At 36.5% G+C, this 52,551-nt stretch overlaps 2 protein-coding genes across 4 annotated transcripts; both read right to left on the bottom strand.

Moving 5' to 3' along the window:
* Window positions 1-5,227: 5,227 nt before the first annotated feature.
* LOC132113556 (cytochrome P450 4V2-like) lies at window positions 5,228-17,234 on the bottom strand. Of its 2 annotated transcripts, XR_009425181.1 has the most exons (12): window positions 16,922-17,234; window positions 16,723-16,835; window positions 16,543-16,628; window positions 15,230-15,420; window positions 14,979-15,048; window positions 9,420-9,546; window positions 8,706-8,876; window positions 8,533-8,635; window positions 8,225-8,359; window positions 7,634-7,813; window positions 5,785-6,228; window positions 5,228-5,345 (listed from the first exon to the last, which is right to left on the bottom strand). XR_009425181.1 is itself a non-coding variant. In XM_059521375.1 (11 exons), the coding sequence occupies exons 1-11, from the start codon at window positions 17,112-17,114 to the stop codon at window positions 6,065-6,067; spliced, it is 1,533 nt and encodes a 510-aa protein (XP_059377358.1). In that variant the 5' UTR covers window positions 17,115-17,234; the 3' UTR covers window positions 5,347-6,064. The 2 variants fall into 2 exon arrangements, 1 of the variants encoding a protein (XP_059377358.1); XM_059521375.1 differs by lacking the exon at window positions 5,228-5,345 and having other exon boundaries at window positions 5,347-6,228.
* A 738-nt stretch (window positions 17,235-17,972) lies between these two features.
* On the bottom strand, window positions 17,973-32,904 carry LOC132113555 (protein FAM149A-like). 2 transcript variants are annotated; one of them, XM_059521373.1, is made up of 16 exons: window positions 32,532-32,904; window positions 29,182-29,268; window positions 28,902-29,034; window positions 27,853-27,995; window positions 27,509-27,637; window positions 26,194-26,361; window positions 25,147-25,331; window positions 24,166-24,308; window positions 23,974-24,068; window positions 23,632-23,811; window positions 22,410-22,533; window positions 19,640-19,768; window positions 19,200-19,278; window positions 18,896-19,045; window positions 18,440-18,520; window positions 17,973-18,331 (listed from the first exon to the last, which is right to left on the bottom strand). In XM_059521373.1, the coding sequence occupies exons 1-15, from the start codon at window positions 32,717-32,719 to the stop codon at window positions 18,444-18,446; spliced, it is 2,010 nt and encodes a 669-aa protein (XP_059377356.1). In that variant the 5' UTR covers window positions 32,720-32,904; the 3' UTR covers window positions 17,973-18,331; window positions 18,440-18,443. The 2 variants fall into 2 exon arrangements, with proteins under 2 accessions (XP_059377356.1, XP_059377355.1); XM_059521372.1 differs by having other exon boundaries at window positions 17,973-18,520.
* Between the last annotated feature and the right edge of the window lie 19,647 nt (window positions 32,905-52,551).

The following is a 52,551-nucleotide window of genomic DNA, read 5'->3' as shown; positions in this document are numbered from 1 at the left end:
CCTGTGCTGTAAAGTACTGTAAGAATTATGGATTTTGGGAGAACAATTTACCTACACAATAAAAAATTATAACCTATTTCTACCAGATTTAGCTTTAAAAATAGTTTTGCAGGTATAAATTACTATATTTACTGTAGATTGATTCAGTGATGGTAAAAAATGATTCTCGAATAAAACAAGTTTGTACTTCTACTGTAAAGTATACATTTTAAGTACAAATAATACCTTATCATTTCCCTTGAGATGCAGTAAGTTGCTTCCAGAAGTCTCTATATGATGCCTCACATTTGATGATATTTTATTTCTATAATAATGTTTGCTTATGATATCGGTTATGTATATTATAGGCGTTTCATTTTTAGTTAATGTCTCTTGCAGAGTGTTGTGTGTGTTACCAATGGTGTAACATACCATTACATTTAGCATAATTTCTGCTAGATTAACTTGTGACCTTTTTATCAGTTAATGCAAAATATGGTTACGATATGAACTCTTGATTTGAAATCTAAATCCTGGAATATTGTCACCATTTTTTTCTTCTTCTAAATTTCTGGAAACATCTGACCTTTACTGTTGCCAGAGCCACTCTGTGCCTATGTTTACCTATATGAACTTCCAAATGTCGTACTCACGTTCACATAATACAAATCAACCTTGACATCAAGATAATGTATAGCATATATGGCATTTTCAAAGAATTAAGAGATTATAAAACATACAGAATACAGGGATGTATGAATGGACTTACCCACCTTTATAGATATGACATTCAATAATTATGCTGTACTGCATTTCTTTCTTATATTAAATATCTTTGCTCAGTGTATTTGGCACAGCCAGGCAAACGCTGATAGCCTGAACTCAACCTAAAGGCCTCGGGTTCCGCTCATGGCAAGTAAAAATCAATGATGCAAGATCCATATTGCAGAAAAAGGCATTTGGAGGGCATTTTTCTTCTCACTGATAACATAATAAACACAGAATATGATCATGAATTAATTGATGAATGGCATCAGTGTTATGAGAGAAAATTATTTTCAGTCTATGCCAGATTGCAATTTTACACTCGGTTAGTGCAAAAGGGGATGTCTTTGCTAGATACAGTAGATAGACAGACACAGTCTGATTGATTGATTGATACATTACGTTTAGATACTTCGTCCCAAGTTTTACAGGATAGTTAGGCCTGTGTTTTTGAAATATCTTGCCTACAATTAATTCAATCATGCAAAAAAAAAGTAAATCAGGACGCTACTAACAATAACAGGACTTCTTCCAATCCTCTGGCATATTAATAGCATAGTAACATCATTTTGTTAAGGGAATGAGGTCTGTTTTAGCCTCCTGCTCTGTGTTGAAGAGGTGAGGCACTGTTGTTCAATATAGCACATAGTTAATTCGCTCCAGCTCATTAGAGCTCTTCTTCCTTAACTGTGTCAGGATGAGGGCAAACACAACTTTAGACTGCAATTTACAGTGTGTATTCAGTTAAAATATTTTTTTTATCTGTAATCTTCTTTGACAGTTCTTCACAACATGCCCTTGATGTTTTCCAATGAAAAACCAATGAGTTAGCTGAAACATCGATAAGGAACTGGGAATCTTCCAAAGCCTTGAGCTGTTGAAGAGATTGAGGGAATTCAAATATTCAGCTCATGGAGACCAGGCTCCAGAAAATCAATTTCCCTTTGCTTTCATGTTGAAGATCTGTGCAGATCCCCCACACTGATGTCCAAATTAAGGTTGAAATGGAGAGCATCCATGTTGCTCCAGGGGAATCTAAGTCCAGGTCGCCTCTGATAGCCTGACCTAAAGTCACACTTCAATTAGCTAGGGTTTGGATTACTGGCTCGATTCAGTGTCTGCGAGGGATACTGAATGAAGTGTTCCATAAACACTTCATAAAGCACATGCTTACAACTATAGAGACCTATTAATGGATTAAGATATGGATGTGCCACTTAACAAAGGCTCACTTCACTTAACAAAGGCTTACTTAAAACTATTATTACACAGTTTTGGTGCCTTAAAATATAGAAAGTGAATGATTATGACACAAGATTAAAGTGCAAATGTGGAGTATAGAATTCCGAAAATGAGTTATGCTAATTATTGACACCAGAACATCTTTCTGTTGTGTTCAAAGTATTTTAACAAATACAGTTTTCATAAGTTCAAAAAAAAAAAAATTCAATGATTAGCCCTTTGCCCTCTGCAAATGGATTGTGTGAGCAATTATGTCCACTTTTATTCCTGTTTGATTTGTCTAGGCCTCAGGTCAAGAAGTTGTTCAGAGAAGCAAGAAAGGCATGCATTTATATATTGTGCATCACATTCAAAATAGATGTAGTTCTATCTAAAATTTGTTGAACATAGAGCTATATTGATGCTGACTTATAAAATGTTTCATTATTGAATATACTTAAAAGGCTGAATTGATGCCATCCCTTCCCCAGTCTTTTACTCCTGTGACTTTAAAGACTTTCTCCACTATTAAACATAACTCAGGTTATTTCCAGAAGAAGGGATTTGACACTCTCCTTTATGTTTTAGATAGCGTTGATCTCTGCCCAGCAGACGTATGTAGAGGCGTCTGATGAGAAGTGTACTTTGAAGAATGGAACACTTAAGACGGTGTTATCTGTGGCATAATGACTGCCTTCCAGCTAAAGCAAACACGGGCACATGGTCACCTTACTGCTGCACAGTTAGTGCAGGTGGAGACCACCATATGTTTAGAAGTACAGTGAGCTCCAAAAGTCTGAGACCACGCTGAAAAGCCATGATTCTTTTCATTAAACCTTTAAGAGTAAATTTTAGGACCTTGGAACATCCGAAACAAAGAAACCGTTATGAGGTAAAATTAAATAGCTTATTTAAGATTCAGTTCTATTTTTAGATCGCTAATCAAATAATTCATTTTGTGACTATGATAATGTGATTCTTTGTAAAGACAGTCAGATGTTCTTGCTTCCATAAAAGCACCAGATACTCTTTAGATGATCTGAAATCATGCTGAAGAATATGATCATCAGGTTTAAATTCATGCAGCTCGAGTGCTGAAGGACCAAAGAGGGACAAACCAAGGACATCATTTATAAAACATACGCTCAGATTTGATCTTAATGTGTGTGTACCCTAAAATCAAGGTTCATTATCTATAAAAAATTATCTTTGATGTGGAAAAATGCTTTGCTTCATCTCAGGGTCTAAGCAGATGTTTTTCCTTATGGCAGAGAGTTGAAGTTCTGCAAGCGATTGGTATCTAAGAAATACCTGCGTCTCACATCTTCAGTTAAAGGATTTGGAAGTTGACTGGTGCTCTTTTATATGTAAATGCAATTATTTAGGGGGAGCTTACAAGACAGCGATCTGAAACCATTCAATTGTGCAAATTTGTGATTTATAAATTTCACATCTGAAAGATGGACATCAGTGTTTCTCTCTCGATCTTTAGCCTATAAAAAATATTTTTTTTTTTCTATTCAGGTGTGATCAGAGTGGTTACCATATGCTGGGCTCAATTCGGAGAGCTTGTAAGCTTGAGATTCAAGACTGTGGTCAACCTGTAAATGATTTCCTGATTTCTGAGGGAGAAGTGACAATCTAATAACACAGATGGAATGTAAACCTCTTTGAAATCACTCATCTGTAAAGTGTGCATGCACATTTTCACCGATAGTATAACCCTTCAAACTCTGTTTCATCTTTTTTAAATGTCTCCTTTTTTTTTTTTTGCCAATAATTAATTAATTAACACATTACAACACAAAAATGAATACAATTTACCCAGAATACTCATTTTTTTATCTACCAACATGTAAGATTTTCTTGATTTGTTCTCAGTACAGTTGCAATAAATGTGGGGCTTGACAGGGTCAACTGACTTTCCCATCAGTCTGACAGTGAATGGTGTCCTCTAACCAGCACTGCTCAGAGCAATACTGCCTCTCTGTGGAGGAGCCCTGCTCCTTATTACCCATCAGCCCCAAGTGAGCAGACAGGACAGGTTCAAAAAAGATGAGCAACTTCTGCTCAGAACAACAGGAGAATTCTGGTGATGGCTTGTAGAATCTGAACTGCATCAAAAGAAAAACTGTGAAGCAATGCTTAGTGAAATATATTCAGTACTGTTCATCACAGACTGATAACTGAGAAACGTACTCATGCAAATTATTATAATTAGCAAAATCTCCCCAAAAACAAATAGAATGATTTGGTTGTTGCTCATGCTCTAGATAAACAAACTAATTAAAATTATAGCCCCAATTAATATCAAAGTCACTTTCACTTTCAAAGGTATGGTATATTGAACATTTTACTACTGTATTTCTGAGCTAAATGGATCTTTTTATGAACATCACTTTGAGCTCGTGTTTTTTTTTTTTTTTTTTTTGAAGTGTTAAGTGTTTTGTTGACTGGGACAAAATACACAGAGACTTAAAATTCCCTTTTAATTAACGAAAACAATTCCACTAAATGAAAGCCCCAACATTCCACCATGATTCGATTTAAGATGTTACTTCTATTCAAACTGTGTATTTGAATAAGGTGCGGATGATATCTGGTACGTCTGAATGTGCAGACATGGTTTAGTCTGAAATACTTATGCCAAGGATTTGTTTTCATCCAGCGATTTGAGCTGACTAATAATGAGAGCCTTGAGGGCTTTAAGTGCCATTTGCTTTATTGCTTGGCATTTCTGCAACAGATCTGTGAATTTGAGAAATACTGCAACCCTGGTTGCAACTTTAAGTACTTGGTGAATCTTCTCTAATCATCTGAACTACATTACTGTACAAAAGTCTGGAGTTGGTAAGATTTATGTTCTCCAAAGTTGCATTTATTTTTTATCAAAAATACAGTAAAAACATTAATATTATGAAATGTTATTACTACTTAAAATAACTTTTTACTATTTTAATATATTTTGAAATGTAATGTATTCTTGTGATGCAAAGCTGAATTTTAAGTCTTCAGTGTCACGTGATCCTTCAGAAATCACTTTTAATATGTTGACTTGCTGCACAAGGAACATTTTTTATCACTGTCGATGAAAACCACTATTTTGTGTTATTTGAAATAGAAATCTTTAGTAATTTTTTTAATGCCTTTACTTAAAGCTTTGGTCAATTTAATGTGTACTTGCTGTAAAAAAAATTAAAATAAAAAATTATATATATATAAAATATTATTTGAAAAAATTTAAGTCTTACTAATCTCAGTTTTTTGAATGTTAGTGTATGCCTAAAACGAAAAGATCAATTCTGTTAATTCTCTTTTTTCCCCATAATTACCCCTGTTAAAGTAGGTAAATATGTGTAAGCTTAGTATTTAAGTACAAACTGAATTACTTTTGTTTATTGATCATACATTCAACAAAACAGAAACAAGCATATACAGATTCATATTGTCAGATTTATATAATATCTACACTACATATCTGTTTCAATATTATAAAGTGAAAACAATAGTGTGAAAGTGCTAAAATAGTTTTGCCTCACACTGAGTTGATTTACAGACTTGAATCTGATCTTTATATTATGATGTTCTGTGGTTAAATATAATAATCGAATGACCATGAAGCTCTATAATTTAATTTGCTAGTTTAACGGAAAATATTCTACTGTCTCTTTCTTCTCACATGATAAAAAAATTTCAACTGCAATATATATTATGTACTGTACATTTATACAGAAGTAGCTGTGTTGGGGTCATCAATAAACTGATCAGCCTATTTAGTGCAATTGAGCAGCAGGGTGTACATCATTTCTAACTTATAACTAGGTCCACATGGTTTCAGATCTCTTATGAAAATTCTGCAGGATCTGACCACATGTCATCTGCCTCCCCTTGGATGTTTGTTTATATGATATTTGGACTAATTTGATTACCGATAAGAACCTGATACTCTCAGCTCTCCTTTTACCATCATTCCAAACATTTTCCCATAAAATAGGAACAGAAAATGCAAAGAAGTTAGCAAGTTGTATTTTAATCTGCTCATAACTAGCAGCAGTCATGTGAGGACTAAAGCAACCTGAAGTTTTAGTGGTGGTCAGTGTTATTTGGTTCTTCTTTGTAGTTTAATCCAAATGCCTTTCTCGGGACGCAGAATGAGTTCCCCAAGAGGCCGCAGTTCCTCACGGCTCTGACATGCCTCTACGTCAAAGTGACGCAAGATTGTAGCAAGAACTACCTTCTCCTCCATCATGGCGAAGCGCTGGCCTGGAGCCACACATGCACAGACAAAGAGAAAGTGGGAAACAGAGAATAAGGTCTCAGAATGGCAACAAGACTAAGAGATGGGGAAGTTCATGGAGTACATTTCAAAATGCTCTTATTTGGAGCTTTCATTCCTGGAAGGCACTGGAGATGAGCCGAGTGCTGAAATAATAAATCTTCAAAGCTATACGGCTCTCGTTCAGTTTTGTTAGAAGCTTCTTCTAGTGTGTGGCCAGCGACCTGAACCTGCGAGCACCACTCGCTGTGAAACAATCTGTTTTATTCGGAGGTGGGACAGAGGCCCAAAGGGAAGATAAGCACACTGCATCTCTCTTTTAACTATCCATGCTAATTATACGAATTAACTCATGAGTATAAATATAAAAGAAAGTGAATCTTCACTATTGATGTAAGTTTTGTTTTGTAACTTCTTTAACTTGAGCACTGTGTGTGAGATGCAGCAAAATACATGAGCTCAACATTCAAACACGTCCATCTAGTGTGTTCGTATAGAAAAACAATGAACAAGTAGTACAATAGAATGGATGGATACATTCTGTGTGTCCAATCCTAGAACCATAGGGCCAACATCCTGCAGGTTTAAGCTCCAACCAGATCAAAACCTCTTTCCTAGAAGTTTCTAGCAGAGATGGTCTTATTATTAGGAGATACAGGGGTCTGTATTAATGTTCACTTACAAAATGGCTTGTTTCCCCCCACTGTAAACTCTAACAATAGTTCAATCCAAAACTATTATTTAATGACAAACAGGTCGATTCATTAAATGATAAGCTGTTTCCTCAAAAAAAAATGCGTTTATTCTATGTAGTGAAACTTCTCCATTGAGATCCATTTAAAAAACTCACTCTTTGTTGGCTAAAGGTTGCAACACCTTCCAGTGGCATGGTTTCTAGTAAGTCTGAAAACAATGATTAGCTGGTTCAGGTGTGTTTAATTAGGGTAGGAGCTAAACTCTGCAGGACAGTGGCCATCAAGGAACACCCCTGACTTACAAGTTCTGAGGATATCATATGACAAGGGTTGGAAACCAAGAACTGGTTCCATTAAAAAAAAAAAAAAAAACACTACCAGAACTGAATCACGCTACTCTTATCTTCAATGGGAAACAGGCACAACGTGCAGTCTGATTACAGAACAAATGACTTTAAGGAGCCGTTTCAGTTTAGTGAATTAAACACATCAAGTGCAGCCAGTATACTTCAATTCCCAATCAAACGTCTCTAGTGAGTCGGTTCTTTTTAGTGAAACAAACACATAGCACACAACCAGTACCTAAACAGAAATGTGTTCCTTTCCATATAATTAATATTATACTGGATAGAATTCAGCATTATAATTTCTATTGCAAGTCACTTTTATACTAAAATCTTTTTGTTCTTTTTCTTACCGATGCAGTTTCTTGGCCCTGCAGAGAAAGGGATGTACGCATATGGATGCCTCCCTTTGCTGTTCTCTGGCAGAAACCTTTCCGGTCGAAAGTCCTCAGGTTCTGGAAAGTAGCGCGGGTCCCGGTGAAGAGCATATGGTATGATAACAGCATTCACTCCTTTTGGGACCTTGAACCCATCTGCAACAGAGCAACACGACAATAGCAGTGTTTCAATTACGTTATACAGTACATTTCATAGAGTTTGAATAAACAGGATTCAGCACACGGCAAACTATACCACTGTGTAGGAGACAGAACAAAGCTTTAATAAATAATTGATAAACAGATGCATTTATTGCATTTTGCAACACTTTCCATCCTAAAAAGTTACTGTTTTCCATCCAGCTGCTTTGGCGTGAATAAAAAAACTTTGTTCTGAGTAGAAATAAACACTCAGGTTGCTTCATATTTGCAAACGGGAGATGGAAATAGAAGCTCTGACATCTGCTGTTATGCTGAGGTGCAGATAATAATGAGAGTGGCATCAAAAAGTGCAGATCTTTGATCTCGTAGCACTGTTTGGCAAGGTGACAAACTGCTGCCACCTACTGATCTGACAGGTCTCGCAGATGCTGCGTGCAAACAGAGGCACGGAGGGGAAGATCCGCAGACTCTCCTTAATGACACACTCCAGGTAGCGCAGCTTTTTCAGGTCCTCAACCCCCACGTGGCGGTCTGACGAACCTGCCAATCAGAATGCAGGAGGAGACGCAGCTGAACTCTACAGTAAATGAGGCAGTTAGAAAACATTCAAAAGCATCTAGATGCTTTCTTGACTAGTGAGCAGAACTAAACAGAACAAATTGTTTTATTAAGAACAAATTGTAGGCATTACGCTCAATGAAAGACTTATTTACCGAACACTTCCTGTAGTTCTACCTGCACTGCCTTCAGGACCTCAGGATGGGAGCCAATCAGATGTAAAGCCCAGTTCATTGAAGCTGCAGTGGTATCATGACCCTGTCAAAGAGAATGGTTCTTCAAACAATGTTCTGTCTTTGACAGTTTCCTTTGGCAGTTTTATTTGTACCTCAAACATGAAGGTGTCCACTTCCTCCTGAATGTCCTCATGGTTCAAATTCTTTCCATCCTCATAAGTAGTTTTTAACAGCATATCTAGGAAGGCCTGTCTTTTCCTCGGGCCCTGGTCAGAATCACTGGTAGGTTCAGAGCTCATAAACTTCGATCTCTCCTTAATTACCTTAAGGAAAACACAGAAAATTCTGTAAGAATGATCTGGAGGCTTTTATTTGATGGCCATCTGTCTGCCAGACAATGGCCATCAAGTGTGTGCCATACAGAACATAAATAAATCACGTAATTTTCCTGAAGCAAACTTATCTTGACGCTACATCGTGTGTTAATGTTAAATAATCATTTTCAATTACTTTTTTCAATTTAAACAAAGAAAATATAAATAGTAAATGAAAATCCTGCCAAGTAAAATCATTTACATTCTAAGATTACTAAAACTAAACTCAAACATAAAATAAAATGAAGCTAAATGGGTTCTAAAATAGCAAAAAAAGTATATAAAAATGACAAAAGCACATAACACAATTACTAAAACTAAAATTAATACAGAAAATATAAAAATAAAAGCTGATTAAAAATATTAATAAATTCTGCAATAGTGTAGGGTTAATTCGGGATAATTGAATTATTTTTTCCTAGTCATCTCAAAGGCAAAAAGTGTCCCAATTTACTTGAATCCACCCTGTAAATAATAATGCTGATCACTCACACTTGCAGTGAAGGAGTGAAGAATTCTCAATCTTCTGGAATGTTCTTTGCCTTCCTTTAACTTGCTGTAGATCCAGTCTGGCCACAGCCATGGTGCTCTCTGCCTCTTGGTGATGATGTCACTCATTCTGCAGGAAGAATATGAACACTGTCAGAGAGGGGAGGCGGTCAAGATGGCGGCTAGGTAGGAGGTGTTTCCGAGGTGTCGTCGGGAAAGTTTTAGGTTGGATGATATTACAACCAAAATAGTGAACATATTGTATATGAATGAACAAATATAAGAGATTGGCAATTAATCTCTCACTTTGAGGCGAATTTATGGGCAGAAGAAAACATAAAAAAGCTCCAGTTGCTACCATGTTAGTGCCTGAGCATGAGTCAAGGATGGATGTCCAAAATACATGTGAAGTTACCCTGGATGCTAACGTTACCTTTTCATCAGAGAACAAAAACGAATCGAAGGTGGAAGAGACACCGAACAAATGGTTTGACTCTCAACCAAAACTTTGTGATATCCTTGCTGCTCCTCTTCCCGACACCCCCATTAAGCCAAATTTGAAAAAGTCTAAGCGCGAGCACAATGAGCGTTATGATACGTCCGCTGAAATTTTGGCGGCTATTCGCGAGTTTCGCGATGAGATGTCCCAAAAAATTTCAACAATTGACAAGACAACCGCCGTTACTGCAAAGCAGATTGAAAGTTTGTCTTCGACCGTACATCAGCTTGTTACTGAGGTGACTACTCACAAGGAGACGCTGAAAGTCGTGTCTGCTGAGATCCAGGATCTTATTAAAAAGGTGAGCACAACTTTGAAAGAAGAGGTTGGAGATTGCAAGCGGTACAGTTGGAGGTGGACACTGAAGTTGCATGGGATGCAGGAGAAAGATGGAGAGGATACCCGACGTGTTGCACTCAATATCCTTGGCAAGGTGGTACCTGGCATCAGTGAGAGGGTGGAGGATGCTGTAGATATCGCCCATCGTCTCGGCCCGCGAAGAAATTATGGTACACACAGATCCATTATTATACTATTTGCTCTTAGTCGTTACCGGGATGCTGTCTGGCAAGCTGCCAGAGATTGTAAATTCCTCCGCGACAACAAGCTGCGTCTCACTGAGGCTTTATCCCCAGAGGACAGGATGGCAAGAGAAAAACTTTGGCCCTTAGTCAAGAAAGCCCGAGATGAAGGGAAAAAGGCTTCTTTCCGTGGATCGTTTGCTCTGATTGACGCGAAGAGATTTGACTTCGCCAATGTGAAGTAGTAGCATTGCATTCTCCCATTTTTCCGGTTTGATGTGAAATTCAGCTATTGTATTTTAGCTGGTCACGCTGGTAAATTAATGCCTCATATTCAGTCAAACTGATTTATTAATGTTTCAATCTTCAATATTCATTTCTATATGTGACTTGTTAAGTCTTGTTTTGATTTTTGGTAGCACTAATTAATATTTTTGCCCAATTTGCCAGTTCATTTGGCATGAGAAGTGATTATCTAGGTTCAAGATGAGTCATTCTGTTTGTTCTATGACCTCAGTGGGTTGTTTATCATTCCTTCCTTTAAAGTAAAGTTTCCGTACAGTTTCTTCAGTCGTTGGTACATCTTTTTTTTTTCTTTTTTCTACTAGCCATGGATTTCAAGTTTAGTTCATTTTCTGTTATGTCCTTAAATGTTAGAGGTATGCGGGATGTGGTAAAGAGGAAAGCAATTTTTTTATTTTGTAAAAGCTGTGAAACTGATTTAATTTTTCTTCAGGAAACACACTCGTGTGAATCAGATGTTAAATTCTGGAAGAATCAATGGGGAAATGTTATCTTTGGTAGCCATGGTACTAATCACTCAGCTGGGGTTTCAATTCTTTTGCACAAATTTAAGGGGCAAATTCTGGAGGTATTAAATTCAAATGAAGGTAGATGGATTATTGTTACGTTAAAACAAGATAATTAAACTTTTATTATTTGCAATTTATATGGCTGCAACTCCCTCTCTGCTAACAAAATTTTATTTTCTCAAATTACTTGTAAATTGACTGAATTGCTGAGTAAATACCCTGGCTCCTTTCTAATTTTAGGCGGTGACTTTAATGAGTGTTTAGATAACACACTGGACAGATTTCCTCCTAGAATCAATGAAGGTCTCAATATTAATAATAATTCTAATAATATTTTATCAATATGTTCCTCTCTCTCCCTCACAGATCCTTGGCGTTTTTTTCATCCTGACATAAAGGACTTTACTTGGTCAAATAGTAAAATGTCTCTAAAATCTAGAATTGATTTCTTTTTAGTTTCATCATCAGCCCTGCAATTTGTTAAAAGTGTATCCCATTCCTTCGCTCCCCTTTCTGATCACAAGCAAATCATTTTAAAATTAGGTTGTAATGATGAAAGTCAGAAGTCACGTGGTTACTGGAAGTTTAATAACTGTCTTTTAAATGATCATATCTTCAATGACAATATAAAAAAATTAATTAACTCTATGTTCTCTGATAAAATTAATGAATCCAGAGCCAATTGGGAATTTCGATGGGTAATTTATCTCAGGAAGAGGAGTTAGAATTAAGGCAATTACATCTACAAATTAATCAAGCATATATAGATATTGCTAAAAGTGCCTTTGTTAGGTCCAGGGCTAGATGGCTGGAAGAAGGAGAGATGAATTCTAGTTATTTTTTCGCTTTAGAGAAGAGGAACTGCAAACGAAATTCTCTGACTGTTCTTAATATTAATGTAGTCAACTGTATAGATCCTAATTTGATATCTAATTTTGTCACAGCCTTCTATAAAAACATGTACACATCTGTGTTTGATAAACACAATTGCGATAATTTTATAAAGAAAGTGCAAGCTCATGTTCCAGTTATTGATCCTGACTTTAAAGCCTTATGTGACTCTGATTTGACTATTGAAGAAATTCGGATAGCACTTCACTCAATGAAGAGAGGAAAATCTCCAGGGAGTGATGGATTAACTGTTGAGTTTTATATAAATTTTTGGGAGTTAATCAAACATCCGTTGCTTTTTATGTACAAAGAATGTATTGATTTAAAAGAAATGACGGCATCAATGAAACAAGGCATTATCTCCCTTGTTCCCAAACCAGACAAGGACACTCTTTTAATAGATAATTGGCGTCCAATTACACTCCTGACTATTGATTATAAAATTTTAGCCTTGGTTTTTGCTAATAGACTAAAGGTAAAACTTAATCAGTTGATCGCAGAGACACAATCAGGATCTTTAAAAGATAGGCATATCTGTAACAATATAAGACTTATTTTAGATCTTTTGGACTATACAGATTTTATACACTCTAAAGCTGTAATTCTTTTCTTAGATTTTTATAAAGCGTTTGACACCCTTGAGCATGAATTTCTTTTGCAGACTCTCAAGTTATTTGGTTTTGGTGACTTTTTTGTTAATATAATTGAAATGTTTTATAAAGATATTAGCAGCTCTGTCTTAATAAACTTTAACACTTCTAAGAGATTTTTCATTACCCGCGGTGTCAGACAGGGCTGTCCAATCTCCCCTTTTTTGTTTATTTTAGTTACAGAATTTTTATCATTAAGTATTATCCATGAAAAAAGCTTGGAAGGTATATCCATCTTTGATAGAGAAATTAAAATCTCGCAGTTGGCTGATGACACGACTCTTTTTTTGGAAGATAAGAGTCAATTAACAAAGGCTATAAATGTAATTGAGCAGTTTTCGTGTGCTTCTGGATTGAAACTGAATATGTCCAAGTGTGAGATAATGACACTCTATGAAAGTGATTATTCTTCAATTGATGGTATCTCTGTAAAAGAGACTGTAAGGTATCTTGGTATTTATTTAACAAAAAATTTAGCAGCTCGACAACAGCTAAATTTTTCTGGACGGGTCAAAAAAACCAAAAACATCTTTAATCTTTGGCTCCAAAGAGACCTTTCCCTTTATGGGAGAGTTCTTCTGTCAAAAGCAGAAGGGTTATCTCGTTTTGTATATCCTTCGCTTTCTCTTTTTGTTAATGACTCTACTGCTAAAGGACTTAACACAATTTTTCTAGACTTCATATGGAAAAACAAACCTCACAAGCTAAAAAAAAACAGTTCTTTCAAATTGTCGAAAAAAAGGTGGACTTGAAGTGTTAGATTTTAGTGATACAGTGAATACTTTTCGTATAAATTGGATCAAAAAATGCTTAACAAATCCTAATTCTATATGGTTTTTTTATCCCGAATTATATATTTACCAAAATTGGGGGCCTTCCCTTTATTTTGAAATGTAATTACTTGCCAGACAGATTGCCAGTAGCACTTTCTAAATTTCATCAGCAGGCCCTTCTTGCTTGGAAGTTATGCTACACCCACAATTTTTCACCTCATAAAACCTTTCTATGGAACAACTCAAATATAAGAATTAAGAATAAATCTGTTTTTCTCTCTTCTTGGTTTAACAGAAATATAATTGGAATTCTCTCAATTTTTGATAAATCTGGTAATTTTTTATCTTATGAAGAATTTATGTCTATTCATAATTTCCCTTTACCATTTAAAGAATATAATGCAGTGCTTAAAGCAATTCCTTCTGGTCTAAGTCAACTTGTTAAATGTCATCTAAGCTTTAATAAGAGTATCACCAAAGAACCTGATTTGATTTTAGATGGTATAAGTATACTTAGTAAGAAATGTAATAATAAGCATATTCGACATATCTTTCAGAGTAAAAAATATAATGTTGCTAAAGGAAAATTTTATTGGGCCTCTTTTATTGAACATATAGACTGGAAGGAAGCCTGGATGTTACCTCATAAGTATTGTATTTCAAATAAAACTAAGGAAGTTCATTTTAAGATCTTACATAAAATATACCCAGTGAATGATACTGTTGCAAAATATATGAATGTTGACAATTCTTGTTCATTTTGTGGGAATGAGGATGAAACACTGATTCATTTATTTTTCCAATGTGAAAAAACGAGTAGCTTCTGGAATAGGTTATATCTTCATATTGGCAAGCACCTTGATTCTTCCAAATCCTTTCAATTAAAGGATATAATATGTTACTATAAAGAAGATAAAGCTAGCACTTCAATTAATTATATTGTTAATTTTTTTTTATTTTGTTTGGGAAGTTTTTTATTCACAAGCAAAAATTCTCTAAATCGCAGCCTACTTTTCCTCATTTTTTAATTGAAATTGATGCATGTCTGAAGTCTCTAAGGTTAATTAAAAACAAGAAAAGTGACAGATTCCTGAAATATTATGACGATATTTTTGGTATTACCACTGATGCATAATGTTTCCTCTATGTATCCCTTATTATTATTATTTTTTTTTATATATATGTATTTTATTAGATTTGGTTTATATATGTGAAGCTTTACATATACTTGATATAATTTAATTCCTGTAGATGTTCTATTTGTTCTGTTCTTTATATGTCCTTGTTATCTAATGCATATTCAATAAAAAAAAAAAAAAAAGGAGAAAAAAAAAAAAAAAAACACTGTCAGAGAGAACAACATATCTCTATTTATTAGAAAGAACATGTGCTCTACCACTGGAGTGCACTACTTACTTATAGACACTTTGGACATACTCAGATTCAGAATTACTCTGGGCATAGATCTTCTTTCCCATTGCAGTTTCTGTTGCAAACAAACACATCCCATGTATCATCAATAGCTATTATAACTAAACAATAAGCATAAGGTCTTTTACACCAGTATCCATATAGCATATAAAATAAGCATATTTATATAAAAACAGCAAAAGCCCATATTGTGCTTTCACACTATACAGTTTATAGAAAGATCGAATGTACTTTACCACATATGATGTCCAAAGCACATAATGTAATGTAGCTAAAGCAGTTGAATGGCTCTCCGTCTATGTGCTTCTCCATCCTTTGAATCAAAATATCCGTTTGTTCATTCATCACCTCTAGGAAGTCAGAGAGGATGGAGAAGTGGAAGGTTGGAGTCAGCATTTTACGTCGGTTACGCCACTTTTCCCCTGTGCTGTTGGGAAGAGTCAAGTCTGTGACCTCAACATAGCTTCACTACTATAAATTGAACATGGAGATAATTTTATATTAAATGTCAGTGTTTCTGGACTCTGCTGCATTTGGACAGATGGCCAATGGCCCTGTGTCCAGCGTGGCTGATTATAAACTACTGTGCTTTTGATAGAGTTTGTTTGCAGTGCTTGATGCAAGCTGCTTTTGAATATGAGATGAGATCTGCCAGTTTGGCAGGTGGTCCTCTACCGTATGTGAAACAAAGTTTAGTTTGACTTTAAAATGTTATGACCTTTGAAAGACAGGATTGCAGCAGGATTTTTTTTAAGATAACAGATAGATATAAAACAGCAGTTCTCTTAAAATTTGTTAAATATCGAGTGTGTAATTATTTCTATCATTACCAGTTGCAAATATAACAATGATTTTAAACAGGTACAATGATTATTCTTCTGGACACTTTGAAAAAAAAAATAGGGTAAAACAATAAACCTTTAACATTAATACTGCTCATACATATAAGCATGCATATAACAATAATAACAGGAACGTTTTTTACATTTGTTATTCACGTTATATAATTTTTTAATTAAATGTAAAAATTAATTTTTTTTAATATATATTTTTTGGTGGTTTTTGAAACTCAAACACAATTGTGCTGATATGCAAGATGCAAATTCAAACTGATTTATGAACTAAATTGACATTTAGTCTGCCTAAGTACTGTACAGTACTTCAATGTAAAAACCCTCAGAAAGTAACGAAATAAGAAAATTAAGATATATTTTAAATAATATATTTAATTCCCATTTTGGGTTTATGCACCTGCCCCTAACCATGATTAACTCCCCTCATCCCCCAAACTCATTCCATTGGTTTAGCCACTGTTGCTGTGTCATGATGCTCAAATAAACAAAGTCAGTGTTTACACATGTTGGATATTAGTCTACAAATGAATGGCTTACTTACAGTTTGTCTTATATCAAACTATAAACTATTTTACTGAATTTACCCTATACTTCAACATAATACTTCTACAAATCATGCATTATGTTAACAGTGTGCATTACAACAGACTGTAAACAGACTGATTTCACAAAAACTGGTGGTAAAGCCACCGTACCTGGTGAGCAGGCCTGTGCCGAGCCAGGGGTGCAGGAACCTGTATGAGTATGACTTGTCAAGGTGTCTAGAATTACTGAGGACCACCTGATGGGAAAACAGAGGTTTGAGAATGAACTGGCAACTGTGAGGAAAATTATACAGAAGTAAATGGAAAGGATAAAATTTCAGTAACAGGCACCTCAATATTCTCTGCGTGATACAAGATCAGAAAGGGGACTGGACCCACCCAGACCTTTACTAGAGGAAGGTGTCTGTTTTCATTTGTGCCTTCAATAATCTGGTTGAAAAAATCTTCAATAGAAACACACTTTTAGAATTTTGCAGTGTTAAATGATCATTTTTAATTGATGCTAGTTTAAAAGAACACAGTCTCTTACCGCCTGCATTGGTTTTAAACTGTAGTGCATTACCAATGATTGGATAAGCGCCCGGCATTCCTGGAATTGGTCTCATTTCGTTCCATTTTCCTATATAATTTTTAAGTGGATGATATGTAGTAGATGCTAAAAGAAGTAAAAGAATGGCTATGAATATAATCCCCAAGATGTATAATCCAAAAAGGACACCCATTTCATTTGAATGAAGCTGGCCGCAGCTAATACACTGAGAGAAGTGCACAGGCTGCTTCACCGTGAACTTCAGACTTAACTGTTTCGTTTGCTTATCGCAAACAGAGAGCGAAAAACACCCTAGGCTGATTTAACAGATAGCTTTATGATACATAACTGGGACGCATGCAGGTTATGTGCCTCTCACTAAAACATTAACACACAGCAGTGGTAATGCAGCAATAGATGATGATCTGACATATTATTAGTGGATCTTTTGAGTGTCTGTTGTGGTTTACTGCCACAAATTCTGCTGTCTTTCTCCCATGGAAGAGCTCTGCCAAGACTTTCGTTAAAAATAGAAAAACACTGTGACGAGTGGGGCGGGGCCGAAGTACATGGGAGCGAGGCCGGAGGAGTGATTGGAGATGAGCTACACCTGTTCGACCCGCCGGTCTCGAGGCCCACGGAGGAGATGGAAGGATATAAAGCTGGAGCGACGACAGTGAAGGACGAGAGAGGACCAGGCCTGGGCTTTTAGTTTTGTTTTTTATTTGCGCGCACCAGTCGTCCGTGAGGGGCTGGTGCGCTGTTTTGTGTTTGTTTTGTAATTAAAGTTTCATTTTGATTGTCCGCCGGTTCCCGCCTCCTTCTTCCCGCCTCCTTCTTCCCGACGATTAGGAAGTGTAATCCATTACAAACACCTTTTACCCTAAATGGCTAATGGATTTAATTCTTCACAATGATATTAAAGTACATTAGTGTGAAAATATTACCAATATTATTGGTGAAAGTGAGACTTTTTTGTTATTATTGTTAATAAATTCAGGGAAATAACGTCTAATATTCTCTGTTGATCGCTGTGATATATCACTGAACCTTTGCCCAATTATATAACAATTTTATTGCACATGACTCCACCAAGCAGATAAAAGTCTCAATAAAATTTTACTGAACCAAAGAGTTTGGTAGAATTGATATCACCGAAAAATTAATAATTGAGCTATGAATAATTTTCAATCAACCTGTTGGCCGCAGACATATATTTAAACAGTAAAAACAAATAAATATTATACTTTACATGATACATGCATTGACTTACAATGACAAAAGATGTTTGGCATTCATTCTTCATAATTTTACAAAAATAAATAACTGGGATGCTTGAGCTCATTAGTCCTGTTTTCTCCAGATGTTGATGTCAATGTGAAGTCCATAAACTGAAGGCACTGCATGTGACTGGACATCAGGTAACAAACCATACATTGAATCACAATCAAGTGATATTATGCATATCAGTCAATAGTATTCATAATATCGGTCTCGTTTAATTACAAAATTAACTACCCTGCTATTGCATGACAGGCTGAAATTTCTTCCTCACATACACTGGAAACCGGCTCAGCTGTTTCCGATGATTCTGGCCACCTGAAAGCAGATGGTATTGATGATTTACTCAGACTTGATTAAAATATATTTTCATTATGTGAATCTCTTCTCTACTAGGACTGTGCCTTATACATGTTAATTAATCTCCAGTGTCCCAAAACCTAAATTAATAAAATACTTTCAAAGAACTCACAAACATTCCTTTTAATTAAAGCCCCTTTGTCATTGCTTATTTTTCTGGATCATTTATTTGTTGACGCTATGCAGTCTATGGAGTATAGAGTATAGCTTTAAAGATAGAATTGTATATCGAGTAAACATAAACAAAGGGCAACGGATTTAAACAATTTGTCACTAACGAATAAAATGTTGTTTTTACATTAAATTAAAAATAATAAGCAGTAGGTCATTGACCTATAGAGCCGAGCAGGGGCATGTTCCCTCTGTCTCCATCAGCGCAGGGTAGACGCCTCCTGCTGGGTGTGACACACTCCGAGAACCCACTAGCTGTAGAGCTGGTGATGCCCATACTGAAGCCTGTCACTCCCATTGGTGTGCTCTCACCTAAGAGACGCACAGAAAAGCTTACAACTATTTTTCATATATGACTTATTTTTAGGAAGTAAAAATGTAGAAGGCAAATCCATGGGACTGTATGTTTGTGCTGTTCCTTCTGCCACTTGCCAGATCTGACGGATACTTTGTAAAAGTGACCCACCTTTGACAAGTCCTCGACTTGTCCTCATGTTACAGGCAAAATCCATGGGTGTGAAGGACCTTTTCATAGGGGTGTCGGACTGCAGAACAAAAACATGGCATGAGTTACATCTAACAATAGACTCCTCCGTATTTACTTCTTATTTAAAGCACTGTAACCACAGCAGTGTCTGAATCAGGAAAGTATCTATATCACTTCCTTGTTGGAGGTAGTGTCATGTTTCTATGAAGTTGTGTAGAAATGCAGTTTTGGTTTTGTTCTGTATTAAACTGCTGGTTACCTATAGCTATAACTGCCTAACATTTGATATCACAATGACTACTCCTGACTGTACATGCACGTCGTCAAGACTTCTGTTTAGTGTATGCCTTGTCATCTGCAATGTATGCTTTTTTCATCCACACTACTGTACTGTAATCATAATTGTATGGTAGATTTACTCTGAATGTGTGAGTAGTATTGGGCCGAGATAGAGACTCCAGCATTAGGGTGGGCTCTCTCAAAGGTGGGAGGTTGTTTACTGCATGCATGACACTGGTAGTGCCGCCTCTTAGGATCCTTCCTCTGAGCTAAGAAATACAGAGAATAATTACATATGATTCTGTGCAGACTGAATAGCCAACCATCTTTAAATATACCTTTACTTACACAGATTATCTTCTGATATTTAGAATGTTTCTGTAAAAGGGCAAAGGGCAACCATGTTTACTGTTTCCAAAGTCAAGTTGGCCAGTTTGCCCCTTTCACCCATTTAGAAGACCGCTGCTATCTCTGTTTGCAGAGAACAAAGTCCACACAGCTAGCTTTTCTTTAATGGGATGCTGAAACACCTTTCTGCTTGTCAATTTACACAAAAGTTGTGTACAAAACCAAAGGCTGCTGCCTTGCTGTCCTTACCTTCCGTGGAAAGGTTTCAGATAGTTTTCACCATGTCAAATAAATTCAAATATAATTCAAATGAGATGGCTTGGAATTTTTTAAATTTTTTTTTTAGAAAAGCAAATAATAATTCACTATAATGCATGCTTCTCCTATAATAGTAAAAAAAATAAAATATAAAATAATAATAATTATGAATATAACCACTCCATCTGTCTGCAAGCACATAATTGTGGGATAACATTAAACATGAAGAACATACGTTCTGTCTTTAAAACCCAACCAGAGGAAGACATCTTTGTAGACAAGATTCAAGATTCAGGTTTTGAAAAGTCATGTCCTGATGGTTGGTCAGTGGTCAGTTTGGTTTCAATAGAGGTGTGAATGACAAGGTTAACATAGTCTTTATCACTTATAACTCACATAAGGCAGTGGCAAACGTTAACCCCATCAGATTGTGTTTGTGGAATATGTATGTACATGTCAGGGGTCAGTCAGACTGTGACGAGTGGGGCGGGGCCGAGGGACATGGGAGCGAGGCCGGGGGAGTGATTGGAGATGAACTACACCTGTTCGTCCCACCGGTCTCGAGGCCCATGGAGGAGATGGAAGGATATAAAACTGGAGCGACGACAGTGAAGGACGAGAGAGGACCAGGCCTGGGCTTTTAGTTGTGTTTTGGTTTTTATTTTATGCGCACCAGTCGTCCGTGAGGGGCTGGTGCGCTGTTTTGTGTTTATTTTGTTATTAAAATGTTTTTGATTGTCCGCCGGTTCCCGCCTCCTTCTTCCGGATGAATATGAAGGTTGATATTATTACAGTGGTGCCGAAGCCCGGGAGAAGGAGGGACGCGCTGCTGAAGATCCCTCGCCGCTGTGGTGAATCCGCGGTGCCATCGAGCTGGCGAGGAGTGTGCCGCCATGGACGCTCGAGGCGGTGGACTGGAGCGAGTTGCCGGGGACGGGCGAGCTCGCTACCGGCCGCCCACGATGTGGAGAGACGGCTGCCGTCCGTGAGGGAGCGGAGGAGTCGGCGCCGTTCGCCAGGTGGCCGGAGCCTGCTGCCATCCGCCGGAACGGGGAGGAGCAGGGAACGGGGGACTCCTGCCGGCTGCCCAAAACCGGAGGAGCCGTCGCCGTCCACCGGGCGGCGGAGGAGTGTCGTGCCGTCCGCCGAGGGCCGTCCAGTGCCACCGCCAGGCACCGCGGAGGAGATCACCCAGCTGGTGGAGGGCCGAGCAGCGGTGCGTCTGGGAACCGGAATTTTTTTTTTTTTTTTTTTTTCCTCTCTCCCCTCTCTCGTCTCTGTCGCTCCTCCTTCCATCTCCTTTTCTCTCGCCTCGCCTGTCCTACCCCCAGGTTCCCGCAGGTCCCCGGGAGCGGCCCCCCCGGAGGGAGGGAGGGGGGGTGGGGGGGGGAGTAGAGCGCAGTCTCGGGAGTACCCCCCGGCCTGCGAGGGGCGATGGGGGTATGTGACGAGTGGGGCGGGGCCGAGGGACATGGGAGCGAGGCCGGGGGAGTGATTGGAGATGAACTACACCTGTTCGTCCCACCGGTCTCGAGGCCCATGGAGGAGATGGAAGGATATAAAACTGGAGCGACGACAGTGAAGGACGAGAGAGGACCAGGCCTGGGCTTTTAGTTGTGTTTTGGTTTTATTTGCGCGCACCAGTCGTCCGTGAGGGGCTGGTGCGCTGTTTTGTGTTTATTTTAAATTATTAAAATGTTGTTGATTGTCCGCCGGTTCCCGCCTCCTTCTTCCGGATGAATACAAAGGTTTATCGTTACACAGACTTTTGATGTTTTATTATTTTAATTAGTCTTATGCTCATCAAGTCTGCATTTATGTGATTAAAAATAGAAATACTGTGAAATATTAATAGAATTGTTTAATCCTGTTACTCCATTACTCCAGTCTTTTGTGTCACATGATGCTGCAGAAATAATTTTATTTTGATTAAATGCTCAAGAACATTTCTAAAAATGAACAAATTGTTAAAACAGCTGTGCTGTTTAATAGTTTATGGAAACTGATACATTTTTTCAGGATTCTTTGATAAAGTTCAAAAGATCAGTATTGATTAGAAATAGACATTTTTAAACAGTGTAAACATCTATAATTTTTTATATCAATTCAATGCATCCTTGCTCAATAAAAAGATTAATTTCTTTCGAAGAAGAAAAAAAAATCTTACTGACCCATACTTTTGAAAAAGGTAATCTATGTAAGTGTTAATAAAAATAAATAAATCAAGGTGGTGACACATGAATCTCTTCAGATAAGGCAGATCAATAGTCTGCAGGCCACAGTGGCAGCGGTGTGGCTTGTTACCTGCATGAGCCTGGAAACTGGTGCATAGTTTTCTTGCTCTTGAGACTCCAAGTGTATCTGAGGAAGCCTGTGGCTCTCAACGGCACTTACTGGTGGAGAGGGCAGGCTTTCATTCACAGTGGTTCTGCAAGAAACAAACCCAAGAACATATACTTATTTTAATTAGCAGTCTGCATGTTTACTCATGCCTGATACCCCTGCAGGAGCTCAAGGCTACTTCTGTGATTTTTCCAAGCGATGACAAGGTTAAAAGTGTTACAATTAATAATGTGCAATGCAGCTTTAGGGACCAATTAAACAAGTGCTTTTGAAAGAAGTTTGCATTTCAAAAGAATGCCTCGGCCCGTTATAACAGGACCCCAGTAAGCCTTGCATTGAATAATCTGCGGCCACATATTCGGAAAGAGTTGCATCAAGCATAAAAGAGTTGCTGCAACAAAACCTCTCATATCACAGTCTTTACGTAAAACTTGTGAGGGTACCGACCTTAGAATAATTTTATTAGACAATATTTCAGCAATCCTGTCATATGTGCTTTCTATCTGCTGTTTATAATCAGAAATAGTGATGCCAAATTCACAAATAAATCAATCTTTTGATCTAATTGGTCAAATGCATTTGCAGAGCTGAAATGGTTCGAGGTTCAGTTTGATTCATTCAGTCAGTTCACCCATTTGCCTTGGTTTCTCACACTGGAATAGTAAAAGGATATTTTATAAAACGGAAAACAAATTGAGCACTGATTGAAGCAGATATTAATTTATAATCCATTGCATTTGCAAATGTGCACTTGAACAATTCTGTAAAGCAGATAACTCGATTTACATCAATCTATATCCAAAACAATCAAGCTTTACATAAATGTAAAAAAATAAAAATGAAATGATTTAGACATGACTACTTTCTTATTAACTTTCAAGATGGTGCCAACTAGGGAGAAGAACTAGCGTGTCAATATTATTAATGAATAATGACTTTAATTTAATTAATCTCCTCCTCACAAAGTTATCATATAGTTTTCAAAACTTGGAACTTTGAGCAAAATTCACATGGACCACTTTTATGACACGTCTATGGTGCTCTTTTCTCATATTAAAGCTTTCTGTTTGTGTTCCACAAAAGAAAGAAAGTCATATGGGTTTGGAACGATATGTTCCAGTTGCCACTTTTGGGAGAAGAGTCCCTTTAAACTCTTTTAATTGTGTGCAAGGTTACAGCTCACAGTCTAGTTCCTCGTAAGATTTGGCTTCCGTTTCCCATGTGGTTGTGGAACATTCGAACCCTGCCACTGAGTCTGGGAAGTCTGCGCTGGGCTGTGGGTTTCTGTAGGAGTATACCGGACCCTCTCAGAGCCTGAGTCTTCAAACACATCAACATGCTCGCTCCATCATCTGGGTCATACCTTAAGAGGAGCCAAGACAGATCAGGTATTCAGTTGTTTTCATACTGATTTATCCATAGTTAATATATTCCGTAATTCTGTTGCTTATTAAATTGTCTTAGAAAAATAGATATAGAAATAGAAAGGGTTAGATACTGACTTTCCAAACTCCAAAAGACTTACAGGGCTCTCTCACTAAATCCCTGATGTCTCTGTTGCAGTGGCTTTGCTTGGATTGTCATAACACCGTTTAAATTAATCTTGTAGGCACTTGAGACCTATTAGCAGAAATGACACATTCATAAAACAAGGTCAAAGTAACGGGCAGGACTTCATCTTTGCAGCAAAATGCATCATGTTTTAGTAGGTTGTCACCTGTACATTATTGCTACATGTTGACAGGAATGTGGTTCTGCTGCTGGAACCTCTGGACAACAGAAGATGATGTCTTTTAACCGGGAGTTGAGATGAAGGTGCTTGACTGGAGATCTCTAATGTCCTCCTCTGCATTGCTACATCTGATGCCAAAAGAACATTAGGGATTTAGGGAAATCTCCAACAGTGCACTTAACTTCTGGCAGATTAGCAACTGAATTTCATGTTATTACTCCAAAATACCATAGAGTAGCACAAACAGACATGGGGACAAACACAGTTCATGCTGAAGCCTCAAGGTTCCTATCATTGTTGAGTTTTTATAATTAGTTTGTACATTTTTTATAAAAACATATTAACATTGTTTACAAGCTTACACCCATTTGAAACGCTTTGATAAGGACAATGTTCCTGTGTTGATGTATTTCCTATTGAAATTGAAGTTGAACATAAAGTTAGGGTGGGCCATATCAAACGGTTCACCCATTTTGATCAAGGTTTTCACAAAAATGTTAAGCAGCTCAACTGTTTTTAACATATATAATAATATTAAATGTTTCTTGAGAAGCAAATCAACCTATTAGAATGATTTCTGAAAGATCTTGTGACATGAGTAAAGACTGGAGTAAAGATGCTGGAAATTCAGCTTTGCCATCACAGGAATAAATTACATTTAAAATATATTAAATTTTTTTTAATTGTAACAGCGTTTCACAACATTACAGTTTTAATGCATGTTTGATCACATAAATGCAACCTTGAGACTTTTCAAAACCAAAAAAATCTTAAAATCCAATTTTTGGTACATGTATTGTACAACTGTATTGTACATACATGGTCTAAAAGCTACAAAACTGCACTTAAGGGGTCTTTAAGTATGCAAAAGCTGTGTTGTGGTTCTTCACCCACCCAGGATCTAATGATCAAACATGCACTGTTGGCTAATTCTGCTAGTTTAGTTATTCAGTAATTCAGACACACCCTGGAGCTGTTTCTCCCAGTACTTGTTTAAGAGCTCCTCCAGAAGGCCCACCACCTCCCTCCATGTGTCATCAAACAGCTCATCTGCAACTGAATCACGGATGCATGCATGAGGGGAAACCGGGGGGACTCCAGCCCTGGGGGTCACGGATGAAGACTTTCTCTGATCCACCTCCTCCTCTTCCCTAAAGCCAAAAGAATTACACAAGTTACAACAAAATATTCCCTTCTGACAGATAACAGAATGTAATGAGACAGTATGTCATTTGTAGAATTTAGATCACCAGTGACTGAATGTCTAGTGAAGTGCAAAGAAATTATTGTTTTTGAAATTATTGTTTGGGGCTAACTGTCACAACAGTTACTGTATATCACAGTGACTACAATGTTCGATTCAAAGATCAAGTTATTTGGAATTGTTTATTCGCATATTTTTTTCCCAAACTAAAATTTCAATATCATATTTTGGGGCAAGATGTCACATTTCTAATTCATACCTGTTATAAATAATTTAAAATGGAATTATTTGTAAGAAAATAGTTTTATCTATCTACTGTATACAAACACACACACACACACACACACACACACACACACACACACACATATATATATATTCCCTTGGGCAGTACCAGCGGTAATGTTCAATAACTTTATGAATAGCTGAAATGAATAGATTTTTAGAAGCCAAGAATTTAAGGTATGTTTAAGAATTTAAGTTAAATTTTCAAAAATAAATCTACACTGAAAAATAGTCACTAAACTAAAATGTGTTGACAACTTACCCCAGTCTTCCTTACAATTATGGTTTGTTCATTAGGGCAAGTTATTTATTTTTCATTGGCTCATTAAAAAAAAATAGATCTGAATCATTACCCTACATTTTTTTAAATGGATGAATGAAACTTTTTTTCAGTGTGAAGCAAAGGCAAAAATGTATGACAAATTTATGGTATGCTTATTCAATCTAGTATATTAAGTATGTGAATCTCAGGAAAAAAAAAAAGATCTCTAAGCATTTTGAGTAAAAGATTAATTGAGATGTACATTTCTTTCCCATCATAAGCCAGAAACTCCTCTATGCTGCCCTCTGCTTCATACACCTCCTCTTCCTCAGCGAGGTCGAGTGAATGCTCATAGAGAGGGGAGCTGGAGCTCCGGGCAGACTGCTCACACCAAAGACCCGGGGCCAGACTGCGGCCTGCTACATACAGCCTGCAGGCAGAGGGAGAGAGGGAGAGAGGGAGAGAGGGAGAGAAATGAGGGAGGAAGCAAATTCTCAACACATCCAGGCCAGTCTGATAAATGCACCGCCTGCGGACACGTTCAGTGCAGTGTCTTCATAACATATTGCATATTTTTAATCAGGTGAGAGGCCTCCTCCTTGAGGGTTAGTTTTATGTGTTATATCAAATGTATAATGTATGATAGGCTTCAGTGCAAAAAAAAAAAAACAGATAAGTGCCGTCAAGCAAAAAGAATGAGCTACGCCCAGGAAACAATCAATAGTGTAAGCCCATAAATCATCTCTTCCTAAAAATTACATACTGTATAAAAAATATTAATATCATGTAGTATAATAATAGTAATATCATGAAATATTTTTTCAATTTAAAATAACCATTTCTTATTATGAAATATTTTAAAGTCTTACAATTCCTGTGATGGCAAACTGAATTTTCAACATCATTGCTCCAAACTTCAGTGTTACATGATCCTTCAGAAATCATTCTCATACGCTTTCATTATCAATGTTGAAAACAGATGTTCTGCTTTTTATTTTTGTGGAAACTGTGATCCTGAACATTTTTCAGGATTCTTTGATAAATATAAAGTTAAAAAGAACAGCATTTATTTGAAATATAAACATTTTTAACATTATAAATGTCTCTACTATCACTTTTAGGAATTTTAATGTGACCTTAAATTTATTTTCTGACACCTAACTTGAAGCATTTCATACAAAGGAGGTGATCGCACTGCAAGTGATCAAATGTTTGCTTGAAAATAAATGTCTGAGGTTTCTATTCTTCCCTGACAAGTTTTACAGGCTTTTTCAACCATCTGCACTGGCCCTGGCCAAACAGACCGCCATCATTGCTCAATGCCCTAAAAGAAGACTCAAGTGGACTTATTAACTCTCAGAAAACAAATATTAAATGACACTACATCTACTGTAAATAACAAATTCTTAATGAGAAAACTTTTTATACAGACCAAACAATGGAATTATCCTTGTTGTGAGCAATTAAATCATTAAACTGAAGTTAATCATTTGATCTTTGTAAATTTGAAAATCTAAACAGTTAATCTACGTATTTTTGTTAATTCAACTGTTATTTCATGTTGTTGAGGGGCTTACTCGCTATGGTCTTCTCTTTTGTCCAGACAGGTGAGTGTGGAGGAGGAGGAGGTTCTGGCACTGGACTCTCGTCTGCTGATATACTGAACACCCTCCTGTTTGGGAGGCTCCAACTGATTCCCTAAAATCCTGCGATCAAGGACGAAACACAACAAGACAGTATCAGCACGCAGGGTTGTGCAAGCTTTAGAAATTATTTAAAAATTCCTTTTCAATCCTAATTCAATTACTGAATTTTCTGAATTTTTATTTGGATTTAAAGTGGATGAAATAAAGCAATATCAAACTTGAGAATTCAGAATTCAACTGAGAACAGTTGAATTTTTCTCACAAAGGAGCTGTACCTGAGATGGGGGGTGTGTGCATTCCACTCCTCACACTCGTCCTGCAGGGACTCCGAGCGGCTGCTGACTCTCCCCTCATACAGCAGCTCATCCACAGAGTTAAAGAGCTGACGCACACGCTGTGTATTCGCCCGCTCGAACTCCTGCACACAAGCCAAACCAAACATTTTTGTGTTTCCACACGAACATATTAAGTGGCGGAAGTCTCCGCGTTCAGCACAAATCCCGCCCTGCAGCGGATTCTAAAGTTTCAACAGGCATCACGTGAGTGTGAACATAAAACTAGGAAAAAAACGACCGCAATTCAAACGCAGTTTCCGTCGGCATTTAAACAGACCTTTGCTGTTAATTCCGATCATGCCAACGCTATAACGAAATCTGAGCAGGTGTAAAAACTGAAACTGTTGTTGCTGCACTTTACACTTTGGAAAAGTTATATATATTTTTTTAAATATGAGCAGGCCTACAAGCTGGGATTGGTAATGCTGCACTGTAATCATAGTTATTTATTTATATTTTTCATTATATTTTATTATGTGATATTGGTTTGAGACTGAGAGTATTTTATTTAGTGGAGATCTTTATTATTCTTTATATATATATATATATATGAAGAATAATAATATATATATAATTTATAATATTGATAATATTGTGTTAAAAAGTTTTTAAAAAAGTGTAAACAAATTGTTAAAAAAAGTTTATAGAAATAAACAACCTGCAGTTTAATGTTTGCATTTCTTTCCCTTAGTGTACCGAAAATGATACGAACCGTGACTTTAAAACCGAGGTACGTACCAAACCGTGATTTTTGCGTACCGTTACACCCCTAGTATATACAGACCATTTCAGTATGTTTGAATATAATAAATAATAAATAATATACATAATGTGTAAATAGTACAGTTATTCAATTCCCTTTCCTGTCTTTTCAATTCAGTGTATGGCCAAATCTCGAACTGAATTTAAAAATGGAAGCTGATCCTAAAATTCAGATCAATTGAAAGGAAAAGGCTACAAAACATCTGTTAGAAGAACAGAGACATTACGTCATATCTCCAGGAGCAGATGGAGCTGTGCTCTGTGGAGAGACCGGGGCCAGTGCCTGGGCTGCTGGAGCAAGACGGGAGGTGACTCACGGGGGTAGTCCCATCGGCAGAAGACTGACCACATGACGAGATACTACCAATGAAGAAATGAGACATTCAGATTACTCTGAAGACGGTTTTCTACTTTCAAAGGTCACTTATAATTACTCAAGAATGTTATACAGCTGAGACCTTACAATAAGGTCGGAGTATTCTAAAAAGAAAATAATGATTGTGATACCTGAGACCACTTTTTGTGACCCTGCTGACACTTTTGGTGAACAGGTCAGGCACTGAGCTTTTGTCATGTTCGTTGAGCAGCTTTTTCCTAATGCATGATACAAGGGAATCAAAATGGAAAAAAAAGGTCCATTTATGTCATGCTCAGAAAACATGCTGCAGCAATACATTCAGAGACATTGATGAAACAAAAAGCACGATAAGCATCCTGCTAAACTCCATCTAAAGCTGTATTTTATAATCCCTTTATAATTATTATGCATGCAGCTTTTATAATCTTCTATTATTTTAGAGACTACATGTAATGTGTGTATAAAAATGTATTTGTCCCACAGCAGGGCCATTTAAATTGAACTAATGAAGGCAAAGAGCTACTGTAATAATTTTGTTATGAAAAACATATGCACCTTCAGGTATCAGGTGGTCACATGATGCTGTCGCCTTCAAGCTTTCACTCTTTGTCTCAAACTGCCTCTAATTTATCTGACAATTATGTCATGAATAATTTAGACAGTACAAGATCAAAGTACATTATACAGGCATGTTGGGGATCCAAATGTATCACTATGACAACAAGAAGCTTTATTTGTAAAATTTACAGAGTAAAATAGACAGCTGAAAAATTATTTATTCAAAATTATTTTGATTCATTGTTCTAGAATTTGAAGATTTATTGGGTCTTTTAAGATTCATCAGCATATTATCAGCATTTATCAAGACCTCTGTGAATAAATCGGTGCTGGTTATAACTGTAACCTAAAAAAAATAATAATGAAAAACATTAAAACAGTTTTACTAAACATACTTAAAAAACAAACAAAAAAAAACAGCAATATGTCAAATTAGAGACAATTACAATGGGCTTTCTGAAGTTATAACTTGCCTTATTAGTACAAGTGACAAAAGACATTATCAAACTTCCAGTAATGCATAATGTTAAAGTTATGACGAGTTGTGATTGTTCCTTCTAAAATGCCATAACTTCACAAATAACTTACCCAATTACAATGAGTCCAGTATGTTTGTCACAACACGCTGCTCTGTAGCTGTCTGGGTAGTGCAAGAGCACAGGAGGAAGGGTGTCCAAAAATGAGGCCCACCCAAAGCCCAATGCACAGTGCATAGGTAAAATATTCCTCTATGGTATGTATGGTAGCAAGCCCAACGACTTTAAAAACAGACAGCAGCATTCACACTTACAGAGCAGCCATCAAAATTGGTAACTTCTTGTTTCCTCTGCAGGTCAACATGAATGTGCTGCTCCTCTTCCCCTAGTCCTGAGCAGAGGTGTCTCAGATCTGTTCCTTCAGCTCCATCAACGGAGTATTTGGACAAGCTACAGTGACACAGCACAGGTGCCTGAAAGTCCCCACCCTCCCCTCAATGTTCCATTTAGCATCCATCCAATTGTTTTGCATCTTGGAATATAAACTTAATTAACTCACCATCAGGCCATCCAAGATGCAGATGAGTTTGTTTCTTCATCAAACACATTAAGTAAAGATCATGTTCCATGAAGACATTTTGTGAATTTTCTACTATAAATATATCAAAACTTAATTTTTGATTAGTAATATGCATTGCTAAGAACATCATTTAGACAACTTTACAGGTGGTTTTCTCAATATTTGGATTTTTTTGAACCCTCAACTTCCACATTTTCAAATAGTTGTATCTCGACCAAATATCATCCTTTCCTAACAAACACATCAAATGGAAAGCTTATTTATTCAGCTTTCAGATGATGCATAAATCTCAAAAATTGCCCCTTATGACTGGTTTTGTGGTCCAGGGTCACACGTGAGGTCAAGAAAGTTGCATACCTATTTTGCAATAATGTAGTATTTATACAAAAATTGGCAAAATAGTTTTAGATGGTGCATAGCATGTCACTGCAGTACAAGTCCAGTCCCACAGAATATTTCACGTCAAGTACTACCAGCAATTTCTCTTGAACATTAATAGATAAAGAAGACAACAAGACCTTTCTGTGCACACTGGAGCACAAACTGACACCACAGCTACAGAAGACGTAACACAGAGAAAGGGGAAAACTAATTAGCAGCGGGTGAGGGCTTCAACGGTTGGCAGGGGTCAACAAGGAAGCCCAGCATCACTAGCGGCTCAGGTTTCCCTCACAGAGCAAACAGCAAATAATTTCAGCAGGTTGCCCGCCAGGTCCTAATAAAACATGCATGAGCAGCATGGCAGCAGAAAGCCTCAGCTGACTGACATGGATTCTTTCTCTTGTCTGCCTTTTAGCAGCAAGCACAATGGGACAGTGATTTCACTCAGTACAAGCCTGTCAAATTTTACACCATTCCAGAGTTCGAATAACATTAAACCTCACTTGTTAAAACAATTATATAATATAACATAATATCAAGTAATATATACATATTTAAGCTTAGTGTAGCTAACTTTGTATGTTTGTTTGTGAAATGCATTCTTGATGTTGTATTATCTATCTATCTATCTATCCGTCCGTCCGTCCGTCCGTCCATCCATCCATCTATATCTCTGTCTGTCTATCTAATTTGGAAATTAATGCATGTATGAATGTATGATTAAAAAAGATAATGTTATCTGTAATTTTATGGTGTGTGTTTAAGAATACATTTGCTGTTTTTATCTAATGTACATTATGGTGAAAGATCACTAAGCAATTGAAATGTCTTAATTGTTTAAGATATGCATTTTCTCCTCAGCAAATACTATTTATGTGTTTTTGTTATTGTTTTTTTTATTTATTTTTTGGTATGCCAATATATCCTAGATTGTATACGCAATAAGTGACAACTGGTGTTCGCATTTTATTGAATTACAATACTCATATTTATTTCTAAGGCCTTTCATATTTCCATTCCACATTTATTCAGAAGACACAGTAGTCTTCTTTTAAAACCTTCATCAAAGGAAAGCTACACTTTTGCCTTCCACAACTTTCAAAGATCAGCTCTAGTGAAGGACTTCAGTCGTAACTAAATGCTGGTGTAGATTAAGCAATTAGATATGCTCGTGCCAAAGGAAAGACTATACCCTGATTCTATGACATTAGTCTTGTATTAATTAGTTATCAAGTACTGAGCACAATTCAATTAAATATTGAAGCTCGTACCACAAAAGAACACAGTTTTGACTGTATTGTAGCCTAGGTTTTATTTATCGTACAAAGCACTAAATAATCTTGCCCCTCATCTCTGAAGTGCATGTGTAGTAGACATAGATTTTACTTAAATAGACATTAAAATCCCAAGACATTTAAATGTAAATAACAAGGACATTCTAAACACCCAAAGAATCAACAGGTTATTGTTGTAAAACTCCAGTGTCTGGTATGAAGGCGCTTACTTCAAGCGGTCATCTCTCTCTCGGGCCGGACTCATATTGTCCTGAGCTCTTCTCGGCCTCTTCCATTGAAGTGTTCGCTCCGAGTCTAGCAGAGACTTGTTGAAACCACAGCGAAAATGTCTGTCAGGAAAGCCATGCTGGAACTTCGGTCCGCCGCTCGGCTCCACGCGCTCCACGGTCACCTGCATTAATGAACGTGACTGACAGCTTCACCGCGCTGACAGCACGAGCTGCAGTCCGCGCACGGACAGAGGATAGAGGAGGTGACTGACGAGCTGTCACTCACGAACCGTACAGTGTCTGCCGTTAACATATCTTAACGACAACCACAGTGCACATTCTGGGGAAGCTAATTAAGAGTCACGTCCCTCAACGGAAGTCAACACACTAGACTAAGTAAGGAGTTCTCAGTAGTGAGTTTTTGCACACGCGCGCGCGTGTTAAATGCTGTTCTTTTTAACATTTTATTAAAGTATCCTGAAAAAGTATCACAGGTTCAAACAAACAAACAGTCATGTTACACTAAAGACTGGAGTAATGATGCTGAAAATTCAGCCTTGTGTCACAGGAATAAATTATAATTTACAATATATTCACATAAAACACTTATTTTAATTATTACCATTTTGTTCTGTATTTTTGATCCAATAAATGCAGCCTTAATGAGCATAATCTTCTTAAAAAAGTAATAATCTTACTGATCCCAAACTTTTGAACGGCAGTGTAAATAAGCAACATAATGGATGCAAATTAAACTGTGAAACATACTGTAGCAAGAATAATATAGTTGCACTTTGTATGTAGAACATTAGAGGGAGCCATAGAACAGCAAATGCCAGTGTTACATTTATTGTAGGTTTACTCTTAGCACAACTTACATCATAAAAAGCTTCTTTTTTTTATTTGAACACATTTAAAATATATGAAACCAATTAACAACTTCAGTAGCACAAGAGGCTCATTATTCAGTGAAGCTAAAGAATTAGACATATGTCCTGAGGTGGGTATTTAAGTAATGTGTTGTAGAACCTCTTTGCATTTGTTTCATCAGTTTGGCTTGTGTGGAAATTGTTTTTCAGAAATGGAGACATGTACGTAACAGATGAAAACCTATTTATTGAGATATGTACTTTACTATACTGTGCTGTATAAAAATATCTGCCAGTGTCTTATGAAATGTTGATAGTCCGTAATTTCTACATCAGTGATTGAAAGCTTATGATCAATAAATAGGAACACAAAATCTGCTGTTAGGGTTATACGATTGTGACTGTTGAGAAACAGCAATCACAACTCTTTGAATTCACTGATCCAAAGATTCAATAACTTTGAGGGCAAACACTGAGCCCATGTGCTTATGGTGCTTCAGTGGCAAGTTTATTTATGAAAAGTGCATATAAATAGTGCAAGAGGATACTGTGTGGTCAGGGTCATCAGGTCGGGGGCTGTGAATCCTGAGGTGGAGAGATGAATAGCTGGCGTCGTCTTGGGAGGGCCGGTGATGAGAGGTACTGAAAGGTCATGTTGAAAGTGATACACACATAATTCAAGCCCACCGGTCACCCTCCATTCACACCGTCCTTTCCCTTAAAGTGCCGCCAGGCCTAGCTTTACGTCTTTATTGAGACTTTTCAGCAGCCAGAGGAGGAATGTCTGGAGTCCACTCAGACCTGACAGATTCACTTTCCATTCTTAAATGTTTTGTTACTGATGACATAAATACAGTAGCTATGTCAAAGATATGGTTTCAAATACATTTAATACTTACATTGCGTTACATTTACATTACATTTAGTTATTTAGCAGAGGCTTTTATCCAAAGCGACTTCTAAATGAGGAATGCTTCAAAGTTTTAGCATGCTTTGTAGATTTAATGAATTTTATGTAGAAATATTCTAATATGTTTTAAACATCTTTCTGTAGTATACAGACAACAGTGCAAAGTTTGAGATCAGTAAGTTGTTTTTTTGTAAAAACATTTTATTCAACAAGGATGCTTTAAATAGATCCAGTAGACAGTACTGTAGACTTTTACATTGAAACAGTTTTGTATTGTTATTATTATTTCAAAATCCTGAAAAATATGTATCATGGTTTCCAGAAAAACATTAAGCATGACATTTCATCATTGATAATAATAAGACATGTTTCAAATCAGCATATAAGAATATTTTTTAAATATAATGTGACACTGAAGACTGGAGCAATGATGAAAATTCTGCTTTGCATCACATGAATAAATAACATTCTAAATTATAGTAAAATAGAAAACAGTTATTTAAAATTGTAATAATATGTCATAATATTACATTTATGGGCTCTTTAAAATACATAATCTAAAAATATTGTAAATATATATTAATATTGGTAACGTAAATGTACAATAACAACAAAAACACACCACTTTTTCCATGGTCTTCTAGCATAACTAACATAATTTGTCTATAATTCTGATTAGATTGCAACTACGGAATCCTGTTGAGAACAATTTATTCAGCTGTAGTTTTCCCCTTTCATTCTTCATTTATTTGCTTCCTGCCTTACTTCAAGAACATCCCTACTTCAAGTTTACATCATTCTCTAACCTAGCTTTTGAAACAAAAATAAACTACACCAGAAATAAGCTTGCATGATAATAGAGCAGGTATTTATGCAAAAGTGTCTGAAACAAAGGCTGGGTAAAATGGATTACTGCCGCCCATAGCCACTGAGCAGTACTAATAACCTGTCCCCATATATTTAGTCATTCCCATCTACTTTGATTTAATGCCTATCACCCAGCCTCCTCCATAGTCTCTCAGTTCTGATTGGTCCACTTATGGGCTAAGTCCTGGCAGCTTATAGTGTTTGTAAAACAAAGAACGCTAGGTACTTTGCTGGAAGCCATGTGCACATGTGTGTTTACTTGGAGGATGTAAACCCATACGGTACGTACCTTTCAGATCAGGTTCATCATCACAGAGGGTCTCCATCCTGTGGACGGTTAAACACAAAGAAGGGCAGTCTGGCGTTTGAGAAGAAAGAAAAGATCACAAGCAGGAGATTTGAACTGGATAGCAGGCACTATACATAAGAGGACCTGGAGTCTGGACTGAAACAAGAACTGACTGACATACGTGTTTTGGATAACAGCTGGGTATGATATGATCTCTCATGTGGAGGACGCAGAGGCCGATGAGCTTATCAATGAGCTTGTGCTTCTGTCTGTGAAAGAACCCAGATATAAATCCAACACCACTGCCAAGCAGAGCCAAAATGCCTTCATTTAAAGGTAACGTGTCTTTGCTTTATGCAACATTATTTACTGCTTACATTTTTGAATCTATGTGCAAACATGTATGGTATGTACACAAGTTTCTTTATTGACACAGCTCAAGGGGACAGATTCTTTATAATAGTATGACTTAAGAGTTGTATTTATCCCATTTTCCCTCTAAGCTTCAAGCTCTTTAAACAGCTTATGAGGCTTGTTGCCTTCTAGAAAGACATGCAACAATGTGGAACACTGATGTTTAATCCTTGCTGACAGCATACTCTGATACAGTACATGGATGACATTATATAACATCATATACGCTCTGGGCATAAGTTTAAGCTTTCTGATACATTATTTGAGTCTTTGGAACCAGTGAATGATGTCTAAAACTCAATCTAATATCTTTGAGATTTATTAAAGTGACAATTACAATGTAAGTTTGTGTTAAACATCAAGGAGGTGAAAAAGTCAGACAAACTTTGCAGGGTGCATTTCTAGGCCTCTGGCACTGCTAACAAAGTCAACCTAGAGCAGCATAATTTAGTCACTGTGTATGTAACAATGATTCTATAGTTGTGTTCAGGGATACTTTAAATTCTAATCGACCATGGGAATTTATTATTATTTTTGATTGTTATAATTAAATTTTTTTTTTGTAATTTTGCTGTTTTGTATTTTTTTTCTCCTGTTTTCATTTTAATTTTATTAAAAAATTGTAGTCATTTGTGTTGTGCACAGACATCGAGGAATTTACCTGGAAATAAACAAAGTTCACAAATATTTTAATTTCAAAGAAAGGTATGATGTAAAATGAATAAGAAATGTGTAACATTCTGGTTCACTAATGCGACACTGATCATGTGAATCTTTGCACATACAGACGTTTTTGCTTCCACTGAAGCTCAAGGTGCTCTTTTATAATGTACCATTTTCAGATTTCATGATTTTGATGTTGTACTACACAACAAACTGTTCAGGAAAAAAAACAAACCAAAGAAAATTCACTTTTTAGTTAATAAAAAATATACTGAATTGGTAGTGGAAAAAGCAAAACATAAGCATTTTAACTAGTCTCTGACCATGACAGCGCACACATTCATATCAACCATGCCATGAATATGTAGAAGATGCTTAAATTATTATGTGGTTTATCCTCTTACTTTTTCTTCTGACATATAATGGGACTGATCTTTTGGAAACAAACCTACTGTCAAGATTCGTTTTTAATCAATTAATTCCCTTTATCCCTTTCTTCTCCTTGAGTAAGTCTTTTGTTAGCACTCACTTACAGCATTACCGACACACTGACTCCATTATGTGTGAGAAGCTCATGTTTTGCATTCATCTGTAATTCAGCAATTGCTGACAGGAATACACCTAAAATATAAATATATATTTTATGTGAAAATGTGCTATAAAGAAAGCTACAATTCAGTGGTATGTGCAGCAGCAACGTGTCAGTGAAACCCAAGAATGGCACGGTGTTCGGTTACAGGAGATTTCACTGGGTTTAGTTTCCTGTGAACTCCAGGCACTAGTGGGGTTTGTCTGTATTTGTGTATAGGTGTGTAGGCAGGTATGACCTGCTTATCCAAGCCTGTGGCTCCAGACTGGTCCTTCACCTCTCTTGAGTCATTGTGTAGGGCCAGATTCTAATTACAGCCCGAGTGGGTGTGTGAGCAGAGCAACAAAGGGAGAGCAACATGGATGCCTCTGTAAGATGGACAGAGGATGCTCTGTCCGCAGGTAAAACTATCCTTTTGGGGCTCACACAGCAATCACAGAGCTCTGTAAAAGGGGGGTAATTTCTTACACCCTAAAGAAGGACACTTTATTCACTATGAAGAACAATGGAAGGAGCTCCATTTTTTTGAGGTTTGTGAGGGTTATTCTCATGAGGAAGATTCACAAAAGAATTACAAGATCAATTAGAAATTCCTAAAACATTCTCTGGGAAGATTCTCTGTTTCACTGCCACAAAGTCTCGTTATTCCACACCTACAGGCTACTGTACTGAGTAATTTATGTCAGTCGGATGACACTGCTGTCGTTAAATTGATTTTTTTTAATCATTCACTGACAAGATGTACAATGCAGGCACATAATAGCATTTTTATAGGCGTGAGGTTATTAGTTTCAGCTCAGGGCTATAAATTAGGTGATAAAAACAGAATTTCCCCAGGGTCAACTTAGTACTTCAGTGAGAGTGAAATCTCAAGGTATGATAAAAATGAACAGTCAGCAGGCTATTAACGCAAAATAAACCACTAAAGGGTGATCAGAACTCTTATGGAAAGCTGAGGGGTCTTGTATCATACTGAAAGGGTTTATTTTGCAAAAATGACCTGCTGACTGCAATAAATAAGTAAACTTTATTTGGTTATTCACCAAATAAATTAGCAATATGAAATATTAATTTGAATAAAAATACATTTTATTATGTGCAAAGAGACTGCAGAGTGATAATAGAGAGATGAAACAAAAATTTTGTTGTGGAGCGTTTTAGAGTAACTAAACCCTAAACCAACTTTTTTTAGTTAATGATCTATAAGAATGGGGCTTTATTAGTGCTGTTCATTGATTCGAGTAACTTTTTTGCCATTTGAGTATAAAGTGTTTTAATTCTATAATATATGGTGTAAAAACGTCTGAGTGCTGCCCTCTTCAGGTTGAACGGTGGCTACTGCAGTTGATTTTCCTATTGGATGTTGCGGTGGCAAGTGACGTAAGCGGTGGCAGGGGACGTAAGCAGTTTCCAGCCCACCATGCCCCTTGGTACGAGCTACCACCACGCCCTCGTCAGTATAAAACCATCTTGTTCCGTCAAAATCACTGTAGTGAGTCAGGAGTTGGAATTGCGAGTATTGAAAAGATCAGGATAGACTATTATAGCATCTATTTAGCATATCAATTATAGAGTTATTTATATCTTCAAGTTCTAGATTTATCTGTATTTAGTACAGTGGTCAGGATGGTACGGGGGTGTGTTGCTGGTTGCGACAGCACTGCTGGACTGCATAGTTTTCCAGCAGACTTTAAAATTAGGCGCCAGTGGTTGCATGCATTTGGCCTGGAAGACCGTGAGTTCCCGCCTAGAGCTGGAGTGTACAGACTGCATTTTACACGGGGTTGCTTCTCCAACGCAATGGAATTGGGCTTCTCCACACAGCTCGCGCTGAAAAGCGACGCGATTCGGGAGTTAAGACCGCAGTTTGAGCCAGCGGCTCGATTTGATATGATCAGACACCTCGACATCCTCCACTTCAGGTGAAGGTGGGGGAGAAAAGTCCTCTACTTCAAATGATCGCTCTGTTGCAAAGCTACTTGCGTCATTACAGTCACTCTCCATTTTAACGTCTCTGACAGCAGCTGTCAATCAATCCGTCACTGCGGGTCTCAGGTTCACGCCGCACTCGCTCAGCCCCGCCCTCAGTTCGTCCCCTCTATCTCCGCTGTGATCTGCCCACTTTTCAGCATTTTTCAAATATTGTCAGTGGGTGGAGTCAGGCTCTGACCAGGTGTTTAGTTACCCTTTTATACATTTTTGAAGATTTTTTTTTAATTGTCTTACATATAAACGTCCAGTAGGGGGCAATATCAGTTCCCTCAAAATCCCAGTCGTATGTGTCTGGCCTAATGGGGTAGAGGAAATAGATGGGATGTCCATTATTCTCTGCTCTCATTTCTTCTGTCTAATAGCTATTAGTGGATCACATTAAAAAGGATTATTCTGTCATAAATAAGTTCTGTGCGCATCGAAAAGCCATGCGGCTACATATTTTGGAAATATTGTTAATACTTTGCATTGTATAGACCCTTCTTCAATGCTCACACATTATGTTCAGTGCATAATATAATATGTACTTTTATGTGCCCTGTATTTCTCCACTAACTGCTTATAAACCCTAAAAAGAAATCAAACATTTCCATGTGAAAAAGATTAACATAAGTGGAATGTAAGCAATCCTTAAAGAGCTGAATGAAATCATTGAGCTTTGAAACGACTGTGAAATGGTACGCACTGTGCTTTGAGAGAGAAGGTAAAACTTCAGGATAGATTGGTTAGCAAGCGGTACATTGAACAATATCAGTGAGATTAATCATATACAGCTCTGTTATTAAATGCTGAGGCTAATAACACTTATCCGTTTGTATAGTCAACATTGTGCTATCTGAAATGAATCATTACTGATTTTCTTCCTCTCAGGTTTTCTATCGGACCCTGTCTGGTCTTTTGGAGGTGACAAAGTCTAAAGCGTAGTGGTAGTTGATGGTTAAATTTAGATGTGTGAGCAAATGTCTGACAGTCTCAAGCAACTCTAGCAGGGACAAGGAAACTCCCAAAATGGTACTTGATGAAACGTGGCATGTCTGCAGGATGACCTGCTTAATGCGATCAGAGTAACCGAAGGCAATGGACATATCAGATTAACTCCTATTGATGTTTTGGTTCATCCACACGTTCAACCTATTTTACAAAAAAAAAAAATAATAAATAAAAAAATAATAATAATACCAAAGAAGTGATTTAGACCCATTCATAACTGGAACTAGAGGCACAGTCCACCCAAAAATGAAAATCATTTACTCATTCCAAACCTGTATAACAGAAGGTATTTGAAAAAAAAGTATGTGGCTTATGTACTGCATATGTAGTCTAGCATAATCAAATGTTTTACTATCCGTCCATGTTGCAGATTATTCTGCCCATTAGCCAGTGCTAGGTTGTAACTAAGTACATATAATAACAGTAAACAAAAAGTGTTCAAAAAGTTAGACTACATTACATGTGTAATGCAGATGTTACAGCTAGTTTTTTTCTCTCTCCATGTAACTTATAATCAGTTACGTACTATAGTTCATAAGAAGTGTACCAAGCACTGCCAATAGCTTCTTTCTTTCTTTCTTTTCACCCCATACAAAGCCAATGGATCCAGTGTTGTTTTGGATTCCTTTGATGTTCATTACATAGACAAAAACATTCTCCAAAATATCATCTTTCATTTTCTCCGGAAACAAAGAGAGTGAGAAAATTATCATTTTATTTCTGAAAAAAGTGGTCAAAAAAATGGTTACATAAATTTACATGATTTCACTTAAAAACAAACTAAAACTTCCTGTGTCAGTTTTTACAGTGCATGAATGTTGCCATCAATAAGCACTTCTGTTACTTTTTCATATTGCAGCACATCTTCCCATGAGCAGTATTTTGCATTAAGTATTTGGTGACTTGGAAAACCTGGGGAAAAAAAATTCACACGGCCGCGCAAATGTGCACCACCTGTAGCTATGCATGCAGAGAGCACGCGCGCTGACTGCACGACATCCAATCACTGTAGTCACATGTTGGTTTGATTCGACGGCATCTAAGCAGGCACATTGCAAGAGAACCATTGAAGCGCAACAAGCAACAATGCGCCAGTTGGCAAAATGATACCAAAGATAGTTTCGTTTGGCTATAAAAATTACGAGGTAGTTGACAAAAAACGAGTTGCAATTTGCAAAACATGCGGGAAGGTTACAGACTGAGCTGCCACAACGTCCAACTTTGTTTCTGTGGTAAGAGGACTTGAAATGACTCGAAACTAAAATGGTAGGACTTTGGACTCGACTTGAGACTCGTTGGCTTTGACTTTTGACTCGACTCGGGACTTGCCTCATCTTGACCTGTGACTTGCATAACAAGGACTTTGTCCCACCTCTGGTATTTTGGCAATCCACTCACAACAGCAAAATGTCCCAGACAAATCCATGTGCACTAAAAGTGGAAGATTTAAGTGATGGTTTCGTTTGCTTTGCTTTAGAAATAATGATCATATTCTTTTACAATAGTCAAAACAGTCCTCAAAAGAGGCATTGTCACTTTAATGAGTGATCCACAGTGAGCTTCCTCTAAACATCATCACAGAGTGGATACCTCCAGGAAAACATTCCTCAGTAAATATCCACTGCAAGGGAGCGGTTCTACGCTATTCTTTACCATCCCATGGTAAAACATGCTCTCTGTTGGCTGTTACTATGACTACCAGGATCTGCTCCAAACCAATGAGAGCCCTTCAGTTCTGTCGACCCAAAACAAGTGCACTGAGAAGGGGTCGGTCGGCGTGTCTCATCACTGTTCCGCGTCTTCAATCTCTCGAGTCAAGAAAGCGCGTCTGAAATCTGAATCTTGTGTCCGGGCAGCCACAGCGCTCGAGGAGAATAATAATAACCGACTGCCGCTCGCGCTATTGTTGCTGAGAAGCTGCGCGAGAATGGATGTTTTTGATGCAAACACACGTGTGCTTTCACTTAACGGAATAATAATTAATGAGGCAATTTAAACCGCGTTTGCTCGGGCTACTGGATTACGCAACATATGGAAGGTAGGTAGCCTACGTAAGGCTTGCGTTAAACGTTTGCGTTAAAAAAAAATGCATTTTGCGTTATTGCATAAAATAGCTCGCTCTGCATTTAACAGTATATAGCCTACTATATGGCACTTTTTATGTAACATTGTGTGCTATTAAAATATTTCGTATTGAAAAATGCACTATAAATTTGGATTAAACATTACACAATATTAACTATAAAAATGTATTTACCAATGTGCAGATTAAAAAAAAAAGCCTGTTGCTGCACCTGAGTTGCGTTCGGTTAGGTTAGACATGCTGTTGGATTCTCTCACACGTAGCCTATTATGTGAGAGCAGATATAAGATCCAGGAGACTGTAAGGACGTATCGTAGAGCGACGTCAGCACAAAGTGCTTTGCACATGTGATGTCTGGTACCTGATGGAAATTAAGTATTTAATGATTTAAGGAGCCAGGGCTGGAGCTTTAAATGATCCCTCGGTCAATGATTGCTGTGCAGCTGTGATTAATGTGTCACCGGCTCTGATGTGCTTGAGCCAGCAAGGTCAATGAGGTCATTAGAGATGTGCATTACGCCAGAGACTAGGTGGGCTACATAATAATACTCTTCTTTATTAAAAGTGCATATGATATCATTGTGCCATTTTTTTTTCATTTTTTCCCCATAGAATTACAATTCTTATTCGTAATACTATCGTAATAAAAGTTCTACCGGTTTCATTGTCTTTTATTATTATTATTATTTTTAATACACATTTTATTATAATTTATGGCTATGAAAAGTTGGGTCAGTGCCGAGTTTGTCTACTGCTACTGTGAGTGTCAAAGGTCATGACAAAGACATTAACACTTAACTATTGAAATATTTTAACATGACTGCCATGAGTTATCCTTGCAAAAAAAAAAAGTACATAAGCATCATTTTGAAAAAATAATAAAAAGACATAAATGCAAACTGAATGTGATGTTTTTTTTTTTTTGTGAACACTTCACTGCATGTTATTTGCAATTAAATTAAATGTATAACCGCTTAAATTGTTATTGAATTAGTCAGCCAATGTAAAAAAAAGTACTTTTAAGTAGGACTTTAGTTACTTTTTTATATGCAAATAAATAAATAAATACAAATAATTACTAATATTGTCTGCTGAAATATGGTTAAAGTGTACTGAGGAATATACTGTACTAAGAAACATTTATGGTAAAAAATATTTTTTACTTAAGGATGTTAAGAACATTAAATCAAACATTTATAATAAGGATATTACTTACCATTTGTTGATCTCTAGTGATGGATTTTTTTTTCTTCTACAGATCTTAGACCCTTGAAATTTTCTTCAAAAAAAAAACAAGCTTGATTTGTTGGAAAAATCCAGAACGTGTCAAATTATTAGGTAGACATCTGATTGGTTTTAACCGAAATTATATTTAGCGAAAGATGCCAGTATCATATACAATGTGTCTCACCAGTAAAATTTTAAATGTAGGTGATAATGTGATATTTTAAATTTTTGTGGAACTGTTTGCTATGTCATGGTCCTGGATCATGACCTGATGCTTTCCTTTCAGCTACACTTTAAAGGCTCTGCTTGATGTAAGACTGAAATCATTTCAGACACGAGCATATGAGTGATGTTAGCTTTACTGGATGGTTTTCTTTGGCTCAGGTTTGTGCTGACACCTTCAGTCTCTGCACATTCTCTGAGCTCCCAGGTGACGGCATCTCTCATGACAGGAGGGGACAGATTACAAGGTATCAGATCTTCTGTGCAGCTCTTACTCTCTTACTGTTAGAAATAAAGCCAGTTTCAGCATGAATAGTTTTTGCAGGGGGAATCAAGTGTGAAATGTGTCCTGCTGTGGGCTATAATGTTTGAGAACAGTACAGTAAGAAAAAAAAAAACTTTATTTTGGCTCTGGTGTCTTCTTGAGGGTTCATTTGTTACACATTATATTGAGTGGCAAGTTAATTTGTCTTCATAGAGTAGCAACTATAGAAAACTAGCGAAAGTGAATAAAGATATTTCTTAGAATCTCTAGGATTTTAATTTATTTTATAAATGTTGCCTGACAGTACTAAATTGTGCATATTAGCATATAGTATTAGGTATGCCATGGCATGGCCGAGATGTCTGACCACTCATAGAGATCTTCTTGAGCACAGTATGCCTTGTCACTTTACCCAGAGGCATGGAGTAACTTTCCAGCCTGCTGACATGCATGACTCCATCTGAAATTAGTCCGAACTACAGCACTTGCTCTAGAGGGTTTTGCCTCTCACTTTGTTACAACTTTTTCCTCCAGAAACCAACTGCAGTCTGGGACTTTAACCCTGAAACGCAGTGGATCCTCTGGGCTAAAGTGAGACGTGTGGACGTGGAGCCTGCTGCCTGTAAGCTCGGACCCACCGCCTGCTTTCAGTCCTAATGCCTGGTGAGGATTTGCCTTTTATTTTGTCTGGGATTATGTATATATTTTATCAAATTTATTTTTTTAGTAAGGTGTGGTATAGAGAATTAGTCTTTTCCCATAAATGTCACAAATATTTAAAAGTGTCACAATTCTAAAGCTTTTTATTTATTTATTTATTTATTTATTTATTTATATTAATAAAAAAATCAAGCGGTAACAGAGTTGAGTGCACAATGTGTCACAGCTTAATATTATGTTTTTGGTATTTCAATTAGTTATTAGGTATTTAAATAATTTCAATAGATTGTCAAAATCACACTGTTGTATTATTTTAATTCGTAAATATTTTCCAGAAGGTCAAGACCTCTGAGGTCAGGCAAGCCAAAACATTTGATGTGTTAAAACTAGCTGCTTTTCAATATGAATTCTGTTTTAGATCATATATATTTAACATATTAAATATTTAAATAAAAACATGTGACTACTTAAAAATGTTTTATAGAGAAACTGAATTTTTATATGTGCCAAAATGCCTTTGGTAGAAGCAGTGTTTCATGCAGTTCAGGGCAGTGGCTTCGGACATTTTTTAACCCAGTTTGGTTAGTTTTAGCATAAATGTTATATAAAATATCTAGGTAAAAAATAATTGTAAAATATATGTATGCCTCTGTCAATTAGTTCTTTCTTTCAGAGCATGCTTAATGCTTTTACTGGCCCAAAACAGAAAAGCCAGGCTTTACTGTTTCAACCCAGACAGATGTATACACTGTTTGAAATAAGACAAGCTTAAAAAGAGCCTTTGTTACAATCTGCCATCTCTCTGACAACATTTATTAATATCATCTACAGTAAATTGCATTTCAGGCATCCATTGATTAACTGTCCATCACTACACCACAATCCTTTCAATGTGACCTTATGTTCTTTTTCTCATTTTAGTTTAATAAAAATGCACATGCATGGTACTCCTGTGTTTTATGCTATAGGGAATGCTTGAGACAGAATTGAAGCAGCTTTGTGAGGTCAAATGTAACATACAGAATAACACACGCTGGGTGCAATATCAGCACAGGAGCATGAAAAGCTGTCATGAATATGTCTTACAGAAGGCCGCCTGGCAGACTCTGGGCCTGCTCCTGTTTTTGTTTTGGGGGAGGGCTCTTTCGTTACAGTGGTATTTTTAACTTTGTATAATAAAGGAGTGCCTGTCCCTGTTTCCTGAACCTGATCCCTTGTTAAACTTACTGGCACACTGTAGGACTGGACACATTTTTAAAAGGATTCTATTATATTTAATAATTTTTCACTTTAAGCTTTTAACACAATTCTGTGTTTATGCCTTAAAGAAATCAACCAAATAGCCACTGTGGCCAGTTAAACTCCATAATATTTAAGAAAACTAAAGTTTAAAATATCAAGGCTGGTTTTACTCACTATTCTTTACAAAAATTTACATAGAAGAAAAAATTCAATAAATGAAATTTTGAATCAGTTCACTTAAACTGATTCATGGTAAATAAATAGTATCTGTCAGTTTGAACAACATTTTTGTTACTGAAAATTCTGTCATCATGTACTCGTTTCAAACCTGGATCTATTTCTTCTGTGGATTACAAAAGAAAATATTTTGAAGAACGTTGAGGACTAAACTTCATTTGGTTTACACGTTGAAAACTAAACTACATTGGAACCGATTGCCTTTTATTAGTGAAAAAAAAAACTTTCACAAAATACCTTATTTTAGTTCTACATAAAAGAAAAAGTCATACAGTTTCGTAAAGATGTGAAGGTGAGCAAATGATGACAGACTTTATTTTTTATGTGAACTTTCCCTTGAATCAGAGATGCTATTAAAATATCGGTCTTAACCGACTCTCATACCAGCAAGTCACAAAGAATCAAAGCTAATGAACTATATGATAAATGAAAAGTGCACTGAAATCATCCCAATATTCACAACAGTGTTTCATTAGCATTTCATTTGTCAGCAAATCCCATTAAGACATTGCTCAACCCTCGTACTCTGTACAGGAACACTTGTTGAAGAAATCCGCTGTTAAATAGCTTGAATCTATAATAATATAATCCCTTAAAATGTGCTCAGAAATGTTTGTGAGCCAATTAATTGTTTGTTAAGCGTTTAGGCTCGTTTGAAGAGTTTTGAAATAATACTGAGGATTTTCTAGTTGAATGCAAAAGACATGAGGCCTATTGAGCTTCACTTTGATATCAGGTGGCTGTGTAAATCAGATTGTTTTGAATTATGTATTGGAGCAGTTACACAGGATGTCACCTGATTGGCTTGCGTGCACATGGCGATGTCATGTCAGAGGACTAGTAGTCTTAGCAGTCTGTCACTTTGAATGCCTTTAAAAATCTTTAAAAATCTACTAATCTACTTTCAGAAAGCCAAATAAAGTGCTTTTGCTTTCGTCTAGATACACACAGCATCTCCCTTACATGACTGCTTCAACACTAACTGTGTTACTGAAACCACACCTTCTTTTTCTGTGTGAACATTTGTTCTTTTATAAAGAATATCTCTTTGGATTTGAGACTTGAGTCTTTGCAACTTTACAGATCTTCTTCATGCATCAAGAGCTTGTAACACTCCAAAGAGAAAGGAAAAATATGACCCATTTAAGTTTGTGCAATGTATTGTTAAAATAAATGACACATCAAAATGCACAAAGTTTCAATAGTATAGCCATAGGATGTAAACAATGTTAACATGGTTTTAGTATGAAAAAAAAAAAATCACTCACTAGCCTTTGTGCAAATTTATCTCAAAGTTTAACGTTTTAATGTTTATAAAACGCAATGCCATAATCCTAAAACAACTGTAAAAATTATTATTTAAACAGCTTTACTACTCAACTAAATAATAAGGTTCACATTTCTGCTTTTACAATTGGCCCCATTCACTAACCTTCACTTTTGCAATTTTTTTCCACAAGGAAAACTAGGGACACAGTTGTTTCTAATCAACATTATGCAACAAATGTTGTTGATGTCTTGCAGTGAACCCAAAATACTCCTTTAATGTATTTTTTATTTTTAATCCTTAGAATTGAGCATCAATAGACTCCCGTTAAAGTCTAATCTGAGATTTTTTACAATAAGCTTTTTACAACAGTCCAAGCTCATCTTCAAGAAATGCTTTGAATTCCATAAGGGAGCATAATCAGAAAAGCAACTACTGCAGCTAAACATGAATCTTCCTAGAAACTCTTAAACTCTGAACCTTTAGTGTGGCTGTTGAAGAGTGTTTAGTTGAAGGAGGCTATGGCTCTCAGTCTCCAGCTGTTTAAATATTAAGTGTCTGACTCAGACATTGCCGACCAATGCGCTGGCCACACGAGGCCTTTGGGACACCTGCTGATTCCACCAGCTGGATCACAGCATAGATTCTCAAGTTTTGGCGGCTGTCCCAACATCCTCCTCTCATCGATCCTCCAGCTAAAGACAATATCTAACCTCTCACACTCATATGGATGCCAGTCAAACCTTTACTGGCACAATCAAGCTAAATCACAAGGGGCTCTTTTAACTCAGTCCCTTCTCTTGTGAGAAGTTCATGTGCTATACACTATGCATAGTTATTTTACCATAGTGGGGAACATGTAGACTCACAGTCCACAATCAGGAATGGCCTGTGCCGTATCTGGATTTTGAAACACTCAAAGTTGCATGAACCAAAAGTTCTAGCAGCATAAGACTTGAAAATAGCAGTTGTTCAAGTATGTCGTGCACAACTCTGACCCATTACTCAAAACTAAATTTGGAGCAGTTATCAACATGATTTTGCAACATGATGGCTTTGATATACTGACCATGTTCATTCCATTAACTTCGATGCAGCCATCTTTATTATAAAGTGGAGACAAGTTTGTGTATTTTGTAGTCATTTTTTAACATTAAGATTATCATATATACTGCACTACTATATAATAGTGTTCAAACGTTTGTGGCCAGTAATATCAGCAAGAACACATTAATACTTTTATTCAGTAGGTACACATTAAATTGATCAAAAGTGACTTTAGACTCATAAACATGTAAAAAGTGTATCAACTCAGTAACAAACTGAGTAGCAAAGCAGCATATTAGAACGATTTCTGAAGGACTGGTGTAATGATGCTGAAAATGCAGCTTTGTATTCAAAATAAAATAAAATAAAAATAAAATAAAACCTGTTATTTTAAATTGTAATAATAGGTTACAGTATTACTGTTTTTACTGTATTTTTGATCAATTAAATGCAGCAGCCTTGTTGAGCATATATACTTATTGGAAAAACAAAAAAATCTTACTGACCCCAAACTTTTATTATAGATTTTATTATATATAGTTGTTGTTTCAAAAGCTTTAGCGTTTATGCTCATCTCTTCTGGTCACTCTTAGATACTCAATTCGAGTGCTAGCCATTTTGTATTAGGAGCTTGATATAGCAATGAAATTATACTCCTAAAGCAGATGGGAGCAATTTAAGCAGTTATCTGAGGCTTTAGAAACTACATTTATATATTTACTCATAATTGCGTTATTATTATAATTAATAAAAATGTATAGAAATAACGTTATTATAAAAATGGTCTAAAATAAACTTGTATACAAAACAATAGTTAGCGTTCCTTGTATAGTTTAGAATTAGAAAAAAAATAAAGTGTATATTACCAGTTTTTACGAATTAAGCCTGCATTTATTTGATACAAAATACAGTAAAAGCAGTAATATTGTGAACTATTTTTACTTTTTAAAATAACGGCTTTCTATTTGAATATATTTTAAAATGTAATTTATTACTGCAATTTCAAAACTGAATTTTTAGCATCATTACTCCAATCACATGATCCTTCAGAAATCATGCTAATATTAAGATTTGCTGATAAAAAAATAGTTATTATTATTATCATGTTGAAAACAGCTGAGTAGAATTGTTTCAGGTTTCTTTGATGAATAGAATGTTCAGAAGAGCAGCATTTATCTGAAATAGAAATCTTTTGTAACATTATAAATGTCTTTGTCATCACTTTTGATCAATTTAAATAATCTTTGTTAAATAAAAGTATTAATTTATATAATTCCCATTTTTTATGCCAGGTTGGAGTTACAGTATACACTGAATTCTGTCATGGACCTCCTGCCTTAGCCTTGGCCACCCCATTTATAAAACTCTAGCTCGGCCACTGAACACAGGAGCCGTAATGTAACCATTAAATTGTTCTTCTGAGGACATCTATTTCAAGACATCCATAATAGAATCTCCAACAGGATAAGCATCAGCAAAATCCATAGCTTTCAAAGGGAATGCAATTACTGTTATCACATTATGCATATAAAAGCATCCAGAACAAAAAGTTCTGTGTTCTATGGAAGAATATTCCATTTAGCATAATCTTTTTGCTTTATTTTCATGGTGTTTTCAGATTATGCTCTTAAATTTAAAATTAAACTAACAACACTAAAATAATTACAAATACTGATTTTATATATTTTTTTAAATAAAGTCTTTAAACCATCTAAACTGTATGCTTGCAGCATAAGCCTGACTATGTGACTTGCATTTATTTTAATAAATATATCTGCAAATCTAAATAATCTTTGCATAAAAAGAGAGCATAAAGCTGCTTTGAAGACAGCAAATTATAGCCTCTAAAAACGTGTACCCTTCCGGCTTTTGAATAATTCATAACTGATAAACAGACTAATAAATGTTAAGACTGAATCCATTAATGCCTTCACTTCTGTCTTAGCTCTTGTCTACTGGTTTAATTGGCAGCAGCTGTTTTTATTTTTCTCCGTCTTGGCACTTGAGCACTACTCATGGAGATGAATGACATGGCTTCATCTCTGACTTCTGATAAAGGCTTTTAGTCCAGTCCTTACACAGAAGTCTGACAAATCTGACTATAAATAAGCCGTCAAAACCGAACAACATGATCACCATAGCACCACGCATGTACAAACAGTACAAGTGTGTATTTAACTTAGCTTGTGTTTAAAAACAGCATGAAGTCAAAACTGACCCAATTTCAACTCTTGAAATTATTCATTCAATTATCTCATTTTCAGTTCCAAGTCATAAGAGCATTACTCGAAACGTAAGCATGAATCAGTATTATCATAGCTTAGCAATCATAATCCAATCAAATGCTGATCGATACAATCAAGTCCCGCCTACAATGAGTGTGCTGTCTTCAGAAATATGTTGTTCTGAACGTAAATGCTGCAAAATGTTGAACTTGCATGCTGCAGATTTTCCTGTCAGAAATATGCATGCTCAGCCTACTAGCATTTTACATTAATTATTAGCATAAACTGGTGTTTTGGAGCCTTTATGTTTACTGCTTGTCCTCTTGGAGTGTTTCCATGGTGGAGCTATTTATTTGATGACTGCATTGAAATATAGATGTCATAGGAAATCAATGTGACCTATTGGCCAGGCTGTCCCTGGCATTTCCCAGACAGAATGATTCTTAATGTTCCGACAGATAAATAAATGACTGGTGTGAGCCCTGCTCATGAATATAAATGTGGAGCTGTGTCCATTTCTTAGGCGAGTGTCCAGCTCCCTTTTCCTCCAGCTGTTCTGTCGCCACAAGTCTGCACCCTTGAAATCCAATATCATAATCTTTTTCTCATTTACTGCTGACAACCTTTGATTTACCAAAGTCCAGTGGTGTCATAGGCAAAAGTGTCCGCTGTGTTTTTAACCAGATTTATTGGCTGTGGTGTCTGAAGATTTATTTTGAGGATGAATTCTGGGTCTGGTTTTAATGGAACACAACATGGGGCAATCCTGTTTGGCTTAATGTTTTGTTAAAGGTTAAAGGTCAATATTTATTTACCTTAAATTATACTGTCCTGATGATACCATGCATGATACTTTGTTGCATATTACTTGTTTATTTGTTTACTTGTCTATGTTTATTAGAATATTGATACTGTTTTTTCACCTTGGAGTGGCAAATTTGAAACTTTTTGAAGAAAAGGCAGATGTTGTCAGTGTTCTTATTTTAATGTGAAATGAAAACTATTAAAATAAGTAATGTGATAAAGCTGCAATAGAAATAAAAAAAAATTGATGTAAACCTAGAAAAAAAAAATCGTAAAAAATTGAAATGTTGCCTTGGCAACTAGCGTATATAGTATGTTTAAGTTAAACTTCCGAAATTATTAAATAAACTGAAATAAAATAAATTAAAGGGGTCATTGGATGCCCATTTTTCACAAGTTGATATGATTCTTTAGGATCTTAATGAAAAGTCTGTAACATAGTTTTGTTAAAATGTTAAAAAAAATGTTTACCCTGTCAAAAACAGCTCTTTTCAGAGAAAACAGTTTGGTAGCATTTTCCTTTAAATGTTAATGAGCTCTGCTGACCCCGCCCCTCTCTTCCGAGCCGCTTTCAGAGAGACTGTTTACTTTAGCCACATTCATCGTGTAACTTGCTAATTAGCACATTATTAGGAAATAAAGGAAAAAAAAACCTTACTTTATACTCACTTTTTCTGTAGGTGCAGCTGGATCACGAATGATAGACACATTTAGGTAGATCGGGGTGCATTCCCTTCAGAAACAAACATAATCCACTGCATCTTCAGCAGCTCAGATGTCGGGAGTAAATGAGGACTGCTGTGTTCATTATTTCATATCTACATCTGCTCTGGCAGTGAAACTATGGCCGAAACTCTTGGATTGTTTGTTGTGTTTTCTTTCCCCATGTGCTCTGTGTGACCTAGCTTCTGTCTCCCGTTCATTATGTCAGTTGGTTCAGGTGTGTCTAGTTAATTTTCTTCATTTGCCAGCCTACTTATGTTTTCTGTCCGGTATTGTTGATATTACCCTGTGTGTTAGAGCCTCTTCTTTATGCGGATTACCATTATAAGGATTCGTTGTTATAATCTTCATCGTGTCTTCATCTCCCTAACAACAGTCAAGTGACAATGAGCATATTCTTAGAATATAAGTCTGATGAACTTCTTTTATGATGCC

The sequence above is a fragment of the Carassius carassius genome, chromosome 33 (genome assembly GCF_963082965.1).
Source record: "Carassius carassius chromosome 33, fCarCar2.1, whole genome shotgun sequence".
Taxonomy (NCBI): Eukaryota; Metazoa; Chordata; class Actinopteri; order Cypriniformes; family Cyprinidae; genus Carassius; species Carassius carassius.
This window is presented reverse-complemented; position numbering and strand designations above follow the sequence as displayed.

Excerpts from the sequence above, each read along its gene's own strand:
- LOC132113555 (XM_059521372.1), bottom strand. The coding sequence starts at position 32,719 with ATGCAGGTGACCGTGGAGCGCGTGGAGCCGAGCGGCGGACCGAAGTTC. Across the intron at positions 24,309-25,146 it reads CTGGGAGAAACAGCTCCAGG|ATGTAGCAATGCAGAGGAGG; the intron begins GTGTGTCTGAAT and ends TTTTGGCATCAG. Across the intron at positions 23,812-23,973 it reads GGATTTAGTGAGAGAGCCCT|GTATGACCCAGATGATGGAG; the intron begins GTAAGTCTTTTG and ends GCTCCTCTTAAG.
- LOC132113556 (XM_059521375.1), bottom strand. The coding sequence starts at position 17,114 with ATGGGTGTCCTTTTTGGATTATACATCTTGGGGATTATATTCATAGCC. Across the intron at positions 8,636-8,705 it reads TGGACACCTTCATGTTTGAG|GGTCATGATACCACTGCAGC; the intron begins GTACAAATAAAA and ends TCTCTTTGACAG. Across the intron at positions 7,814-8,224 it reads CTGCGAGACCTGTCAGATCA|ATGGGTTCAAGGTCCCAAAA; the intron begins GTAGGTGGCAGC and ends GCTCTGTTGCAG.